Source organism: Castanea sativa, chromosome 3 (genome assembly GCF_040712315.1).
Source record: "Castanea sativa cultivar Marrone di Chiusa Pesio chromosome 3, ASM4071231v1".
Classification (NCBI taxonomy): Eukaryota; Viridiplantae; Streptophyta; class Magnoliopsida; order Fagales; family Fagaceae; genus Castanea; species Castanea sativa.
In genome coordinates, this window is record NC_134015.1 from 58,204,591 (window position 1) to 58,276,679 (window position 72,089).

At 37.7% G+C, this 72,089-nt stretch overlaps 3 protein-coding genes across 3 annotated transcripts; 2 read left to right on the forward strand and 1 right to left on the reverse strand.

Moving 5' to 3' along the window:
* The first annotated feature begins 10,600 nt into the window (after positions 1-10,600).
* On the forward strand, positions 10,601-32,457 carry LOC142629369 (serine/threonine-protein kinase 1-like). Its single transcript, XM_075803350.1, has 18 exons — positions 10,601-11,416; positions 12,554-12,642; positions 12,736-12,843; positions 12,924-13,031; positions 13,303-13,393; positions 15,555-15,607; positions 17,992-18,054; positions 21,542-21,586; positions 22,259-22,294; positions 27,153-27,208; positions 29,012-29,093; positions 29,612-29,740; positions 29,888-30,038; positions 30,490-30,643; positions 31,070-31,295; positions 31,738-31,938; positions 32,007-32,092; positions 32,222-32,457. Exons 1-18 carry the CDS (start codon positions 10,642-10,644, stop codon positions 32,319-32,321), a joined length of 2,553 nt encoding a protein of 850 aa, XP_075659465.1. The 5' UTR covers positions 10,601-10,641; the 3' UTR covers positions 32,322-32,457.
* Positions 32,458-43,717: 11,260 nt separating this feature from the next.
* Positions 43,718-45,706, reverse strand: LOC142629237 (uncharacterized). Its single transcript, XM_075803194.1, has 4 exons — positions 45,577-45,706; positions 45,006-45,135; positions 44,623-44,861; positions 43,718-44,493 (listed from the first exon to the last, which is right to left on the reverse strand). The coding sequence occupies exons 1-4, from the start codon at positions 45,704-45,706 to the stop codon at positions 43,718-43,720; spliced, it is 1,275 nt and encodes a 424-aa protein (XP_075659309.1).
* A 1,616-nt stretch (positions 45,707-47,322) lies between these two features.
* On the forward strand, positions 47,323-50,936 carry LOC142627226 (uncharacterized). Its single transcript, XM_075801044.1, has 5 exons — positions 47,323-47,802; positions 49,444-49,508; positions 49,612-49,787; positions 50,127-50,235; positions 50,393-50,936. The coding sequence occupies exons 1-5, from the start codon at positions 47,475-47,477 to the stop codon at positions 50,693-50,695; spliced, it is 981 nt and encodes a 326-aa protein (XP_075657159.1). The 5' UTR covers positions 47,323-47,474; the 3' UTR covers positions 50,696-50,936.
* The last annotated feature ends 21,153 nt before the right edge of the window (positions 50,937-72,089 follow it).

Here is a 72,089-nt window from a genome sequence, read left to right on the forward strand (position 1 = left end):
TGGTTGGCTAGATGAAGAGTACCAATAGGCCCTGGAGGCAGCTTGTGGAGTTGAAGCTCTGTTAGCTGGTTGTAAGGATGAAGGCTGAAATCTAGAGGTTTCAGCAAAAGGTTGATATGTAGGTTGGGATGTAGGTTGAGTTGTGGTTTGGGGCCTTGCTTCAGCAACATTCTTCTTGGTTCTACTTGCAAAATTACCTCCTTGTGCATATATCACAGCTGTACAAGTTACAAACATATTCATAACAACATGTGAAGCAAGAAACGAAGTGACTAGGGTTGAAGTCTAAATATACTTACAAAATTATACTTTTGAAGCCTATGTCTCCTTTGCCATGCAGTCTCACCAGTAATGACAACCTTTCAACCTCTTAAATTGTGCCATTCTCTGTGACATTTCCCACATTTGATAGTCTTGTTCATTTTAGAAACCCTATATGGGTTCCTTGGCTCATTAGGGGTTTTTTTCCTTAGCTTGGGAGGTCTACTAGGTGGCTTGTAAACATGAAGGGCAACTGGAGCAAGTTGTCCAATCTGAACCCATTCTGATTGGCCAGACATTGGTTGAATAATCTCCTGGTAAGTTCGAAGATATGTTTCCCTTAGGTAGCAAGGATGCACATAATCTTCCACCTTCTTTAGGTTCTTAAAAATAGCAGCAATGCCATGTTTGCATGGGAGTCCTGTTAAATCCCATATCCTACAACTGCATGTCCTATTTGTCAAATTAACCACATGCCTTTCACGGTCATTATCAACTTTATACATGAACCTACCAGATGGAGTAGCGCAAAAAGGTACACTCTCTAGTTTTAACTTCTCTCTAACTTGTCATGAATATTTGGACATACCTTCCCAACATACTTCTCTATACCTCTCATCTTTTACTAGAGTTTAGTCATTAGCCTAACTCTAATCCACTCTAACGTTGCTAAGATGGGCTTTTTCCTAGCCTTCAAAATCATGGAATTGAATGATTTATTGAGATTATTGGCTTAACAGTCACTTAATGCCCTGCTAGGAAAATGAGACTTAGACCATTGTATAGGGTTGATGTCAACAAGATACTCCTAAGCCTAAGGGTCTAGATTCTTTAATTCTTCTATTCTCTTCTCAAACTCCCTAATAGTTGTGGCTCCAACACATCTCTATAATGCATCCTTCAACTCCAACCCCTTGTGGTCAACTTTGAAGTTATTGTAAATATGCTTCACATAGTATTTATGCTCCACAGTTGGAAACAACATCTTAATTACCATTAGTCAGATATTGTTTCTTCTTTATTTTTTTTTCTTTTGATCAGTATGGAAGGGATACGTAATTTTTTCATTGAGTCTAAGCTTTTTCAGTTGGTGGTGGAGGAAGGAGGAAATTTCTTTGCGTTACGAATCTTTGAACGGGGCAAATACTTCATGAAATAAGTGTTTATGGGCAAAAGAGCGGCATTATTGTTGATGAAAAATATAGAACACATGGTGGTTGGGGTAAAATCCAAACAATTTTTCACGCTTAGGGAAGGCGATACTGCCTACACCTTGTAACGGGGATCAAACTTTTCTGGTCAGTCCCTGATAGTATCTGAACTCAAAGTTGGCAAGCTCTGGAGGTCTATCATAATTCCTGAAGGGAAAGAAAAACATGGTTGGAAGGTATTTGGCCTAGAATTGAGGAAGATGTTAGAACCCAATCAATATACTTTTGGTAACTAAGGCCATGCAGAGTTTATCCTTCAGGCACAAAAGCACAATTCAGTGTTTCATCCATCTTGGTCTTTTGTCGAGACAGTGAAGGGTCTAGTGTAGGCAAAAGGTGGTATTCAATCGCTCCATAAAACCAAGGAGTTAGGAAAGAATATTATAGATGAGGCGATGGTGGAGAAATAGCAGAATAAGACAAGGGAAACGAAGGCAGTGTCTCAGAATCAGGTGGTGGATGGTCCGGTGGGCCAGCCTGGTACAACAACTGTGAGGGAAGGGGAGGGGAGAGAGAGGAGCATTAGTTTGGGTATTAATTTAGGAGAGCAATTACCTGCAAAATAAAAAGAGATCTCCATTAAGTTTCAATTTGAATTCAAATAAAACTGAAAATGGGAATGGGCGTGATTTGAGGGATTCACGTTGGATTGGGAAGGGATTAATTGTGGAGGTGGCTGAGAATCGGAAGTGGTGGGTTTCTTGGGATAATTCCAAAGGTGGAAAAAGCTCTTTTAAATGGGTGATAAGGGCTGCCACATAACACAAATAGAAGGTGGGTATCAGTTTGGGCCCAAAACAGTCGGTAGCCCACTGCGTTTCTAACTTAAGCCCGATGATCACAAGCCCATGCAACTTAGAGGCTGGGGAGTGCTCCAACACTTTTTTAGGCCCATTCCCTTCTACATCTACCCTCGATGGGTTTGGAGAGAAACCCACGGTCTCTCCAACTCATTTAGTGACGTCGGTAGAGCTGACAAGGAGCGATATAAAAGGGAGCCTCTCGATCACTCAGTCGCAAGTGGCTTCGTTGGTAAGGGGTGACGTAGATTGATGCAGATGGAGGTTTGGTTACTCATCCATGGTGTGCTTCGCCGGTAGGAGTGTCGGGTTGCTCTGAGTATCTTTAGAATATGGTTTTCAGGTTTAGCTTTAATCGGAACAGTATTTTGGGCTCCAAGATGTTGCTAGGTGGGTTGGGTTCTAAAGATATGAGGTCGGTGATTCTAGAATTTGTGCCGCGAGTGGTTGGACCATCTTTTCCCAATATTTTTTTGGAGTTTTTGCGAGCTGGGTCATTGGGTTTTGGAGTATCAAGTCAGGAAGTCATCTCCTTTTCTAGTAAGGAACCCTTAAGCCTTACTGGAGAGGTCATGCTTGTGGAGGATGTAGCTGATTTTTCTGTGGGTTTTGGTGAAACAGAACTGTCAGATTGTTTACCTTTGAGGATTATTGCTTCAAGTGCGTCGACAATTTCAGCAAAGTTGGAGGAGGTCACTGAGGTATTGAGTCTTGAGGCTAAGTTAGATATTTATGGGTGGATGAAACACAGAGTTCCTAGTTTCAATAAATTGGTTGGGTTGTCTATGACTTGACATGAGAAGTTGTGCATTACTCTCCTACAAAGGCTAGAAACTGAGATGGAGGCAGCCAATGTGTTACACAAGAAAGTAAGGGGTAGTCAAAAAGTGGCTAAATCCAAAAATAAGGGACGTAGAGAGCTGCGAAACTTGATCTCTTCGGTGAATTATGATGGGAGATAGAGGGTTGGATTTGTGCTGGTGCTAGTAGATGGGAATATTTTTGTGTTTATGAAGATAAAAATGATTTCATGGAATGTTAGAGGTTTAAATGATCCTCGAAAATGACTTGTGGTGAATAATTTGTTGTGGGAGTGGAAGTGTGATGTAGTTTGTTTACAAGAGACAAAAATTGCTAGCATGAATAGACAACTAGTTTGTAGTTTGTGAAGCTATCCATATGTGGATTGGCCTGTTTTGGAGGCTGATCGTATTGCTGGTGGAATCTTGATTATGTGGGATAAAAGGGTTTTGGATAAGGTGGAGGCTATGGTTGGTACTTTCTCAGTTTTGGTAAAGTGGCAAGGGGTGGGGGACGGTTTTATATGGGCATGCTCAGGGGTTTATGGCCCAAATGAAAATAATGAGAGGGGTTACATATGGGATGAGTTGGTGGGTTTTCAGCAATATTGAAGGGTACCGTGGTGCTGTTTTGGGGATTTTAATATTGTTCGCTTTCCTAGTGAGCGTAAGGGTGAGACATGTCTGACCCTAGCTATGGAAAAATTCTCTAAATTTATTGAGGATCTTAACTTGATTGATTTGCCTTTCGAAGGAGGTAGCTATACTTTGTCCAGTGGTATTGACCAACCAGTAATGTCTAGGATTGATAGAGCTTTGGTCACTCTAGATTGGGAGGAACATTTCCTAGATGTTACTCAAAGGATTTTACCCATTCCTATCTTAGATCACTGTCGAATTCTCTTGGAGGTAGGGGGAATGGCAAGGGGGAAAAGTCCATTCAGATTTGAAAATATGTGGTTGAAGACGGAGGGGTTTGTGGATAGAGTTCAATCTTGGTGGAATCAGCATTCTTTTGTAGGTACACCTAGTTTCGTGCTTGCCAAAAAATTAAAGACTCTGAAAGAGGGCATAGTGTAATGGAATTGCCGAGAGTTTGGTAATGTAGAGCATCAAAAGAAACAATTACTGGAGGAGTTGAAAAAATTAGACACTAAGGAAGGGGATTTTGGTCTTATTTGATGGGGAGAAATGTCATAGGGTAGATTTGAGGTCCCAGGTGGAGCACCTTCTTTCCTTGGAAGAAATTTCCTAGAGGCAAAAATCTAGGATGTTATGTATCAAGAAAGGGGATAATAATACCAAGTTCTTCCCCAAAATGGCTAACTCCCATAGAAGGTATAATCATCTAGGGGCCTTGGAGGTGGATGGGTGGTTTTTGAGGAGGAATCTAAGTTAGCTAATTAGGTAGCACAATTTTAAAAAAAATTGTATAAGGAGTCTGAGGGGTGGAGGCCTTTTGTGGAGGGTTTGAAATTTGATCATATTGGGGATATGGAGAGGGTTTGGCTTGAAAGGAAGTTTGAGAGAGAGGAGATACTTCAAGTTGTAAGAGAATTGGAAGGGGACAAAGCTCCAGGTCCGGATGGGTTTACTATGATGTTTTATCATCATTGTTGGAGAGTAGTGGAAAAAAAACGTCTTAGCAGTCTTTGAAGAGTTTTTTCAACATTGTAAGTTTGAAAAATCCCTTAATGCTACCTTTATTGCGTTAATTCCAAAAAAAATGACGCCTCTAATATTAGAGATTTGCGGCCTATTAGCTTGGTGGGGAGTGTGTATAAAATCTTGGCTAAGGTTTTCGCAAATTATTTGAGAGTGGTTTTAGATCAGTTGATCTCTGAGACTCAGAATAGTTTTGTGGGTGGGAGACAAATTCTTGATTCGGTTCTTATTGCGAATGAGTGTGTGGATAGCCGAGGGAAGAGTAGGGTTCTTAGGGTCATATGTAAACTTGATATTGAGAAAACATACGATCATGTGAATTGGGAGGCTATTCTGGATTTGTTGAATAGAATGGGCTTTGGGGTGAAGTGGTGTAAGTGGACCCGTACTTGTATATCTACAGTTCAGTTCTCTGTTTTGATTAATGGGTCTCCAGTTGATTTTTTTGGTAGCTTAAGGGGTTTAAGACAAGGGGATCCGCTATCTCCTATGTTGTTTTTGATTATGATAGAGGTGTTCAGTAGGATGTTGAGAAGAGTAGAGGGAGCTGGCTTAATACGTGGTTTTAAAACGGAGGGTAGGAGGGGTGGTGGGTAATGTGTTTGCAGACGATACTATTCTATTTTATGATGCAGATGTAATGCAAATTCTTCATATTCAGTTGTTGTTACTTAGTTTTCAGGCGGTAACAGGTTTGAAGTTCAATGTGCAAAAGAGTTAAATGGTTCCAATAGGGGAGGTTGATGATGTGCATTCCTTGGCTGAAATTTTGGGCTGTAGAGTTGGAACTTTGCCTATGTTTTATCTTGGCATGCCGTTGGGGGCTTCGCATAACTCTCCTTCAATTTGGAGTCTTATTTTGGAAAAAATTAAGCTGAAATTAGCCGGTGGAAGAAGTTGTATCTGTCTAAAGGGGGTCGATTGATGCTACTCAAGAGTACGTTATCTAGTCTTCCTACCTATTTTCTATTGCTATTCACCATTCCTACTTATGTGGCTAATAAAATTGAAAAGTTGCAAAGGGACTTTTTATAGGGTGATAACAAGACTCATCTGGTAGGATGAGATAAAGTTTGTGCGCTTATAGTCAACGGTGACTTGGGTATAAAGAAACTTACTACTTTCAATAAGGCCTTATTGGGGAAATGGTTGTGGTGGGTTGGGAAAGAAGAGAGTCGGTTGTGGAGGAGGGTGGTAGCTTCAAAATATGGGAAAGAATGGGGCGGATGGACTTCTAAGCTAGGTAGGGGAGTTCATGGGTGTGGTTTGTGGAGAGGTATTAGCATGGGATGGGAGGATTTTATCAAAAGTTGTCAGTTTATTGTTGGGTTGGGGAATAGAGTGAGATTTTGATAAGGAGGCATCTATAGAAGCTTCTTTGTCAAGGCAGGGGGCGAAGGATAGAAGAATTTTGGATGTTCGTTTTATTCGAGAATTTAATGATTGGGAGATGGATGAAGGGCTGCATTTTCTCCGTATATTGGGAGCTAATACTCCTCCAATGGATGTTGGAGACCGGATGAGATGAACGTTGAAGCCTAATGGGGATTTTGACATCCAGTCGTATTATATTAAGTTGTGGGATTCTCCCTCAATTGTCTTTCCTTGGAAAGGTATAAGGAGAGTAAAAGCCCATAGGCGAGTTTCTTTTTTGTTTGGTGTGTAGCTTGGAATAAGATCCTAACGGGTGATAACTTGAGATTGAGGGGATTAAATTTTGTGGATTGGTGCATTATGTGCCAACATTGTGGGGAGACGGTAGATCACTTCTTCATTGTGAGATGGCTTATTGGTTGAGGAGCTTTGTTTTTAAAACTTTTGGTTTGTTGTGGGTTATACCTAAAAGATCGATCCCAGATTTGCTTTTTGGTTGATGGAATTGGTTGGGGAAGCATTCGTCTCAGATTTGGAATTTAGTTCCGTTGTGCATCCTATGGTGTATTTGGAAGGAACAGAATTAGAGGACTTTTGAGGATTTGGATAGTTCTAGTGATGAGATGCTTTCTTCTTTTAGTGGAACTCTTTTTAATTGGTCTCGGGCATGGGGACTCACGATTAGTGATTCTCTCCCTTCTTTTCTTAGCTCTCTTTCTATTTTTAATTAATTTGTTGCTTGGTTTTCTTTTATTTTTTTTCTCTGTTTTCTCCTTCTTGTATTTTTTGGGTTTGCTTTATGTTTTTCATGCATAGAGTAGTCTTTCGTATATATATCATTCTTATATATAAAAAAAAAAACAATATTAGTAATATGAATGATGAAAACACATGCATGTATTACTGACATGAACATACAAAGTTTATACCTTTTGCCTATCACTGATAAAGACCATATTTTGTTGCTCTGGATTCTCAATGTCATCTAAAAACTGTTGAAGGTACCTAACCCAGGAGTCCTTGTTCTCTTGTTCGACCACAACAAGGGTAACTATAAAAATATTATCATTTCCATCCCTAGTTATGACACACCATTTATAGTCCAATTAGGGTTCTTGCTAAAATCCTGCATGTACTTCTTGGCAACATAGGCTGATGTCACTTAGCTGTTTTGGAAGGTTCTAGAGCAGGTGCACTTAGGTATTGTTGAAATGGCTTGAATTGTAATGTCGGTGGATTGACATTACAAGCAAGCATTATGTCTTGCATGAATTGTCAAAAAGCAAGGAACAAATTCTAACATGCAAGCTTGGCAATAAATGCATGCATGCCTATGTTAGAAAGTGTGGCTTGATCAATAAAGTCAAAGACATGTAATTCAGCATGTAAGCATGTGTGAAGAAATCTGAATCTTGCATTTAATGTTGCATGGACTCATAGTCGAATTTATTGACTTCTGAAGTCTTGCATTATTTTCATGTGCTGGAACTATTGATAATCTGGCTGAAAATCTAGCTATAAATAGATGTGAGTTTGAGAGAAGATGCAAGAGAAGCAAAAGAGAGTTCCTACGTGAGCTAGAGAGATAGAAGAGAGCTTCTTCTGTGTGTGCGCACCAGAGATAGGAAGCTAGAATGTTCTGCAACTTTTGTTTAAATACAATAGGGTGTTCTCTATTTATTTGTGAGAGAACCAAGGGTATATTTGGGGTTTGGGTTTGGGTTTGGGTTTGGCTTTGTGTGAGAGTGTCTTCAAGCTATTGTTGTAATCTCCAAAGTTATAGTGAAAATTTATTTTGTCGCCTCTTGTGGATGTAGGCATATTGCTGAACCACGTAAATTCCTTGTGTCATATTTTTCTTCTCTCTCTTCTTTAACCTTGTGTAAATAGATTATTTCACCAATTTTTACAACAGGTATACAACTCCCCACCGACTTTAGATGCATAACACTTCCATCCAAACTTATTCTTGCAATAGACAAATATCTTCTCATTCTCATTCAATTTGAACTAGATATCCACAGGTTTCTGTATAGTATATTCCCTCAATGCCTCCCTAAACACCTTAGCGTTAGGAAACTCCATTCCCTTTTACAGCTCTGGTTTTTTCATTCCAGTTTGAACATTAAATGCCTTTTCTATTGAACCAGCAGCTGGTTCACCATCATCAGACCTGACCAAAATTTCCATGTCATCCTCAACAGGTGGTTCAAGCCAATCATTTTCATCCACACCATCATTTTCCCAAGTATTATTCATTTGTAGGGCATCGATACTTGTTGCATTACTGCTCTATGAGGCATCAATAGCTGTTGCATTATTGCTCTTTGGGGCTGTAGTGTCCCTAACTCCATTCCCCTCAGTTTGTGTAAATGCCCTAAATACATTATCATTAAAATTTGGCCCCTCTAGCCCTTCCTCCAACCAATCAAAGTCCACACCTTCATTTTGCTTAGTTGCTGGCACTTCATCTCCTTCACTATCCACATTCACTTCTTCATCTACTTCACTCACATCAGCATTATCATCATACTCTACATTACCACCTTCTACCACTTCTACCTCCATACCATCTACATTCTGATCAAGTACTTCAACAGCAAGTGGCTCCTTACCACATTCCACATGTAATATCAACCTCTTTGTAGGTCATGCTATGTGAATTTCACATATATACAACACCTCGTCATCCACAAATATCAATCTTAAGTCTTTCTCCAAATTACCTCCAGAAATTTAGGTAATGATATGTACTTGTACTGGGTGCATCATACTTCTCACACATTCCTTGTATTTCGAAAAAACTTAGACAATTAGGGTCAACGTCTTCATATGCTATGTTGCCACCTACATATTCTAGGTTTGGGTTCCACAAAAAGTTGCCACCATAATTAATCTCAATAGTGAAATTCAAATTAGCCATCTAGCGGACAAAAGTGTTTGTTTTGTTTTTGGGAGATAACCACATGAGAATGGACCACAAAGTCCACATTTACACATTTTTTTCCTCAATACAAAATGATTCGTAGGGTCCACACAAAACACAACACAGAAAAGGATCAAACCACTAGCAACTTTTAGCTCATTAAACAATGTATAAGTTTTAGCAGTTGAAAATTTCTAACAGTTCCTGATAGAATATGCACATTTAAAAAAATATCTTTATTTTGTATTTGGGAGACAATCGCATGGGAATGGACCTGGATATGTTTGGGGATTTGTCATTATTATGCCACATTGAACATGATTTGGTAGTGGTGGGTGGGGTTATTGTCTCTTATCTTGGTAAAACCAGTGAATTTATATGAACCAGTAAATTCAAAGTAGACTAAATGTTCACTTTTTTATATACGTGGGAGAATATAAAAATTTTGGTGGTAATCAAACATATAAGACTTAGATTTAGGTAGAAACAGCTCTAGTGCTTGACTCTCCAACCTTACCCACAATATGACAAACCATAATAGGGCATGACTTACAATTTCCAATCCAACCTTTACACACACACAGACGCAGACCCAAGAAAATGTATACCACAAATAACATCTACTGAGTCAAATATAGGATCCATGTAACTTGCTTTCATAATAGAAGAAGACCCAATTTCTCAAAAACTTTTTTTTTTTTTTTTTTTTCATTAAGACGCTACACATTAAGATGACAATATCATTCTTGTCTAAACACAAACTCTTCTTAGTTCAAGTTGCCCAAAGCCATCCCCAAACCCAAAGTTCCTCAAGTTTCAGTTCGTAAATCTACTAGAAATTTATGCAAATTCAAAAAAAATTAAGAACCCAAAGATTCAAGAACGTACCTGTGGTTTAACTCGAGATAAAATCTTCAAAATTCTTTACATGGGTTTTGATTGGAATGACAATTGAACTTGATGATGAGAATTTCACGTGTTGATCTTGATGGAGTGGACCAAAATCAAAGAGAGAGGGTGTTTGTTCTAGGGCAAGTTTGGCCATAAGTGGGCAACGTCTTATTAACTAATTAGACCACAAGTGGACAAAGTTCTATTTTTTTAAATCACAGGTAGGTAAAGCGTTTTTCGAGCAAATCACAGGTGGGCAGCTATCATACATAACACTGGAGACAATTTTAATTTTTGGTTGACCTCATATTATTGTTCCACATAAGCTCTTGAGATTTTATACAATTTTACCTCATTATTCTAATATTTTTAATCAAAATTAAATTAAAAATTCTATACTTAAACCTTCTATTAAAATCTTAACACATCATATTCTCTCTTTTTATATATATATATATATATATATATATATATATATAGTTTCATATATAAATACATTTATAATAACTATCATAATTATCCAATTTTATATTTTAAAAAAAAATCATATTAAACTTTTTCCAAAAAAATAAAATTTGATTTGCATGGGAAAAACTACGTGTAGCATTCTCATGTGTCATGTACACCTACTTTAACGCAGGAAAAAAATGAAATCCGTTAGAATTCTGATTTAAAAAAAAAAAAAAATCCGTTATAGATGGAAAAAAAACAAAATGGATCAGAGATCCACCTCTGGTGGGACCCGCCCGACCCGGACCCAATCGGAGCCGCTCTACTCCTCCGTCTTAATCCACGGCGGCGCCGACTCCATCTCCGTCTCCGACCACGAGCAAAACGCACCGTACAAGCGTCGCAAACCACAACAACAACAACACGACATTTACGCTACAATGGTGTATAACGACGACGACGACGACGAAGTCGAAGGCGAAGACGACGATTCGTCTCTACCTCCGCTGCTTAAACGACTCCTCAAGGACTTCGGCGGCGGAACTTCGACCGACTACGACAACGAGTTCTACTACGACGACGACGGCGGCGGCGGCGGCGATGAGGCGAACAAGGCCGAAGATGATTTCGGGACAATGATCGTGAAGAATGACAACAACCGGACCTCTAAGCTGTCGTATAACTACTCGTACAAGCGTCGGAGTTCGTCGAGAGGTCGCGGCGATGGCGGCGGCGAGGATGAGGATGAAAAAGGTGACGGAGAGGGATTCTCGACCTTCGTCGTGGTGAATAAGAGCGAGAGGAGGAAAGGCGGCGAAGGTTCGTCGACGATGGGACTCGCGGTGGCGAGCATGCAAGCGGTTGGGGAATTCGGGCACGGGAAGCAGAGGAAGGGGAGCGGCGCGTTGCCGGCGCCGGCGCAGGGCGGAGAGGAGGGGAGGAGCAGCAGCCTATTGACGAAGTCGTCGAGTTCGATTGCGGAGAGTTTTGTTAACAGGGAAGATGTTTCTACTAAGTATGAATTGCTCAATGAGCTTGGTAAGTAAGAGTTCAATTTTTTTTGATCCTTTTTGTTGCGTATTCGATGTGGAATTTTTGGTTGGTTATGATGTTTGTGGTGTTCAATTGTGTTAATTTTGATGCATAGTTAGTGAATCGTTGAATTGGATTGTAGAATCATGTTAAAAATGGGTTTTTGCTTGAGGTCACTACTGGTTTAGGCAGTGTGCATTTCAATTCTTTTGTGGATTTTGTTGATTATTTGATTTTCATAATGTAATGCTTTTGAGGAATTTTACGCATAATGCAACTGTAAGTGAAGAATGAGTTGATATAAGCTAAGGGAATGAAAGAAAGTGGAGAAAGACTTGCCCCTTGGGCATGAGGATAAACTGCTTAGCCTGTTAAGGGTGAAAAGCCCCTGAATTACCCGATAACTGGTTTTGATGAGTGGGGTTAGTTGCCTGTAGGAGTTTGATTTTGTGAGGATTGTTGTACTGTATGCTTTGTGACGTGCAACTAATCTGAGTAGAATTCTCTTATGTCATAAAAAAAAAAAAGTGGAGAAAGACTTGAAATAACATTAGTAGAAGTAGCAAAAAAGAACATGTTGATTAAGGATGTAACAGAGAAAATGATTTCAAATATGATAGAATGATGAAAAAAAGGCAATTTTTTTTTTTTTGCCATTTGGCCTGATTTTACCAACAATTTCATTATGTTGTAGAAAAACCAAACAATTTCGTTAAGTAGCATCCTAGAGGCTCGAGTTCCACGTGGATTAAAATTCCACATTAGCTCTTGCCACAACATAGAAATCTAGTCTCTAAAACTCGAGTTCTATCAGTAAATTGGAGTTTTAGACACTCAAGATATTACTTAAATAATATGTTTGGTTTTTCTGCTACATAAAGAAATTGTTAGTAAAATCAAGCCAAATGGGAAAAAAATCCATGAAAAAAGAACACATATGGTTGACCCTAATTAGAATGGCAAAAAAGAATGCAAAGGAATAAAGCTTGGTTGTTGTTGTTAAAAATACTGTGATTATGCATTTTCTTCCTTTTCATCGTCTAATAAGATTATTAATTGCTCATTACAAAAAAAAGTTGATATAGGTGAGTTTTGTGTGATTATGCCATTGTGCTGAATGATGTTGGTATTTGGGTATGGCAGGGAAGGGGTCATATGGGGCTGTTTACAGAGCTAGGGATTTAAGAACTTCAGAGCTGGTTGCCATCAAAGCGATATCGTTAAGTGAAGGGGTGTGTTTCTTTCTTGCTCTTTCTTGTGTCTAGTGTTGCATTTAGTTTGAGTTTGGACTTTTTGAAGTGAATTATGATGTTTGCGGTGTTTAGGAGGAGGGATACGAAGAAATCTGTGGTGAGATTGAGATGTTGCAGCAGTGTAGTCATCCCAATGTTGTGCGCTACTTGGGGAGTTACCAAGGAGAAGATTGTCTTTGGGTAGGAAACAAAGAGTTTGATTTATTTACTTGTGAAATGAATTGCATAGTTTGAGACTACTAATTTTAGCATCTTGGCAGATAGTTATGGAATATTGTGGCGGTGGAAGTGTTTCTGACTTGATGTACGTTACTGAAGAGCCTTTGGAGGAGTTTCAAATAGCATTTATCTGTAGGGAAACATTGAAGGTATGGTTGACATTGGTTGGTTTGAATTTGAAAATTGTTGAGAATAATCAATTTTAAATATTATGCCTATTTTATAAAATCTTGCTAATTTTTGTGCTAGAAAACTTAAGTTGGACACTCTTTTTGCCATTGTTTATGTGAAGTAAATGCTTCCTTGCCTACCATCTGATTTATAATTAATCTGTTGGTAAGCAAAAAAATTTATTCTGTTGGTCGAACCTTTTGTTTTATTTATTTATTTATCTATTTATTGTATTATTTTTATATGTAGGGTCTTGCTTATTTGCACTCAATTTTCAAGGTCCATAGAGATATTAAGGGTGGAAATATTTTGTTAACAGAACAAGGCGATGTCAAATTGGGTGAGTAAACTTCATATAGTATTGCCACTTTCATGTCTATTTACATCTAAAACATGTCTTGTTATAGGGATTCATGAATCCTACATTTTATTCCTATTTAATGTTGTTGATACTTGTTTTGTTATATAAGATTACCATATACCTATATTTGGAAAAAAAAAAAAAGGCCAACGAGCTTTAGCTCAACTAGCATCTCCTACCTTAAATTTTAGTTGAAGTGTGAGATATTGGGTTTCAAGTCCTATTGGGTGCGTAACTTACCAATATTAAAAAGTTACATATGCAAATCTTATTGCCATAGCCAAGTTACCGTAGTAAATTTTGAGAATCACCTCTATTAAGTAATGGCAACCCTTGCCTTTGATGCTTATATAAACATGATGTCTTTCCTGATGTGAGCTAATTAAAAAGAAACAACTGTTGTTCTCATTAAAATGTGGTTTAAACTTTCCTTAAAAGGCTATTTGGCCTAGAGCTATGAAGGGAAATTGAATGATGGATGATTTACCAAGTCTTAAATATGTGCTGGTGTTTCAAATCATAGGTAATCTTGACTGAGAGCAAATTTTTTTGATGGTAATGAGTGGTGCTTAATAATTTATATTTGAAAATGCTTGAAACGTAATGTTCGATCTCTCTTCAACTTAAAGGAGATGACAAAAAGAAAACACTGGAGAGGTTTTTCCACTGTTTAGGTGAAAATATTTAGTCCAAAGCTAGTTTTAGATTTGCAAATGGCAGTTAGAGAAAAATGACTGCCTAGAAAGGTTCATGGAATAGGTTTCTCAGATCACCAGATCCCTTCAATCTTGAAGTTTTCACAATGAGTAATGTGGTCACTTGACTATATGATATGATACAAGGTACATTTTGATTGGCAAGATATACATGCACTTATTGGATCTTGAACATAAGAACTCACCCACCACCCCATTACCGTGGGAAGCGGAAACACCACTTGAGGTAGACCTCATTGGCAGGATATTATACAACGTTAGGCATAGGGTGAAAATATTACGATGTAAAATTTTGGTTGGTTTTGGGATTTCAACCATGGTTATAGAAGTAGATGGAACAAGTTGTTGTATTGGAAAAACCGTAAATTAGTCATTGTTTTGCTCTCATATCTCTAATGGACATGACAAGATAAAATTCATTCAAACTGCAGTCCATGCTGTTTGAATGGGTGTTTTCTCATATACGTGGATGAAGACTGGGTTGGTTCAACTGGCCTCAGGCATGAGCGGCCGTTTAGAGAAGTTAGGTACAAAACCATCAGATTAGTCTTTTCTTTTTATTTCCATACAATTTTGCTTACCTTACCATTCATAAACAATGACTTGCAAAGCTGATACATAGGTTAGATTGAATAAAATATTGCGAGAGTATAACATTTACATGTTTATCACCATATAAAAAATACACACACACACACACACACACGCATTTGATTTCTTTACTATTCATACTTTAAAAATAATTACAAAACTTGAGTCTGACCATTAAACTGAAGGTTGAACTGGCTATTTATTTCACCTGCTTTGTGTCTGGGTTGATGTTTGATACTGTTCTGATAACTATTTCTTTCAGCCTTTATTTCTCTGGTCTGCTTTGTGTTCTTTTGGCATAACGCAGTTTTTTTTTTTTAATGTACATTTTTCTTACTTATAAAAAAAAAAAAAAAAACTATTTCTTTCAGCCTTTAGTGCCTGAGCATGCATTTGTCAATTAATTTGTATGTTGATAGATTAGTAGAGGATTCATCATCGAATCAACTCTGCACAACAAAGCTTTCAAATTTTACTTAAGTCTTGCTATGGTAAAATCTAGCTGATGCCCTTGAAATTATTTCATATCCTGCATGCTGTATGAAGCTGATTTTTCTGATTTGAATGGAAGATTTCTGGTGATGCAAGTGATGAAAAACACAGATTCGTAACAGACGATGAAAAGGGTTTGAGAAGGATTTCTTGGTGAAATTTATTTTTTTGGTCTTTTCCCCCTCTTTTTTAATTAGATTGGACACTGAGTCTTATGCAAATGTTTATAAATTGAGCTTTCTTTCTCTCATTCTGGTCTTTGTTTAGAGGTTAAAAAATATAGCCTTTCCTTTTAACAGAAGACTGATTCACCATCTGGTGAAATTTTGAAATATGAGCAGGTGATTTTGGGGTTGCAGCTCAGCTTACAAGGACCATGTCAAAACGCAACACGGTACAATGTTTGTTTGACTTAACTGTAGATACTGTTGTCAGCACCCTTTTTTTTGCCTCCATTTTCTCCCTTCTGTTATATGCTACCTTTGAATTTATGTTTTATGAGCCTGAAGTTGCCCCTAGTTCACTTGGAGTTCCTTGGTGATGCCTAGGTGATTTGGTATCCTTTGATTAGAAGACTCAGATAAATGCATAGGAAAGGTTCTATGATAAATGTGAGTTATCAATATTCAACTTGCTACTTCCCCTGGAGATGTTAGAAAGCAGAGAGTACAAGAGATCATTTTTTTACGTGGTGAAATCTTTCAATTGCAAGTGCAGTTCACCAGGGAATGGAAAGATTGAAGTATAACAAACAGCAAGTTATTGAACTAAAATGAATATTTTAACTTGTGCTTCAGATCACCTACTGCTTCCATCTTATTTGAATGTTAGTTATGCTAAATAAATTCTAATTAATAGTGACAAAGTGAGTGTGATGACATCTACAATAGCTGATGAATTCTGCATCAGCTTGTGCACCATTGAGAAATAAAAAAAGCTACTTTACTATTGACATTAATAGATCAATCATTGGTGTGTTAGCAAATAAACTATATATATATGTGTGTGTATATATATATATATATATATATATATATATTATCCACTTGTGGTTAGGGCCAATTGCCCTTTTCACACACACACACACACACACACACATATTATCCACTTGTGGTTTGGGCCAATTGCCCTTTTCACATGTGGTTTGAAAAATATCACTTTGTCCACTTGAGGTTAACTCTATTAGTAGCCGTAATCCACCTCTGTACCTACAATTTAAAACACTGATTTAAGCCTTCTCTCCATTTCTTAGTTCCGCTATGCATTCTATGGTGCATTTGGAAGGAACGGAATCGGAGAACTTTTGAGGACTTGAATAGCTCCGGTGATCAGATACTTGCGTCTTTGAGTGGGACTCTTTTTGATTGGTCTCGGGCATGGGGACTCACGACTAGTGATTCCCTCGCTGCTTTTCTTAGCTCTCTTGCTCCTTTGTAATTTTATTTTTGTTGTCCTGGTTTCTTTTTTGTTTTCTGTCTGTTTTTATTCTTGTATTTCCTCGGTCTGCTCTATGTTTTTCTTGCATAGAGTAGCCGTTCGTATATATATCATTTTTACTTATCAAAAAAAGAAGAAAAAAAAGAAGTCACATTTCTTAATTATGTTGGGTCTCATATGATAAGGGATTTCAATGAAACTTGAATCTGAGAAAATCTCATACTATTGTTTTCCCTTCATTGGACCCAAAACTCCACAAACACAAACCCATCTCACACAAACCAACACAAAACCACTATCAACCACCAATCAAACCTACAAATCCAATACCTAAATCACCATGAGCCACCAATGTCTGCCCAAGCCATGTATACCAACGTCTCTATAACAAAAAAAAAGCGACCAAAGCTTACTCAAAGCTCACCAAAGCCACCATAATTTCCTGTTAGTCATGGCTGTCCCCTCAATTCCTCCACAAAAAAACCAACCTGCCTCCTTCCTTATAATCCACTCAACATGACCTAAACTTGAAAGAGATAAGATGAGGAAGGAAAGGAAGAAGAGAGAGAGAAAAGAAAAGTGAGCAACAATGAGAGAAAAAGAAAGTGGGAACGTTTGGAGAAGAAGACAAAGGGGGCAAAGAAAAGAAAAGAAAGAAAAAAATAAAGGTCAAATGGTGTAGAGATTTTGATTTCTTGTATCTTAGAAATCAAAAAAGTTATTGTGTCCTTAGAAATCAATTGGCTGCTGTAAATTAAAGTCAAAAGATTCTCTTTTGTGGCGAATGTCAGAAGATGGTGTAATTTCAATAATTTTCCTCTGTGAAGAGTACCTAACCAAGAAAGATATCTGAAATCTTTAGGAGTAACATTGACAATATACTGCTTTTGAGGCCTCTCCAGTCTTAGGGGGGTCTGGGTGGGAAAAAAAAATTGTTTTATGTTACCAATTACCTTCCTAACTGCAGCTGGCATTAAGTTAACAGTTTTTGATATGTAAGTTTGGCCCCTAGGGGTGGGGAATGGGGGACTCAAACTGGTAAATTTTGCTTCATGAAGTGTGGTACTCAGGCAATTGTGTTACCCATTAGGGTAAAATTAACAGTTTTGGTGAATTGATAAAGAAAATTTATTTGTAAGTGATCTGATTTTTAAGCAGCTGGCTTTTGTTAAAGGTATCTAGTCATTGATCCTGCTATGTTCCATTGAGGGATTATTAGTTTGCATCTATTTTAGTGCTTATTCTGTTGTTAATATTGTTGCTATATTTTTCTTATGTATTACTCTTTGTCTGTGCTTGATAATTGGAAATTATTTTCACTATCTTTTATCTTGTTCTCAGTTCATTGGCACTCCACATTGGATGGCTCCAGAAGTTATTCAGGAAAGTCGCTATGATGGCAAGGTATCAAATTTTTGGTCTTAATGGATTTTTTTTTTTTTTTGAGCCTCTCTTCTTATTTCTTTGCCCACTAACATACTTTCATCACCGGATTACTCATTCTTCTTTAACAAAACACTGAAATACCTCAAAAAGAATGCCAAAATTTATTAAAGTTCCTTGGACTTTTTGATGAAGCAATAAATAATTCTCTTGTGGGAAAATGGGCCATGGAAAATAATACTAGAAACAAAAGCAGAATTTGTATTGGTATAAACCATATAAATATAATATTGCTTATTATTGTCAAAAGCTGGAATGCAGATGCTTTTTAGGACAGAGATATTATTTTATTTTCAATTAAGCAACGTGTAGGTATTGGTCTAAGTAATATCTACAGGATGCTTTCCATGCATTTTAGTTTTGATATGTTGCTGGTTCCTTAGTACACTACCTGTGTGCTATGGTTCCCTGTATGTTCTTGTTTTTCAACAAAGTATTATTATTTATCAAAAACATGTAGGTATTGGTCCAAGTAATTTTCTAGAGCATATTACATGCCTGGACCTCGTGGTTCAATGTTTTGTTAAGAGGTGGGTTAATGCATGTTACTAAAAAAATATATATTTATTGTAAAAGGCATTGAAAAACACACAAAAATTCATCAAACGTATGCACATGCAGAAAAAAGTGGAAAGATTGCTACATCCTAAATTGCAAGAGAATTTGTGAAAACACAAATTTGAACAAGGTTATGTACTAAGAGAAAAAAATGTCCTGAGAGAAGTGGAAGTATCAAATTATATAGGAGCATTAAACATATGGAATGGGTTTGAAAATATGGCTATGTTGGGAAGTCATTGATTGTTAAAAGATGCCATTACATTAAAAGATGATATCTCAGTTTATTTTTTGATAAATAGGATAAGAAATTCTATTTAAAAAGCTCAAAAAAAGGGCACTACCCTTGTACATAGGATGTATACAAAGTAGAACCCAGAAAAAATAATCTAAAATCCAATTTATCAAGGAAAGCCCAAAAAATCTGATGTATCTAAAAACTGACATCATGTTCCCACATATATAAGGATCGTAGACAGAAACTTCAGTTGAGTAACTGATACTTCCTGTTCTTTGAATGTCCATGTGTTCCTCTCTCTTCAAATACACCACATTAGACACATAGAAATGATCTTCCAAATCTCTAAACTTTATTTTTTACCAAATGGACCTTTCCTGCTGGCCAAAACTTCAAGAACAGCCCTTGGTATTATGCAACACACCCTGAACAAGCACGAAATAAGAGACCACAGTTCTCTCTCAACTTCGCAATGAAGAAAAAGATGATCTACTAACTCCCCATCAGATTGCATAAACAACATCAATCCATAATAATACCTCTTTTCCTCAGATTATCAGTTGTTATTATTTTACTCTTTCTCACTACCCAATCAAAGAATGCCACATGAGGTGTGCAGTGAACATGCCAAGTTGATTTCCAGGGAATTTTTTTCCACATCCCTCTTCTGAAAATCGTATAATAAGCTTTAACCTTAAATCCATGATTTTTTAGAAAATGCGCAGCTTAACTTATCTTTACAGCCCTGTAGGGCTTCCCTGAATTAGGATCTTCAAAGAAAAGATTTACATATTCTAACACCTAATCTTGAATTGGTTGTAAGAAAAGAGGGAACCCAATGCACACTGCTAATTGAAACATCCATGTAATCCGTCATATTGGCATCTTTATTTCTTGCCATCATGAAGAGCTCCAGTTATGTGTTCTTTAAATGTATCATCCCCAGTTCCCCGCACCCGCAGTCATGCCAAAAACAGACCCTTGTGCCATACCCTACCTCGAATCAAATATATCTTAAAAGTAGTCCACCCATGCTGAATATGCTTCCAAGGCTCACACCATGAGAACCCCACCACCCACACCAACCCTGAGAACTTCCATGTTTCAAATCTATCACTTTTTGGCTTTTCGCCATAGAGAATCCGTCTCCACCATGTACCGCCATAACCATTTCACAAGAAGGGTTTGGTTAAAAGTCCACAATTTTCTAATCCCCGAGCATCCTTGTTGGATAGGTTTACAAATGGAATTCCAATTGACCAAGTGGAACTTAGCTTCCCCCATACCTCCCCATAATTTTTTTATAAAAATTTTCTCCATTACATTTGCCACTCCGGCAGGTAAAAGAAAAGGCAAAATGAAATAAGTGGGAAGGCTTGAAAGCATTCTCTTAATCAGAGTGAACCTCCCCCCTTGGATAAGTAAAATATTTTTCCATCCTGGTAGCCTTTTTTTCTTTCTCTTTAAAACACCATCACAAATAGCTTGTGCCTTCAAGTGAGCCCTGATTGGAAGTCCCAAATATTTCATCGGCAGATATGACACTTTGCAACCAAGAATGTCAGTTGGCACATATGTGTGGAAGCTGGCCCACCAGAACAAGCTCTGACTTGCACAAATTTACCTTCAAGCCTAAGACAGCTTCAAAACATAATAAGATGAACTGGAAGAACCTATGCTGGTTAGGATCTGCATCACAGAAGATTAGTGTATCATCTGCAAATAGAAGATGGGAATTTGCTGCTTGGTCTTTTTTGTTTCTTTTCTCTTTTTCCTTTTCTTTTAAATCTTGGTGTGCTCTGTGCTTTTCATGAATAGAGCAACCTTCCTGAATATATATCATTCTTACTTATAAAAAAAAAAAAAAAAAAAGAAGATGGGAAATCTTCAGAGCAGCATTACTCGCTGTATATGAAGAATAGCCCCCATCAATTGCCTTGGCCAGCAACCTATTTAAAGCTTCCATGACAAGGACAAATACAAGTGGACAATGGGGATCCTCCTGCCTTAAACCACTAGTGCTGGAAAGAAACCACTAGGACTGCCGTTCACCAGCACAGAAAAGCAGAGTGGGAAAAAAGAAGAAGCAATCCAGGACCTTCCTTTTTCACCACAGCTGCACCTTCCCAGCATATATAGAAGGAAGCACAATTGACATGATTCGTAAGCTTTTTCTATGTCTAATTTGCATAACACCCAAGGAGACCCATCCTCTAATCTGTTATCTAAACACTTGCTGACTATATGGATGGAATTGCATTGGTAATGTTGAAAGGACACATTTTTATCATGTGCTAATGTTGAATAAATTGTAGTTATAATGGCTAGCTGAAAAAGGAATCTAAAAGTTGGGATGATAACTATAATAATTTGAAGTTAAGGTCTGCGCGTCATAGGAATAAATATATATGGATGGCTACCCAAGTAAAACTTTGGGTGTTTAGGAGTACCCATCCAAATATATCCATTCCTATGATGTGCAGACCTTAAATAGTTATCATAATTTGGATGGTGGATATGTTTATTACTTATAAATGTTGGATATGTTACTTATATATTTGAATGGTGGATATGTTTATCACTTATAAATGATGTAATTGAACCTTTTGTAACTCTTAAATCCATGGTACAATTATACATTCCTCTTTTCAGGTGGATGTATGGGCTCTTGGTGTGTCTGCAATTGAAATGGCAGAGGTGAGAGGACATTTCTAGATCTGAAAATGTACTTTCTTAGAACTCTATTCAAATGGGTGTTGGCATTATGAAGTTTCTCATTCTCTAAGAGTTTATTATTCAATGTACTTTTAGAAAGTTTAGTATGATGTACATTTAGCATACTTCCTGTGTACTTGATGTATTTCTAGTTGTTCCTATAAAAATTATTACTCATATTAAAAAAAAATAAAAGTGTTCCAAGTGCATATTTTATTCTACAATTACCTGGAAAAATATGAAAGCTCTGCAATCTTTTAAAGTTTTAGCTATAAGCTGCTTGCAATTGGACCTTTTTTTTTGGGAGAAGGGGGGATGGGGGGAGGGGGGGGGGGGGTTGGTGTAACAAAGTTTTTTAATAAGTAATAAAGAATTAAGAAAGCTCTAAAGATAGAGCAAATGATGTAGAGTTCCCACCTAGTTGGGAGTTATAATAAGCTTAGAAAGAAACTCATGATGTTGGGTTGATTGATGGCTTTATCGCCATCCTATTTTGAGTATGTACTAAACAAAGAAATATGGGATTAACTCTTGTGAGAAAAAAAGAAATTTTGTGTTGAATGGTTACTATTGTTGGTCTGTTTCTTCTTGAGATTCACTTCAGCATGTTTCTTGAGATCTCATGATCTTATTCTCTTTTCCTCTATTTTTCAGGGACTTCCTCCTAGATCAGAAGTTCATCCAATGAGGGTTAGTTTCACAATTTTAACTTCTATTATAATTTATACTGTAATTTATATATTCAAATGTCACACTTTAATCCATGTTTGCATATCAGTCTCCTTGGAATGTGGCTGTTATTTGATGATGTATTGTGCTATCATTATGATGCATTCAGTGCTTTCATTAGTGTAGGACATCATAAAAAATGAATGCAACTGGGAGGTGGTCTGATGCAGGGTATTTCAAATAGCTGCAGATACTTGTAGTTTATCACAAAAACCAGTAGCTACATTTAACTAAGTCAGCAGCTAAGTTCAGCAGCATTCTACTGGTTCAATGCCAGCAGCCATCTTACTCCTCTTGTAACTAATTAGTTAGTTAGTCAGATGATTGCTTTAGCATTGGCCAATAGGATTTAGACACTTGTTGATCATTTAGAAGGCTGCCAATGCCAAAGAACTAGTATAAGTACCAGAATTTAAACACTTTGTAAATCAGATTTGCTATATGACTGAAAATTAGCCTTGAGCGCTTTTCTTTAAGATCCTTGTGTTCTTTGCAAAGGTGCCTAACGACCTATCAATTTGTTTTAAGCAACTCAAATCTCATTTAGTGCTAACCGCCATTCTATATCCTTTGTTACTTCCTTAATTGACATGTCATTTCCTTTAATTTTTGGTATTCCTCTTCCTTTTTTCGTTCCATTAAGTTGAATAAACTTGCTCCTTCTCATTGATGCTTTAGTCTTTCTCCTCTGAACATGACCTAATCATCTCAAGTGACTCTTCCTCATCTTTCATCAAAAGGAGACACCCCAATCTATAAATGAACTTCATTGTTTCAAACCTTGTCTTTTCGTTCATTTCTACTTATCCATCTTAACATTCTCATTTTAGTTGCATTCAGTTAATAGGTATTTTATGACCACACATCACTCTTGATGCACTTTTATACTTCATCTACCCACTCTTATTCTATGATTTACATAGGACTAAGAGTTATACTTTTTAGATACTGTCTAATGAACTCAATGAAACCCCAATAAGACTCGTGAGAGCTTCTTGAAAACCCTACACCTAGATTAAAGGGAGTGAGACTATGAAACATACTTTTTTGGTAAGTAATTTCTTTAAAAAAGAGCAAAAAGGGTGCATCCCCTTTTTGCTAATGAATGTCTAGACAGTAGATTGAAGGCTGGTATGCCAGGACTACTCTACAAATTAGATGTTGAAAAGGCTTTTGATCATGTAAATTGAGGTTTTCTTATGAAGTTGCTAGAGTGTAGTGGGTTCCCTAATAAGTGGAGGTGATGGATTTCATTTTGTCTATCTACGGTTCGATTCTCAATTTTGATTAATGGTTCTCCATGTGGGTTTTTCGAGAGTTCTAGAGGGTTGAGACAAGGCGACCCTTTGTCTCCTTTGCTGTTTGTCTTAGTCATGGAAGGCCTTGGAAGAATGTTAGACAAAGTTGTACACGAAGGTCGCTTGTCAAGCTTTCGTGTGGGTAATTTAGAGGGAAGATCTTTAGTGGTGTCTCATCTCCTCTTTGCTGATGACACCCTAAATTTCTGTGATGCCGATCTTGATCAGCTTCTAATTTTCCGTATGGTGCTTATTTGGTTTGAGGCGAGCACTGGTCTAAAAATAAACTTGGGCAAGTTAGAATTGGTTCCTGTTGGTGTGGTGCATAATATAGAGTTATTGTTGTCTGTTCTTGGCTGCAAGCAAGGTATCCTTCCTATGAAATACTTGGGTCTTCCTGGGTGCTAAATTCAAGGATAAGACAATATGAAACCCGATTCTAGAGAAGATGGAAAAGAGATTAGCGGGTTGGAAACGTTTGTATTTATCCAAGGGAGGTAGAATTACTTTAATTAAAAGCACTCTTATCAAATTTACCTACTTATTTTTTAGAGCATCAACGTTGGTTTATCCTAATTCTATCCTATTTTACCATCCAAAAAGCTACTTTATTATTTATACCATACCATTTTTCAACATACCCAACATCCAAACTTTTATTCTTCTATTCTACTCTTTAAAATAATATATCTACCCAATAAATTAATATATCCCATTCTCTCCCATCTCTCTCCTCTCTCTAATTTTTAACTCTCTTCCTCTGTCTCTCTTCCATTGAAACCACCACCACCTCCACCGTCCAAAAAGCTACAAAACTCAAACAAACCACCCCTGCTTCACTGCCCATCACCCACCACCGCCAAAACAAAACCCACAAATGACCAACAAAAACCCAGCAAAATCAAACCCATAATGAACAACTCAGCACCATAAATGAACAAAACCCATAAACCGATCTCTGCGCCGATCTCCACACCTAACGCCAAACGCTGATCTCCACATCCCATGATCTCCATGCCCAACAACGATCTCCATGTCCCACGCCCAACGCCGATCTCTACGCCCAACGCCAATCACCACACCACACCCAAACACTGATCTCTGCTCCAAACCCTAAATGCCGATCTCCACACTACCACATTGATCTACAACAAGAGAGAGAAGAGAAATAATGAGTGGGTGGTGGCTTGCCATGGCTGGTGACAGTGGGTCAAGCCATGGTGTGGTGGCTATGGGGTTGAGTCTGAAGAGAACAGAGCAGAATGAGAGAGAGAAGGAAGATAGAGACAAGAAAAGAAATAATGAGGGAGAGAGGAGAGAGACAATTAAAAAATAATTTTTAGAAATACAATTGAGCTACAGTAGCATCTTATTAATAAGATGCTTTTAATAAGATGCTACTATAGCTCAATTGTAAATTTTTTTACAATTCTGAATGTTTACAAGTTCTAATGCTGGGTGATTTTTGGCTCTAAGGCTAAATAATCCTTACATTTCCCATTTCCCATTTCCACTGGGGATGCTCTTATCGCTGTTTCCTATCCCTATTGCTATGGCTAATAGAATTGAAAAAATTCAGCGAAATTTCTTATGGGGGGTCTAGGGAGGACAAAATGTGTTGGAAAACAAATAGAAGTAAGGGGTTTATGGTTAAAGATTATTATAGTCTTCTAGCGGGTTCTATTGATTGTTGTTGGCCATGGAAAAGCATTTGGCAACAGAAGATCCTTGCTCGAGTAGCTTTCTTTGTCTGGACTGCTGCTTTGGGAAAATGCTTGACAGTTGACAATTTGAGAAAAAGAAAGATTTGTATATTGGATTGGTGTTATATGTGTAAGTGTAATGGTGAATCGGTTGACCGTCTTTTTCTTCATTGTCTGATTGCTAGGAATTTGTGGTCTATGATTTTTGGTCTATTTGGAGTCAGTTTGGTTATGCCACAATTAGTTGTCGGGCTACTAGCTTGCTTGCTAGGCTGGTTTGGTCGTCATCGAAATGAGAATATATGGAGAATCATTCCCCATTGCTTAATGTGGTGTCTTTGGAAGGGAAGAAATAACAGATGTTTTGAAGATATTGAGAGATCCATACCTGACCTTAAGCTGTTTTTCTTTAGAACCTTATTGGATTGGCTGTCTGTTTTGCAAAACCAATCATTCTCCTCTTTTCATTTTTCTTGATTCTTGTAATTTTTATTCTTGATTGTTGACTCCTGTATACTCCCTGTGTACTAGGGTGTCCTTTTTTTGATATCAATAAAGTTTATTACTTATTAAAAAAAAGGGTGCATCCCCTAGTACATGGGAACTACACAAAAGAAGAGCCTAAAATAAAAGAGAGACCAAATTAAGGTTGGATACACTGACATATACTGACAAGAAACCGTGGACTTGGCAGATACAGTTCTGCTAATGCACAAAAGAAGTTTTATAACTATCATACAGAAGACTCACATTAAAAACTGATTTAATGCTTGACTCCTTGAAACTGGATTTTCAAAATTAGGTAAGCTTTGTCTCCACCAAATTTTGTATGTTGGCCTTTTTTTTTTTTATAATAATAAACTTCATTGAAAATTAATATTAGGGAAAATAAAAACAAGGCACACAGGCAGTGTGCTAAAAGCCAAAAAAAAAAAAAAAACTAAAACGGAATGAAAGTATAAAAATCCATCATATCAGAAAGAGAAATGAAATTAACCACATCCGAAGCATTTGCCCATTCAAACTAAGTTTGAAAGAAAAAGAGCTTCAACTCATGAATCGACCTTTCATCCCCTTCAAAATACGTGTTTTCCCTTCCCTCCATATGACCCTTATAAGACAATGGGGGATCATACTCCAAAGCACCTTAGTTTTGGGTCTGTGAAACTTCTGTGACCAACTAGCTATAAGTTCCACCACACTATTCTGTATGTTGGCCCTTGTAACTGGATCTCCAAAATTAAGTTAGACTTGTCTCCATCAGATGTTGAATGTTGGCTCTACACACTTCTAATTGTCATTGTCACCAAGCAGAAAGCATACTTCTAATTGTCAAAACTGGAGTCTTTCTTAAAGATTTGGTTTGATACACTCTCTGTGTGTTTGATATTTTTTTCCTCTTTTCATGAAGTTATCTTCACTTCTCAAAGAAAGGAAACAAATAGTCAAAAATGGAATAAGCAACTGGATCCTTTTTCACATGGCTGGCTGCACAAGTTTCTATCTCATCTTTATTATGTACTTGAACACTCAGTTATAGCAATTTCTTGAAACGACAGAATTGGTGATAGAATTGGTTCATGAATAATGTTGGGGTTTGTTACTTTAGATCACTGAAACCAGATTCTGTGTGTTTTCCACATTACACGGCTCCTTTAATAACTTACTGTCAGTAACTGGTCTTTACAGTTTAAGAATAATGTTATTTTCTAACTTGCTTGCTGATGCACGATGGATAATAAGTGAACCTGTGGCATCTATTCTGTCTTATGCAGTGATGAGGAAATATATATTGACTTATTTGTTTTCTGTTGATAGGTTTTATTCATGATATCCAGTGAGCCAGCTCCAATGCTTGAGGATAAAGAAAAATGGTTTGGTTTTAAGTCTATTAAATTCACATATTCTGTAACAGTAATTGTCAGTGCTAACTTGCAAGTTTAGAAACACCTATGTGAATACAAATTGCAAAGCATTAGAAGAAAAAACACTTCTTACTCTTAAATATGAAATTAAGTGCACCTAAATTGCAAAAAATGCACACCTTTTTTTGCCTAGCATTTAGAGCCAATATTCTTTTTTAATTAAGAAATTATGTAATTTAATTGAAAATAATGGCCGGATCTAAAACCAATTATAGTATACTATTGATTAGTTATACCAATTCTTTTCTTACTGTCTAATATACCAAACACAATTATGTTTACCTTGATGTATCTAAAACTCTGGGATTTGGTTGAGAAGAAGACACCAAAAGTTCAAGGGACCTTTTTTTTGGGGGTGGTGGGGGGTAAAGGAGCTGCTTATAATTTTTTTTATTGGTAAGTTACACATGCTTAGTGGGTCTTGAATCCATGATCTCACCGTCCATTATATTATTATGGGATTTGGAAGCTTGTTGGCTTTTAAAATTTTGTTGGCTTTTTTTTTTTTTTGGGTGGCAAAAAATCCAAAAAATGTATACAAGAACAAAAGGGACATGCCATTTAAAACAGAATAGTGTGCTCATCTAGTAGACCCAAAGAATGACACATGCAAAATGTGCACTTTATTTTGATCATGCATGTGCTTGTGTTTTGTGCCTAGAAGCCCTAGCCTCGACAAGGCCTTTGTGCTTGAGTGCACCTAATAAAAATACTGTGTGCTTGACCATGAATCTTTCTTATCTCTATATTATCCTTTAAATTTGGTCGGCACTTGTATGATAAAATATTATGTTAATCCTGTATAATCCTTATTCAATCACCTTTGGTCACGTGGTGGATTTAGGGTTTTAATGGAAAAGAGGAAGGGTCTTGATTTTGGTGTATGGAAGAAGGAAAAAAGAGCTGAGTGGTTAGGTATCTACAGGTTAGCTTAAGAGTTGTGTTTGTTCCAGGAATCTTATCAAGGTCAGGAAACAGTGGGTGAGAGAGAGGCAGTGGTCTTCCTGTCCTGCAGCAACATAGAGAAGAATTTATGTTGGTCATCTCTATGATATCTTTTTTAGACATGTTAAGAGCTCATGCTTATAACTTCCCAAAATTTTGAGAATATATGTAGTTGCTTCAACCTCGTCTATAGTGGGGCTACATGACTATCTTGACCCTTCAGTGGATATATATTTTTTTTTGTGTGTAATGGCTTGCTAGAAGCCTTGCTAAGGTAAGGGTGGGTGAAGTCAAACCTTCTTTGCTTCCATTTTCCTTGAAAAGAAATATTCATGCATTAAAACTCAATATAAGTACAAAAGTAATCATTTAACATTATTCCGAAACCATATATAAAATACATGAATCAACATAATAAGTATGATAATGCTCTCTAATAATGTTATAAATATGCAAAATGAAGCTGTTTTCACTAGCATTTGGTCTCTAATCTCACTACTAACCTAAATTCAACTTGAATCAAGTTCAGTAGTGCTTTTAAGTAATTCTTTGTAAATGTAGCAGCTAACTCAACGAAGTTGTGTTCCTATTATGATTCTTGAAGCTTTGAGTTTTGTAATTTACATTGCTGCTTCTGGCTGGAGCAATTCAAGCTGTGGTTTTTATGTTCTACTTCAAGCTCTAGCAAGAAGTTTCTGAATTCATAGTGGTTCTTTTAACTTCCATTGCATACATGCCCAAATCTTTCTGGTCTTAGTTATGACATTTCTCACTTAAACCATGATAAAAATGTATCTCCTTTGGCAGGTCTCTTTTGTTCCATGATTTTGTTGCAAAGTGCCTAACAAAAGAACCTCGTCAACGCCCTACTGCATCTGAGATGTTGAAAGTATGTTAAGTAACATGTCTATATGTATGATAAAAAAATCACATTATGGAAAAAATTTGGTGCATTAAAGTTAAATGTTACTCGTACTCCTCTGTTCTTGCAAGTTAAAATAATAGTAGAGCTTAAGTATTTCCTCATAGTAATTTCTATGCTGAGTAAGTAATCCAGATATTGTTTATATTGTTTCTGTTTTGTCATGCACATGTATCTTGTTTGGTTTTGATACATAAGGCTTGGATGTTAATGATTTAATGCCTCAGTTGTGTAGAAGAATTTTACAATATTTCACCACAATTTGTTCAGAGTAGGCTATAGAATGTAATCTATTTATGACTAGAAGAAGATTGATGTAGCATTACTAGCATTGTGTATGGGCTAATGTTCCATAGAGCTATGAGATCTTGTACATTTCTTTTGCCATGTAGCATTGATGATTAAGAAATTGTTTTGTGCATATTTTGTTAAGTTCACACGTGTTCATTCTGACTTGAGCTATGTTTTCTATATTTATAACATAGCACAAATTCATCGAGAAATGCAAATTTGGACCCTCTGCAATGTTGCCAAAGATTGAAAAGGCGAAGGAATTTCGGGCCTCCATGGCTTTTCAAGCACAAAATCTTGCTCCAACTTTGCCTGGAGATAGTGTATGTTGAAATTTCGCAATTGTAGTGTCTACCCCAATCCATTCATCCCTCTCTTCCTCCTTCTGTTCCAACCCCCTCCTCCCGGGGTGTCTCCTTTTACAAGATAGTTTTTATTCATCTTGTTTTACTGTTTTGAATTTGAAATAGCCACTGGAAGCTCCAAATCGGAATGATGATTATGGAGATACTGTTCCATCAAGGCCTTATAATATTGGGCTTCAAGTTGCAAATGAAGTACTTGCACCTAGCACTTTGAGGAAACAGCACATATCAGATGGTACAGAACTTGGTGGAGAAGGTATGCATGTCTTACATCTTATGTCATAATGCACATATTCTAGTCTGACTTTAGACTATGATTCAAGCAGTGAAACTAAGTTTTGTCAGAATATCTTCAGAAAATTAATTGGCTGATTGGTTTTGATTCAGTTGGGCATTCATGGTAGTGAACATCATCATCAACTTGAATATAACCATTTGGGAGTAAATGAAAAATGTGAACCTAATTTATGAATCAAACTCATCATATAAAACTCACACACACATTTATGAAGGAATGTTAAGAAACATATTCTGATACCAGTAGAAAGCTAAGAGATTTTCATGTTTGGATTACATTTTTTAGATTGTCTGCATAAAGCATTGATCATAAGTAATTGGTAGCCAGTGGGTTATAACATCTTGCTGGATAATAGTGTTTTTACCTTAGCATTATGTCTTCTGATGTATGTGAACTCCATGTATGACAGGTAATTTTGGCACTGTAATAGTTCATGGGGGAGATGAGATAGATAAAATGTCCACTCAGATGCTATTGTCCAGTGCTACAGAATCCTCACCTGCTCTTGAACATGTTGAAAACCTTTCTGCTAGTGGCATGGGAACTGAATCAGCTGCACCCCAGTACTCTCCTCACTATTTATATCTGATGTTAATTTAGGCACCTATATCTGGATTTGTTATCCCTCCCTTTTCTTTTTAAAGTTGCATTTCAGGCTATTACATAAATGATTATTTTTTAGGATATATAGTTGCAGACAGTGGTTTTGCAAATATCATCAAAGTTGATTTGAATTTGCTAAAAAAAGAAACTTTTGTGTTTACAGTATATATGGTTGTAGACTGATTTTGCAAATTTCCTAAAATGTGGTTAGTTTATAGTTTATTACGTTATGCAAATGCTCTTAATATATACCTCTGCTAAACTGTCATCCTTTGATGTTAATTCTTTGTTATGTGGTACTTAAAATTGTGGTTTTCATTTTCAATTTGAAAAGTGTGTTTTTGAACGTTCAAGGGTACACCAAATTTATTGGGATAATTTTTCAGGGTGGAGAATATAAGAGGCATTGATGTTAACAATACATTGGTTGGAGAATCAAATTCTGTTACACAGACCATACGGGCATCTTCTGACTTTGTATCTAGCTCTACTGAACAGATCCTCAAGACAAAAGGTATTAGTCATGAGAAACTTGGGGGTGGCAGTAGTATAAGAAGTAGCACATTGAAGAATGATACAGTTCGCCGGAAAGCTTTTGCATTGCAGGATAAGGTAATATTTGAACTAAATTCTATATTAACCAAATGATAAGTGAGGTGTACTTGTATACTGCCTACTGCTTTGGAAGTAAACAATTAAAAGGCCACTCAGAATTATTTTAAGATACAGGATTATAAATGTTTGAACTTTTGCAGAGATTCAAATGTTCAGTTATTATGAACATTAGATTTGGATTATTCGCATATTGAAATGTAGACCATGGGTAGCTTAGGATTTATTGACTTGAAATTCAGGATGGCTTACTTCTTTTTGTTTGTAATATCATTTGTTTGTCACATAGCTTACTTTTCATGCAGTTGGATTCTGGTCTTTTGTTTTACTTATTCCCATTTTGCTCTTTTTCACTTTTTTTAGGAGCCTCAGAAAATGCTTATTTCTGTGGCTGAAAGTTGGGGCCTGCTAACCTATGTTTCAATGTCTATGTCATTTGCAGCTTTGGTCCATATATGCAGCTGGTAATACAGTACCAATTCCATTCTTGAGGGCCACTGATATATCCCCCATTGCTCTCTTGTCGGACAATGTTCTTGGAGGTATGCAGCGGGACAAAAGTGCAACTGTAGCCGTTGAGGCATTGAAGGAGCTCTTTACTGGTGATGGACAGTCTAAAAAGGGCCGAAGAGGACAAAATGAGGTTAAAATTGTGTGTGTGTGTGTGTGTGCCATTTGATATGGGTTTCTTATCTGTTTGATGTGCTGCAGATGCCCCTTCCTCCAAGCGTGTACCAGAGACTCACTTCAAGTTCAACCCTATTGAATTTGGCACAGGCTTTAGCATACCACAAAATGTAGGGCTTCTTTACTTGTCCAATTATGGGGTTATTTTTTTCGCCCATCTGAAAATATTGACCTCACATAAATGTCTACTTTCTTGTTGGGGTATATTGTTTGATTTCTCTCCTGATATTAATTTGCAGGTGTTATGAAGATATGCCACTCCAGGAGTTGCAAGCAGCACAGGAGCAACAGACCATTCAAAATCTGTGTGATACACTTAGAACTATTCTGCGGTTGTAGGTTGGCATTTTTATTTATTTATATAGATACGATATATTTCAAACCTACTATGTCTGCTCCATGATGATTTCTCCTTATTGTAAGGCCATGACACCAATTGATTTTTGGTGTAAGCATTTAATGCTGTCTTATGTAATTTTTGATTTGTTTCTTCATCTATCCAGTTTTGTTTAAGTTGGAAAGGCAAAGGCAAAGGGTGTAGTTGTAGCCTGCAATTATTGCCGCATTTTTTATTTATTTTAAAATTCTTAAGTAGGGCTTTAGCTTTACCCAATTTGTAAATTATCAAATGCCTTCTCATCTCTAATCAAATGTAATTATTTATTGAAATATTTGTCATGAAGTCCTGAAGAACACGTTCTTCTATGATTGAAAACTCCTGTTCATTACCATAAAAAAAGAAAAAGAATAAGAAAACTCTTGTTCATTTCCCATCAATATATACCAAAATTGACCTGACCCTAACGCTGGAGACGGGGTTTTAGTTTTTTTGGAAATATGTATAAGTGAAAAAGTGTGTGAAAATACGTGTAATATTGTTTAAAAATTGAAAACTGTTGTTTAAGTTGTGGTTCCAAATCTCGGATAAGGCTGAAATGTATTTTTTGTTTTCTAAATTTTAAAAGTAGTTTTTTATATTAATTTTTTTTTAATCTTTTCGTCACCTTCCATTAAACTTATTTCAAGTCATCTATAGATTATTTCTAATCTTTCAATGAAAAATAGAGTAATTGATTATTTAGGTTATTTTTTGCTCTTTTTTTTTTTGTTGAATTTATTATTTATTTTCTTATTACTATAATGATACATTGTAATTAGTGTATTATAAAGAAAAACTCAAAGTCTGCTTCTTGTGACAAATTAAACCTTGGTTTTTCAATGTAATCTTCTATACTCCTATTTAAGAGGTTTCTCTTGTTTGAACTTTTACTTTTGGATATTCATTATATTCCTATCTCACTTACTTACAAGTTTCCAACTAACAAGGATAAATATGTAAAAAAACCAACTATTCCATCATAAAATTTGTAGATGCTCATTTTTTAGAAGTCCACCAGGAGGAGAAAGCTCAAAGACGTGGGCAGAAGATAGTGGGATGGAAATACCATTTAGCCTAAGTGGCAGAAATAATGGATCATGGGTCTATAAAGCAAACAAATAGGCATTAAAGAAGTAAATGGGCCTAAGAAGGCCCGGAAAGAAAGAAATAGCAAACTCATACGCAGTATGGGTGTAGAAAAGTGAGAATGGGTTACAGCTCTCATAGCAGACCCAAAGCAATGTAAGTAAAGAGAGTAAGGGGCAATGGAGGATCCATAAGCTCCAAAGATAAAGTATGAGGCACTTGGGCCAAGGAAGCCCAAGGAATTAGTAAAAGCCCATGGGAAGCACAGAACTGGAAAGGGCCAAGGATGCCCCAAGAAAGTAAATGGGCCAAGGATGCCCAAAAGGAAGTTAGCGGGACGCGGGAACCCGCAAGTAGTAAAAGGCCTAATGAATTTATTGGGCCATTAGAGAAGGAATGAACAGTAAAGCCTAAAAAGGCCCAACAGCCCTAGGTAAAGCAAACTTCACAACAGGCATAACAGAATGATGTGACAGGAAGCAAATAGCAAGGCAGAGAATAAAACACGGAAAAGCCCACAATCGGGCAAGGCCCAGCCCTTAAGGAAGCAAGCCATAAATGAGAAGTCAGGGAAAGCAGCCTAAGCCAGAAGTCAAGGAAGAATGGCAGAATGGACAGACGGACCTTCAGATTGCGGCAAACGCATGAGCAGCAGGTAGATTTTGGACGAGCATGGAAGCAAGGCACGCGCAAGGCTCAAACACCACCAGCTTGTACCCAGCCAGTATAGAAAGTGGTGGGTCATGGGTCAGAGGTAAGAAGGCATGTTCTAGCGGTATGGAAGGGGCAAAACTTATTTTCGTGTTTCTTGCTCAGGCTCTTTTGGAGGCAGTGTCCTGCTGGGGTGACATACCATCCAAAAAAGGCAAAGTTGAGTTGGAACCACTAGGTGCATGCCATGAGGGACGGAGAGGAAGAAAATACTTACACTGTGGCAGGTAAGGATGCCACGGCAAGTAAACAAACAAAAGAGTCTTCTTTGTTTGGTGAAGTGGAATGGTGCGGTTAGCGTAGGTAAGTGGCACTGGTTGGGTGACTGACCAGTCAGTAATAGTCGGTAAGGATGCCCGCACCAGACAAAAACGGTTAAGGGCTAAAATGATAAAAGCTAGCCACAGGGGGGCAGAGCAACCTCTGGGGAGAGAATCACCATAACTAAGAAAAAACATGGAAAGATAAAAATGAGGAAAAGGAAAAGGAAAGAATTGGAGAGAATAGAAAGAAGAGTAAAAACGAAGAGAATCAAGTGGCAGGCATGCATCGAATAGGTTGATCTCCCTCTCCCTCTCCGACCCATGTTCTCTGCTAACGGCAAAGGACCTCTCTAACTACAAGTCATTCAGGCCCTCCCCTTCAAAGCAGTTAATTTCTCCCATAGAGAGATTAGTTGCGTTGAAGAGATGGTTCCTCTTTCTTGACTTAGATCCAGCAATATAACTTAACACGGCAGACTGACTTTTTCTCTTTTAATAAGCTAATTGCTATTCATTTAATACTTATCCTTTATTGCTGTTTCATAAAACGGGCATTTATTATCCAAGCCCATTATTCACTTTTGTTTGAATTGTAAAAGAACTTCTATTATTGTCTTTATTTTATTTGTCTGCCATAGCCATTGTAACAACTCTACCTGCCATGGGCATGTGATAAAGACTGGGCAAACAACGGCATTCATTTTTGCACAAGCCGGACCAAGGAAGGTTGCTATTGGACCAGTCTTTACTTCCTGATCCAGAAAGCTTTGGGCCTATTGCAGTAGGAGGCGGCTCAGCCCAACATTTGCAAAAAAAGGCCCCCACAAAATTTATATTTTTTTTTTTTCAAAAGAAAAAACTACTAGGCTCATCCATCCAAGAAGTGATATGTTCACAATATTTTCACAACAAATCATAGGTGATAAGTTGTTATTGGTTCTAATTTAAACCTACAACTTAAGTTACCTTTTTGTCTATCCAAAACAACCAATAACAAATTACTACTTATGATTTGTTGTGAAAGTGTTTGTAAAAATGTTGTGGAAATAGCATTTCTCCATCATTTCCACTAAGTTAGTGATTTTTTTTTCCAAGACTTACATGTTTCCTTTTTACTCTTTTCTTTTTTGATTTTACGTTAACCCTTTCTCCCTAATATATCTCACCGTTTGTTTGTTTGTTTTGTTTTGTTTTGTTTTTTCAAATCAATTCTTCTTTATTTTGAATTTGAAGGGAGGATATAACATAATTAGATAAAAACACTCCTACTATAAAACTGTTATTATAAATTCGGTCCTATTTGTATTATTCAGTTCTATTCGGTCCATTTTGGTTTTATTTAGTCCACATTGGTTCTATTCGGTTCACATTGGTTCTTTTCGATCCACATTGGTCCTATTCGGTCCACTTCAGTCCTATTCGCTCCATTATGTCCACTTTGGTCCTATATAGTTCACATTGTTTCTATTCGGTCCACTTTGGTTTTATTCAGTTCACATTAGTACTATTTGGTATATGTTGGTCCTTTTCAGTCCGCATTGGTCCTATTCGGTCCACTTCAGTCTTATTCGGTCCACTTTGATTCTTTTTGGTCCATTTAGTCATATTTTGTCCACTTTGGTCCAATTTGTTTCACATCAGTCCTATTCGATTCACATTGGTTCTATTCGGTCCTAATTTGTCCACTGGTCCTATTTGGTCCACTTCGGTCCTATTTGGTTCACATCTTTCCTATTCGGTTCACATTGGTTCTATTCGGTCCACTTTGGTTGTATTTGCTCAATTCGGTCTTATTCAACCTACTTTTGTTCTATCTAGTCCATCCGATTCTATTTGGTCCCTTTGTTCCACTTCAGTCCTATTTGGTCCATTTTATCAACTTCGGTCCTATTTAGTCCTATTTAGTCCACTTATCCACTACAATCCTACTCGGTCCATTCAGTCCACTTTGGTCCTATTTTGTCTTATTCGATCCACTTTCGTTCTATTCGGTTCACTAGTTCCTATTTGGTAGGGATGACAATTGTGACCCGACCCGCAAGTACTTGGCCTGACTCGACCCTAATGGGTTGGGTTTTACCTGACCCGCTAAACAGTAGGGTCGGGGTTGGATTTTTAAAATAAAACCCGAAATGAGTTCGAGTTTTTCCAATACTCGGCCCGGACCTGGACCCGGACCCGACCCGCTTAATTTAGCTAAAATTACCAAAAAACCTAACTATATATATTACCTTATATCTAACCCTAAGTCTTACTCTCATTTTAATCCTCACTCTTTGATTCAGCAGCCGCCCCTCTCACGCCTCAACCTTACTCAGTTTCCAATTTCCAGTTTCCACTCTCACTCTCAAGTCTCAACTCAAGCGATGAAGCCCCAAGCAAGCCCTCCCTCAAGTGACCAAGAAAATCCTTGCCCACAAGTCGAAACTCTCAACAATCACGAAAATCTCCACAACCACCGTGAACTACCCCTCACCCATTATAGACCCACAACTGGTTGGGTTTGGGTTTTTTCTTCTCGTGTCTTTGTGAGCAAAATTTGGGTTTGGGTTTTTATTTATTTATTTATTGTGAGCCAAATTTGTTGGGTTTTTTTTTGTTTTTTTTTTTTTGTGTTTTGTTGGTGGGATTTTCAAATTTGCTAATTTTATTTCTAGGTTTGCAAAATTTTTGGGATTTTTTGTAAAGATTGGTTTGTTAGATCTTGGCATCTGTTTGGATGCTAAGAAAATGTTGTGATTATTTTTATTTATTTTTGGGTTCGTTACATGTATGTTCTGTGATGATTTGTGATTTTAGGTTTGTACCAATTTCTTTGTTTATGATTTTGGGTTAGGGCTTGCGAGCTCCAACAGGGTGGGTTTAGGTGCAACAAAAAAAATCTGTTTGTTAAACGGGCTAGGTTCAGGTAACGGGTATAGGCTCGCGGGTCAGGTTTGGGTATAAAGAAACTCGGCCCCGAATCGGACCTGTTGCCATTCCTACTATTCGGTCTACTTTGGTCCTATTCGGTCCAGTTCAATTCATACGGTTCTATTTAGTCCATTTTGGTCAACTTCAATCCAATTAGGTCAATTTTGGTCTACTTTTGTCAATTTAGTGCATTCGGTCCATTTTTGTGCACATACATAATGGATAAAGACATATTTGGGTTAAGACCATCTATTCGAAATCCATATATATATATATATATATATATATATATATATATATATATATATATATATATATATCAAACTTGTTTAATAAAAGTTATATTATAACTTAAAACAATCTAAACATTCTGATTATGTAAGTTAAAATCATACATGGAGAATCTCTTTTTCATAGTCATTACTTCAATTCATTTTTCTTAAATATCATTACTTTTTTTATCTACTATTCGTGTACCTGCACGATACGCATATTTTTTTTGGCAATTCATATGTTTTTATTTAGTGAAAAAAGAAAATAGTAGATGATACTTGTAAGTAGAGGTGTGCATGCGTCAAGTTGGGTCGAGTTGAAGATTTTTTTCAACCCAACCCACCGTAGTAGGTTAAAAAAAAACTCAATCCAACCTTACCCATCATAGGGGTTTAACCCAACCCATGTTGAATGGGTTGGACCCATGGGTTGGACAATTTTTTTTTAATTACTATTATTATTATTATTAATAATAATAAATTGAGCATTAGAACAACCCTACAACAAATACGAGCAAATTTATAACTAAGTAATCTTGAACATTACACCAAACCAACACAAATTATATTAGGAGAACTTAGGGTTTGAGTTTTATTTAGGAAGAGAGGCAAAAAAATAAATAACAAAATTGTATAATATATTTTTAAATAAATTTTTTAAAATTTAAATATATATTAAATATAGTTGGGTTGGGTTAGGTGAGTTCATGAATCTTATGACCTGAAGCCAACCCAAATTCATTGAAAAAAAAAAAAGAAAAAAAAAAGAAAAGAAAAATCTCACAACTCAACCCAATCCACCAACCCCTAAAAACCACCCAACCTAGCGGGTTAGGTTGGATTGGGTCGGTTTTGTCGGGTTAGCTGTACACCCCTACTTATAAGAGTTAGTTTCAAACCTTTCTTAAAATGATGTAATTATTTTCTAAAAAAGTATTGTTAATACAATATATTATATTTTCTAAACTGAGCTATTTTTATTTGTTATTTGAAAGTGTTTTCTAATTTTTTTCAAAGAAATATAATGCATTTTACATTTAATTATTATAAGGCTAGATGATTTGTAAATAATGTAATATGTGGTTGGAACTTGTTTCTAGTTCTTCTTACAAATAGTCCATCCTCTATAAGTATTGAATAGCCTAAAGTGGAAGAAGATACAACTAAACCTATCACTTGTATTAGAAAAAAAAAGATTTTAATAAAATAAAAAATGTAATTTTATCAAGAACCTATCAACATTACTCTGAGAATCTAACATGATCGTCAATGAAGCAACTCCTCTTTTTACATAAACCTCTCATTCCAAAGCATCACCAAATTGGACTGAAATGGGTTGAAGTGGACCGAAATGGACAAAAATGGATTGAAATTTGACCAAAATAGACAAAATGAACCAAAGTGGATTGAAATAAACTGAATGAACTAAAATGCTATGCTAATGTAGCTTAACAAGAGCTTAGCAATAGTAATTTGTAAATGCTGCTACACTTTATGGTCCACGTGAAGTTCGCGTTAATAATTCTAACACCACCTAATTTCATCACGTGCTGATACGGTCAATTTTGAGTGGTAGAGATATTTTCTAACCACTTTTATTCACATTGATCCACTATTTTTTGGTCCATCCATGCATTAGCTTATTCTAACCTTTGTACTTATTAAAAAAAGAAAAATTCCAAACTTTTGTATATTTTGGGGGTAAAGAAGCATGTTGTTAAATTGGGTGTTTATATGCTTGTAGTGTTAAGACGGTTGGTCTATCACCACCGGGGGCAATTGGTCTAGTGGTCATGGGCTTATTCCTAGGGAAGCGCATGAGAAATGACCTGTACTCTTGGCTCATGCTCACTAGCATTATCGATGGGGCTGGGTGTATAGTTATGACTTATCTAAAGTTTCTGCTTCCATAGGCCCAGACTCAACGAGTAGGGTGTCATTATGGTCATGCTCTGATTGCCCTGCTACCCATTTTTTTCTCAAAAAAAGAAAAAAGAAAAAAGAAGAAGAGACTATTAGTCTGTCTTTAAGAGCCGTCGATCCAATACAGCCATAAATCAAACACTACTAGTCTTTGGTCTCTACTAGAAGAAGCATGTTGTTAAATTGGGTGTTTATATGATTGTAGTGTTAAGACCGTTGGTCTATCACCACTGGGGGCAATTGGTCTAGTGGTCATGGGCTTATTCCTAGGGGAGCGAATGAGAAATAACCCGTACTCTTGGCTCAAGCTCACTAGCGTTATTGATGGGGCTGGGTGTATAGTCATGACTCATCTAGAGCTCTTGCTCCCATAAGCCCAAACTCAGCGGGTAGGATGTCATTATGGCCCCACTCTAGTTGGGCAAAATTTGCCAAACAGTATAATTTCGAAAAAATTTTAGGCAAATGGCATGCGTTCAAAGTTTTAGTTCCACTATTTTTGGAAGTTGATTTTCAGAAACTCAACTTCTAGCCAAAATCGATTATACTAGACTCGTCTTCCAACAAAGAAATAAGTCTGATGTGGATTAAAAAAAGGAAAAAAAGCCACGTAGAAGTCGAGTTTATTGAACTCGACTTCTATTAAAAGTCGAGTATAGTGAACTCGACTTCAAGCTTAGGCTAAAAACAATTTCATGGGGGTAAAAAGGGGAATCCGAGTATATTAAAATCAATTTTGAGAGATCCTACACCATTTACTTTTCTTCGATTAACCTTCTCTCTCTCTCTCTCTCTCTCTCTCTCCGGTGTCCCTTTCTGTCCATCATCTTCCTCTGTGGCGAGGCAACCAGTAGGTTCGTTCTCTCTCTGTCTCTCTCTAATGGGATTTCTTTCTCTTTATTTATTGGCTGAAATGGGTTTTGATTTGCTTTTTAGGTTTAGTGATTTGGAGATTTGGGTTTCATTTGATTTGGGTTTAGTTTTTATTTGTTTTTGTTTACAGTGCTATTACATATATTTGGAAATTGTTCTACAACAAGCTAAAGAAAAGTGGAAACCCTAGGATTTAGATGTTGAAAATTTTATTTATGCCATGGTTTAACGTCTACATAATAAACCGAATGAGATTAATAAATAGAACAATACATTTGATCGGAATGTCAGCTTCTAATTACTATATTTCTGCTTCTATATTTTCATGGAGCTTGCAGAGGTTGAAGAAAATTGTCAAGTTACTGTAGTTACAGATTATAATAAAATATAAAAGCAGGAGACCTCTATAAGTCACATATAGGTAACAACTAATGGAAGTTAGAAAGCACAGGGACAAACAAAAGTAAATTAGCAAAACTAACAACCTCCATTCCAGGAGTCACAAAGAGAGTTCCACCAGCTTCTAAACTCATCAGTGCATGAGCGGTAATTGTACCATAGCCCATTGATACCTGTACAATGTAGAACACAAAATACAATCAGATTCATGACTGAGAAAATGATAGAAATCTGAGCACAATCAGCTTCAAGATCTACTTCAATCAGCCACGCCATAATACAACAAAATAAATATCCCCCCAAAATCATAAATTTAGTTATACAGCACGGTGTAGCTTGAGTTTAGGCACAAAGGGATTTAGAACTCCCTTTTAATATATTTTGTGTTGTAAATTGTATATCATGGTCAGAAGATCATACTGTCACCAATATGATTAAAGATTACATCCAAGAAGGCATACACATACAAATGTATGTATGTATGTATCTATGCATCTAATGCTCTAACGTTCCCAAATACCCAAAAAGTAAAGAGGGGGGGGGGGGGGGGGGAGAAAGAGCAAGTTCTTTAAATTCGAACACCAAAGATCCATGATGCATCAGAAAAGATACATTGCATCAGTAATGCAAATGCCAATGGAAATCTGAACATCTTCCAGTCAGTAATTCATACCCTCTCATTCTTTTGCTATGGTTTTTAAATTCAAACACCAAAGATCCATGATGCATGAGAAGAGATACATTGCAGCAGTAATGTAAAATGCCAATGGAAATCTGAACATCTTCCAATCAGTAATTCATACCCTCTCATTCTTTTGCTATGGTAATTAAAAGAAGAAAAGCTAAATCAAGTCAAGCCATCACATAACAGAAAGGCAATAGATAAAGAAAATAGAATATTGGATAGTTGGAAAATTTGCTGATTGTAACTATGACCAAGTTTTAAGAATCTTATATTATTAGCCAATTAAATAAATTATCAGAATTGATTTATATGGTCTTAGTCATTTTCTTGAATTTACTTACTAGTTACAATTGTAGACTTTATTGGCGGTTCAAAAATTTTCTTTTACTAGAAAACCCGAAGCATTGGTGTTTGTCTCTCTGATCAAATAAGATAGCAAGGGTTGAGGCCTGTGTGTTATCAGTTGCAAACCATGTAACAACATGGCTAATCAAATCCTTCAGTCTAGTGAAAAATTTCAACCAAGTTAGACACGAAGTTGTAGAATATATGTTTATAGGGCGAAAATGGGCAAATGCCCATTTTGCGCAAAAAAAATGGGCAAATGTCCAATTTCCCAAACTAATTAGGAATATGTCCCTTTTTTGAAACTCGATTTTCTCAAAATTGAGTTTAAAAAAAAAATTCTGGAGCCCTATAGCGACGTTTTAAGGAGCCTATAGCGGTGTTTTGTAACTCGAGCTCCATCAACTCGAGTTCCATGCAAGTTTTTATTTATTTATTTTTTTTATTTTAAATTTTTACCTATAACTCGATTTTATGAAGCTCAAGTTCCAAAACGCCGCTATAGGCTTCTTAAAACGTCGCTATAGGGCTTAATTCGATTTTGAGAAAATCGAGTTTCAAAAGAGGGACATTTTCCTAATTAGTTTGGAAAATAGGGTATAATGCTGTTTTTTTTTTTTGCGCGAAAATGGTATTTGCCCATTTTGGCCATGTTTATAGTAATATTCTTATTTTTCTCACATCAAAGTGAGGGTGGAGTTTCTGACTTGTTTGATGTGAGAAGTTTTGAAGTGACTCAGCAAACTAGCCTAATCTAAATGTATATGTGTGTGAAGCTCCCTTCTGGAGACTTGAACTCCGACCCCTGCTCCCCAAACCCCACAAGCACTTATACTTGTAGAGTGACCATCGCACTAAGGGTGTGCGGTGGTGATTCTCATGAGAACTATCCTAATTGTATTGCTGTTATAATTGCCAAGTAAGCTTTGTAATGTGGCAGAAAGCCATTGCTGTACCTACTCTTGGTGTTTTGTCCTTGTTCCTTCATTTAATCAGTCATCTTATACTCTTTTGGTTAAACTTTTTACAGGTTAATGCTAGTGGACAATTTTGTAGGGTAGCTGAAATGCAAATTACTGGCAGCAAGATAGATGGGGTGGGCAGCAATATAGACTTTGGTGTACTTGAATAGAAGTGATTAGCTTTGTGCATAAGTGATATTGCTAAAGTGCCAAGGCTTCATAATTAAGAAATATGTAATTGAGTTATTGCCAAACATTCAATGTACCCTTCATTATTGCCAAATCCAATCAATTTAGTTGTTTAGACATCACTGTCTGGAAATTCCTCTATAAAAAGAAAATTCTTCCACATCATAAGTTGTGTGTGTTTGCCATGGGTTTCATCCACAGTCACTAGTCACTATGGTTGGACATTTATAGTTTTCTTCGAATCTTAGATTAATTTGTGCATTTTTAATATATTTTTTTATAAGCAATATAAGACACCAAAGTAATCATATAAAAGTAGGATGAATTTCTAAATGAGCATTAAAACATAAAAATCACAGTAGGCAAATGTCATGCAGAAAATAAACGCCAAACACACGCTAGTTGCATATATATATATATATATATATATATATATATATATATATATATATATATATATATTAACTAACAATTATTGCATATTCAAATGATGATGATAGATGCTATACTCTTTATAAAGACTGTTAACTAACAATTCAAACCACTGCTGATTTTTAATAAGGATATCCCCAAAAAAAAAAAAAATCCCTCGAAAGAGAATCACAAATTGCATGTGTTGCTTACCTAGTTCGGAACATGGCTGTTTGTTGATGCGCAAATCACATTCGGACATCTCTTGCAGTTATGGCCCTCTTCATGACACACTCCACATTTCGGCTTGGGTTGACTCTCCCTTCAATCCATCTCATTTCTTATTCTTGTTGACATAGGTCGACCTTTTTCTCGCAACATTTCAGGGTCAGAGTACAACTTTGGGCCGGCAACCTTCCACCATAATGATTTATCCTTGGACACACAAAACTCATGTGAATAAGTGGCAAGTCGCTGTTGTAAAGTATAACATGGGTCAATATACATCATTGCATCGACATGTTCCCTGATACAAATTGCAATCACATGTGAACAAGAGATCTTATAAATTTCCCATTTGCCATAAGTACATGTGTTCTCTAGCAACCTTACTTCATGACTATGGTCCCCCCCATCAGATTTGTGTGGATTATGCGTTGTGCAAACTTGATATACACCGTTTTGTTGGTTAAATGGCCTCACATAGAGTTTTGTCCCTTTTTTGTAATTTGCTTCATATTTCTCCATGGCATGCTTGCTGAACTCCTGACCATGTTCAATATCACCCAATATTTTAGTGCGCCGATCATTGAAATAGGCGACAAGTTTGCACCAAATATAGTCAACCAATGCAGATATGGGTAGTCCACGTGCACCTTTTAGAACTCTATTGAAACACTCAGACATATTGGTAGTCATTGCCCCATATCGATGTCCACCATCATGTGACAGTGTCCACTGCTCCAGACCCTCCTTCATTAGATAGGAGTACGGCTTCTTTTTTGCAATATTGGGATTGAGATCCTTACTAAATTTGAGTTCAGCTAGCTTAAGGCAATCCAATATTTTTTCAAGTTTGCGATCTTGATGCTCGTATTTTGCTTTCAAACAAAAACTTTAAGAATTTGTCATTTAATTAAGTGTCGAAGTTGCTGCCATATGTTTAATGCAATATCTATGATATACCAGAACATAATCATTGGGCCACTATGCAATGGATGATATTATACCTCTATGTCGGTTTGATATTATGCAAATGCCGGAATCGGGTACTACATCCTGTATCGCGGTCCGCGGGCAAGATAAAAACCATCCCCAACTGGCCCCCGTCTCATCATCCACAACCGCAAAGGCAAGTGAAAAAATCTCATTATTAGCATCGGTAGCCATTGCAGTCAACAACTTTCCTCTATATTTTCCATAAAGATGAGTTCTATCAATACTAACTACTGGTCTACAATGTGCAAATCTAGCAATGGAAGGAGCAAAAGCCCAGAACACATGCTTGAATATCATAGTACCCGGTATATCCCCATTGATCGACTGAAAAGACACTTATGTACCCGGATCACTATCCTTTTATGCCAACAACAACTTTTGCAACTTTTGGTACAACTCTTCCCAATTCCCGTGTATGTTTGCAATAGCCTTTTGCTTCGCATCCCATATCTTGTAGTACAATATATTGTGGTTAAACCTTTCCTTCATCAAATTTTGGAGATCCTTTATTTTGCTGGTGTGATCTGCAAGTACATATGTATGAAGTTCTTTGGCAAGAACATTCAAATTCATCATTCTGCCATCTTTGTTCACCCCAACTGACGAACAAGTTTAAGGACTGCCGTATACTGTGATGGCCCATAATTCGTTAAGCTTCCGTTGCGAGAATGCTCAGACTTTCCATGCACATGACTCATTTGCGCACTTCACACATAATCTTTGCTGGTTGGACCACTTAGTTATATAATTCTTGTTGTTGTCCATAGAGTAAACTATTAATGCATGTCTCACCGCCTCTTTATTAAGGAAAATCAACTTTTTGCTAAAATTCATTCCCTGCACCCAACTTGATGAAAATGGTATCTCAACATTTGAATGATCAATTATAGTATCCCAAGTGTTTGCATGGAATGATAGGTCATGAGCTTCATATGTAGGGATTGTAGTTGTAACATGCTACACACCTATACCATCGCCTATATCATCTTGAAACTCTATAGAATCATCATCATGATCATCCATGACATTATGACGGACATTGTCAACATTTTCATAGTTTATAGTATTCTCGTGAAAGTCATCTCTCCCAATCATCTCTTCATACTCATCTCTACCATGATCAACATCATCTTCGTCTTCGTCTTCCCCCCTAGAGATTGAATACATTCTTGTTGATAACTAGATCCGCAAGCCTCCATTGGAGTTGGTGTCTCTTGACATGGTAGTGTATAACCCCCAACTGTGGTGCATGGGGTAAGAGTCGGATGACTATCCGCATGTAATGATTGAAATTCTTTCCTACCACCACCCTCCAAAGTTGTTTGTTGCACATCTTCACCGCCAACTTCTATATGAGGCTCCACACTTATATACAACTCGTTAGCTTTTAACTGGGGTGTAGAGTTTATCCTATCAAACATAATCTTAACATGCTTGTCTCCTTTTATTTCAATAGGCGTGAAGACAATACGATCACTGAACACTGTATGAGAAGCACGATATGTAATTTTTATGTCAGGCAACCGACGGTCCAAATTCAGTTCTTTCATAATTTTCTTTTTCAACTTCCTCAAATTGATCTTTCGTCGTTTTTTTAGCTGAATAATCTCTAACTTTTTACTAGGCCTTTCATATGTCACTCCATAAGTCACATCAATTCGAGGCTCCCCACCATAATATAGATATAAATCAATCGAACTCATTATAAGCCTATAAGTCAAATAAGTTTACTAAAAGTTAGTGACGAATATAACACCTTTATTTGATATGAATTACAAAATATTACCTCAAGGCAAATATAAAGATAACATTGTATAGTCCACTAAACAATTATAAACAATTAAAATTTTATTCTCTCCAAGCAAAAATTCAAAATTTTAAACTCAAACAAGTTTGTACATGGTCGCTAACCTTAAAAAATTAATATTCGTTACACCTTACAACTAACAAACTATTACACATTACAACACATTGCAAATAACTAACATGTTACCCATTCATTCGCATTATACATAACAACACATTACAAAGAAAAACTCATTGCCTATTTCAAATAACAACCCATTACAAAGCACATATAACAAAAAAAAAAAATAATAATAATAATAATAATGATAAATTACTATTACAAACAACACATTACTCATCAACAATATAAAAGTGGTATGTGTATATATATCTACCAAATGAAAAATGTGAGTATATATATTAGCCAGGTCTAACAAAAAATAAAAATAAAAAGAAAAAGGTTTGAATAAATACCTACAAATTGAAGAAGAAGAAAAGCTTTTTAATTTGTAGAATGATCAATGTGTGTGTAAGGGAGAGTTTGGGCGTGGGAGAGAGCTGGGAGAAGTGAGAGTTCAGTGAGCTGAGAGGTGAAAAGTGTATCAAAGAGTTTATGTGTAAAATTTATTGGAACTCGAGTTTGATAGACTCTAGTTCCATTTAAAAATATTTTTACCGTGCGTACATAACTGAGATAGGTGGGTAGGTGGTGTAATTTACTAGCCTGGAAGTCAAGTATTGTATCCTCGACTTTCAGTGGAAGACAAGTTCAATAAACTGGACTTTCAATAGTTTACGTGGTAACTTTGAATGCATACGATCCGTCTAATAATTTTCCCGAATTATTCTATTTGGCAATTTTGCCCTCTAGTTGCCCTGCTACCCAGTTTTTTCTCAAAAAGAGAAAAAAAGAAGAAAAAAAGAAGAGTCTGTTAGTCTGTCTTTTAAGAGCTGCCGATCCAATACAGCAATAAATCAAACACTGCTAGTCTCTGCTCTCTAGTCTCTACTAGAGCTAGAGTGGGACACACTAGAGGGAGCGATAACAGTTACAGTTACAAGACAATCAACAACAATGAAGTGCAGCAGGAGTGCTGTTCTTCAAGCTTTACTACTACATAGTACTCGCAGTCGCAGGTCGTTTGCCTCTTCATCTTTGTCTTCTGTACAAACACTTTCTTTCTTATTAGCCTCTTCCCCTTCCCACACACACCAATCCCTCCAAAACCCTCTTCTTTCTCGCTTCCTTTCCTTTTCTCTCAAACCCAATCCCTCCCTTTCTTCTTCTTCTTCTATTACTCATCGCTTTTTAAGGACCACCACCATTACTACCTCTTCCTCCTCCTCCTCCTCCTCCTCCTCCTCTGAAGAAGAAGAAGAAGAAGAAGAAGACCCTTTTCAATGTAAGTCTTTATTTCCCTGTTTCTCTCTCTTTTTCTACCATTTAACTTATATGCAAGTATAAAAATTTGATCTTTTTATTCTTTAACTGTTCAATTTGTGATTTTGAATGATAAACTATATTGGGTTCTTTGTGTACGCTTGTTTATTTGTGTTTTTAAATTTTTTTTTTTTTTTACTATTTGTTTTGGTTTCCAATATAAAATTGTGGGAAACAATGATAAATAAATAAAAGTTTGAATTTTGTTGTTTATACTGACTTGGTTTCCGGAACTATAAGCAACCCAGGTAGTTAGATAAGTTCTATGTAATTGATTGAGTACAAAGAAGCTGAATTGAGTTGTTCTTAAATGTGTTTGGTGGTTTGGGACTGACTCAGCAACCGTGGTTTATGTTTCTCTATCCCTGTGTTCGATCAGAGTCCAATGCCCCATTGCCTTAGTTTCAATTTCATTTACTCTGGTTAAATAAAGACAAGTTGATTTAGCAATCAGTTATCTCTTGTTTCTATGCTTAATTGCTTATGAAGGGCTTGAGACTATGCTATGAATTATATACTTTTGGGTTTTGAGTCTTTTGACATTCTAAAAGTTTAGTGCCATTTAGGGGTTTGAGGGATACCCAAGCGGTTCCAGCATCTCTTGTGGTGCCTGGGCACTGGGTTTGAGCCCCACCAGCCCTCTCCCCCTATTTACTTATCAGAAAAAAGTTTACACACATAATAACTGAGTCATAAACTCATGCTCCCATAGGTTCTTTAAATTGTGTAAATGGTGTAGCTGCCGAGATCAATTTAGTCAATTATGTCTCTCTTAGAAGTTGGTTAGCTACCTCTCATTTTATTCTAGGACTCTTCCCATTTCTAGGTCATTGGTGGCATGCAGAACGGGCTTATGACCTCACTCTCCATTTTGCTCTTTGGGATGAGACCTTGTGATTTTGTTACTGTTGATGGGAAATTACAGTTTAAACTTTAAACTATATAGTTTATGGAAGTTTCAAATTAAACTTCATAGATTCATAAGTTCCAAATTAAATCTTTTGGTTTAGGGAATGTTTCAGATTAAACCCTTAGTTCTATAAGTTACAAATCAGACCTTGACCTTTTAAGTCTGTTTCGATTTTAACCCTGATCTTTGCAGTCAATGATGAAAAGAGAGAGAACAGAGGGTTAGAATTAAAACAAATTAAAAGGTTTAGGGTTTAATTTGTAATTTATGAAATTGCATGGTTTAATTTGAAACCCCATAAACTATAGGGCTTAATTTGAATCTCTCTCTAAATTATAGGATTTAAAATGTATGTTTCCCTACTTTTGGTCATTTGAAATAAAATTCTTGAGAGTTAGGAAAAATAATAGATGATTCCTTATTAACTCATTGAAGAAATTAAAATTTCACCAATTTTGTTCAACTTCATAAATTATTTATATATTTCTGGATGTAGTATTTTGGTATTTTTTTAATGCTTTATGCATGAATCTGCATAGAGTTTGCATTCCTTGTGGAAAGTAGATTTGTAATCCTTGCTTTGGAAGGATACTTGGATTCAATGAGCAAAAAAGCACTTCTTAGTTCCATCTCTCTCTCAGTCATAATAGATACTTTGATACTGTCTCTGCTCAATTATTTTTAGATTTGCAGGTGAAACAAATGAAGACGGAGAATCCACAGATGGATGGGAAGAGGAGGCTGAGACTGAGCCCGAGGTACAATGTTTTAGCATAAACCAATCTCAATTGAGTCAATTCTCAACTTTCATTCAGCCATACCAGTTTACATATGGTTGATGATAGCCTTTCATGGATATAGATTGGTGATGGAGGTGATGGTGGGGGAATTGTGTTGCAAGGTGTCCCATGGGGTGAGCTGGTTCTCTCCATTGCCAATGATGTCTTGTTGCAATTTAGCGATGACATGAAACTCTATGCTTTCAAGACGACTCCTCGTGGATATATATATGTGAGATTGGATAAACTGTCAAATGAGTAAGATTTCTGCTCTTGTTTATTTTGAACCTTGGTATAGCAGATTTATGCTCAATATTCGGAAACTTCTCTAGCAAAAAGGAGTTAGCTTTTCCAATTGAATGAAACCTATTTCCCATAAATGTTAAATGACAGGATATGGTATGGTCATGGTATAAGCTCTTCTGATGGTCAATTTGATTGTTTGACTAAGGTTTTTTAATTGTTTCACATTATTATGTTTGTATCTGTAGTTAAAGAAAGGTTGATCTTACCTATTAGGTGGAGGAGATAATCTTATTATATGTCTGTTGATTTGAATCTCCGTAGCTTGTTAATATTCCAGCTTGTTTTCAACAGATATGGTTGTCCCAGCATGGAGGAGCTTGAAAACTACAGTCAAGAAATCAAAAAAAGATTGGATGAAGGGGGAGAACTTGGAAAAATACCTAAAAATTTGGCTTTTGAGGTATTGAATGGCTAGCTCTCTCCTGTAGTCTGTATATTTGCCCCAACAAGGCTTTTCATCATTATGTGGTTGAACTTCCCATAATGAGATTTATCTAATATGTAGAACTTTTATTTTGTAAATGACATATAAATAACACTTAGTTTTTGTTTTCTAGGTATCATCTCCAGGGGCAGAGAGGATCCTTATGGTACCAGATGATTTACATCGGTTTAAAGACAAGCCTATGAGAGTATGCTATGTAGAAGACGTTGAGTCTAAAGGCCCAGAAAAGGATGGAATCTATATGCTGGATTCCATAGAAACGGAATCAGAGAGTTGTCTGTGGAAGTTGGCAGATGTAAAGGAAAACAGGGACCCTCAAAGCAGAGGTAGACCTTTAAGCCGTAAACAGAGGGATTGGAGACTAAAATTGCCCTTTGGTATGCATAAAAGGGTATTTTTGTACCTTGAATTCTGAAATTTTACTGATTACATTACATTGTATTGAAGAGTGTAGGGTACCCCCAACAAAAAAAGGAACACAAGATGATAAAGTCATTTCTTGTTTTAGTTGAAACGATCGAGTCAAATGCAGTTTTTATGCGGCATTCCTGGTTTCTTGCTCCAGTTTGTTTGTATCCCAACTGGATTTTTGTAGTTAAGCCTTTGGTTGGCACCATTTGAAGAACAATCTTGATTAAAGAGAGATCTATGAAACTCATGAAACCTCTTCTTTTTTTTTTTTAGCATATGGATTTTGAACAAGGTAAATCTTAGTTTCCTGTATGTGTTATTGGCAATGCTAAATGTATTTTGAATCAATGGTGGATGTCACAGTGCGATGTGCAAACTTTAGGGTGTGTTTGTTTGAAGGTGAAATAGGGTGGATAGAAAACTTTAGGAAAAAAAAATAGGAAATAAAACTTTTTTGATTGTGTTTGGTTGGGTGGGAGGAAAGAAAATAAATAGTGGGGTCCATGTGTTTTCTTCTCGGGTTCACCAAAAAGTTCTCTCCAAAATGGAAAGAAAGAATAAATTTTTTTTTAATTGATAAAAATGCTCATGTGCAGATTCTTCAAGTTGCTTTTATTTTTTTCCTTTTCCACTGGGCAGTACGTTGCCCTTTTTTTTCTTCTTCTTTTGGGCTGTTGCCTTTTTTTTCAATACCATTGCCCCCTTTTTTTTTTTTCTGGCAGTAACATTGTCTTCTTTTTTGGATATTATTTTTATTTTTTAATAAATTTGAATGATTGCTCTTTTTTTGTATGGTTATTTGTCACTTTTTTGTTTTAATTTAGCACCATTCTTTAATAAGGGTATATGAGTAAATTTATTCAAACTCTTTTTTTCCATCCTTCCACTTTTTCACTCAACCAAATAAAAATGAGAGAAAATAAAATCTTTTCCATCCTCTCACTATTTTCTATCCTTATACTTTTTCACCTCTCCAACCAAACGGACTATTAATCTACTAAATGCATTTTGCAGTTATCCTCTTTCGCTCTCAGCTAGCTTTGAATCAGTGAAGAAAGCTTAGATGCATTATAACATGCTTTGATTAAAGAGTTCCAAGCAGTCCCATAGATTTTTGAGTTGTGGTCTTTGGTGTTTTGTTTGTTTGAACTTCATTGGGTTATGCCATAGGCCCACATAATGTAATTCAGCTGTTTGGTTCTTGATTTTTGCCCCCATAGTATATTCACAATGTACTCTGGGTGGCTCTTTTTCTTAATAAATTTTTCGTTACCTATCAAAAAAAAAAAAAAAAGAGTTCCAAGCATTCCATAGAACTGGGAAATAGCCAAATTTGGTGGAGAATGGTGCAGCAATTGCAAGCACCAAGTACAAAGTTATCTATTTTTAACTTTAGAATCAAGTGCCATTTGCTTTGCTACTGCTTTAAGCAGTCACATGGGCCTGAACTCTCACTCCCAAACTAGCATAGTGAATATAACCTTTACACATGGCTTATGGCTTTAGATCACAACATGTGCATGTGCTTTCTCAAGACAGTTGGAGGTGGCCTCCAGCTGGGTTTTGTGCACTTGGTCAAATCCAAAGTAAGCTTCCCCTTATTTCAATAAGAAGATTCTGTGACATGGGAAGGGAATTATAAGTTTGTCTGCTACTTGGAATGCCATTGGGGATGAATTACCTATTGCATCTTGGTGGAGATTTATTTGGTTTGGTGAGGCAGTATCTGTATGTAACATTATTCTCACATGTAGGTAGGGTTCACATGTGATTTTCACTTTTCACAAATGTTAGAGAAGTGTTGGATAGAGACGTTACATAAGATAGTTTTGGCCTAAGCACTGCATTGTCACATGGCTTCCACTCCATAGTTCACAATATCATCAGAGGTAAAACTTAGTTACAATTCCTTTGGTATTGTATCTTAGGTTTCTTAATTAAATTTAAACACATAGTTGCAATTAATTTATGTCTTTAGGAAAAATAACACTATTTGTACTGCATTGGTCAATGTAGTCATGTGTTTGAATTTAATTGCAAGCTATACTCTGTAATAGACTTTTGCAAATGGGGTTATATTAGTGACAATGTTTTCTGCAGAAATATATTTGAATGCAGAGACAGTTTGTTTTACAGTGGTGATTTTTATGGTAGAATTAGATTGGAGCTACTCCATATGCTTCTTCTATATGCTGGGAAAATTAGTGATTGGAACGGTCAATGGTTTGCTTTAGTGGCTATTGATTGCACCAAAGGAGAGAGCATGCACGCCACTATTATTAAGCCGGTGTGGTCAGCTCTCTATTATACTATTTGGATAAAAGGAATTCTCGGATTTATTCCTCTGATACCAAGACTGGAGAAACTATATCATTCAAAGCATCAAAGGAGGAGTCCAAGATAAATCAGTATCATGTAAATACTTGAAATTTTCAGCCCAAGCTAGTAGATTCTGCAGATAGCTTAGAATTCCTTTCTTTTAGCTTAAAAGCAATAATGTTGATTAAGGCTTTTTTTAGTCCTGTTTATGTTTTAGTTTATGAAATTGGTTGTCTGTTTTTAGTTTTGCAGCTTGAACTTTGTTAAGTTTGGTTCAAAAAAAAAAAAAATCTTCTTCATCTGTGTGTGTATTTCAGTCACCCTGTAAAACAATGTTCATTTATGCATGAAAATTTGACGCAGTTAAAATTTTTCGAGAAGATGAAAGCTTATCATCATCAAACATTGATGAGCCTTAATTTTTCATCCATTTTAATCTAGAATTTCACGACCCCAAGAATGAAGCTCAGGGCAATAGAACTTATGGTGCCAATTATGATCTTATATCTTTAATATAATAATTTCTTATTATAATTCACATTCCTCCTTGAACATGATGACAAAACTATTAATAGGTCAGCAGATGGATTCATTTGATGAGAATCTAAAAGGAACTCAGTAAAAAGAGTCAATTGTTTCATAATTGAGATGGAAAGAAAGGATACAACTTACTTGACAAGGTGATATGAATATAGACTCTTTTGTGGGATTGAGACGGTTTGTCCTATGAGGGAGGCAGTTGTTCGTTGGTTTATTAGTATTGTTTTCTTTCTTTCCTTTCTCTTTCCTAATAATTTAACGTGGACACTTAATTTTAGAATATAATAAAAGGTTATATTGATAGGTATAACTCAGAGAGAATGGCAAGCAAAATAGGATGTCTACAGACAGAAAATGAACGTTATATGCATTGATATAACTCATGAGAATCATGAAAACAAATAGGATGTCTACATATTGCAATAGATAGATGTAATAATAAGAAGCACAAACAAAATAAGGTGTGTATAAACGGGAAAATAGACATTGATAAAATGAAAAAAGACGAGAGAAGATAAATAAAGCATATTTCAAATCTACTCATATATGATATAACTTCCAAAACTTCTTTTAGATTCACGTTAAGTTTAAAGAAGGTACACGTGCCCGCATGAACATACATATAGGGAAGTTTTTTTTCTTCTTTTTGTTAACTATTTCACTTTCTACCGTAGATATCCTAAAAATCCTATAAAACCATGATGTGGTGGATGGAGGGGAGGCACATCACATAAAAAGGGAATATATCCATCTTTGGCACTTGGCAGGCCCCCAAACTATGGAGCAAGGTCATTATAGATAAGTGGACCACTAACAAACGAGTGGATTTTTTTTTCATCCTATGGTACTTGATCTTGATAAAGACATTTCCTTCCCTCACTAATTGACAAAAACCTAATTAGGTTACTTATCTTTATTGGTTGGAAAGGACATTGTGCATTAAAGGGTCCCTTTCTTCGGTACTTATATGTATACATTTTGCCACCCCGCAAGAATAAAGTTCGTTAACATCTTAAAGAAAATAACATGGGATTTATAGCCATACCTTTCGAAACTTCATTTGAAGCCACAGAGAGAGAGAGAGAGAGAAAGACTTTTATTGATGCTTTTTCTTTTGTTTTATTGAGAAACAGACTTTTATTGATGATGATAATACTAAAAGTCTAAAACTAAACATTTATTTATATTATGTTGTTGTAGTAACACTAATCATATTAAATTTTCTATAATAAAGTTGACAATAGTCCCAAAATTTAGAGAGGGAGAGAGAGACATGACACTTTTATTGATGTTAATAATACTAAAATTAGGCATTTATATATTATGTTGTTGAAGTGATACCAATCATATTAAGTTTTCTATAATAAAATTAATAATAGTTCCAAAACTTAGAGAGAGAGAGATGGCACTTTTATTGCTTCTAGTAATACTAAAATTAAATATTATGTTATTGAAGCGACAGCAATCAAATTAAGTTTTTTAAAAAAAAATAAAAAATAAAATTGATAATAGCTCCAAAACTTAATGACTTTCTGTTCGAAGAGAAGAAATATCTTGAAATGTAAGAAAAATTCCGGGTAGGATTATCCTTCAATCAACTTTTTTCAATTATGAATGGATACAAGAAACTTAGTGACGTTGTAGAATGTAGATTGATAGTTACAATGAAATGGACATGAGGGGTTGTTCATAAATGGTCCATTGATGGATCACTCAACGACCAAAGCCAACATACATATATGACTAATAACAACTACTAACCAAAATTTCAAACTTTTAACTGATAATGCCATTTGAAGCAGGAGTTGAAAATTATTATGGTCCATGATTAATTTTATTAAAATAAATTTCTAGATTTGTCTTTTTAAAAAAACAGACCACTGATGGGCTTCTTATAGAATGGTATTACATAACTAGGAAATGTCTTTTTATATGTAAAAATAAAAATTAAATTAAATTAAATTTTACAAAAATTTTAGACAAAGTAAAACAAAGCTCTCTTGTTGCAACTTTATGATATAATATTTTCTTATATGAATTTTTTAGATAGGTAGAAACAGAACTCTTTTATTAAGACTTGTTTTATACACAGGTTTTCTATTGTAATAACATTCTGTAATATTTTTTTTAATTCTAAATTTTTAGGCAGAATGAAACGACAGTCTCTAATCAAGACATGTGTGATACATGATTTTTCTTAGTCACATCATTGCATAGTATTTTCATTTATAGTTATATGACTTCTTTATAACATAACTATGAATTAAGTGGTTTAGATTTAAAAAAAAAATCAAGTGGTTAGATATGATCCTTTAATAAATACTATATATAAATTTGATTCTTTTTTTCCTTGAGTAGACTCTTGATAGTGACGTTTTTAAGAAGGCTGACGGGAATACACAACTCGTCAGCTAGTCTCATTAGGATGCTGCCTTTTTGGCGTTCAAGGCCACACCCCTTACGTAGCGACGATAAGCTGACGGATCACGTGGACGAGTCAGGGCTGACGACCTTGGCTGTAAGGATACCTTGGCGTTTATTTCGGCCACATACCACTATATATACCCCAAGACCCTCATGACCTAAAGGTACGCACAATTACCTCAACTCTGGCACTCTAGGGTTGTTTTAAAAGACTCTAACTTGATCGTCGGAGGGTCTTTGGCCGGCACCACACCGGTGCTCTCTGTCGATCATCTACTTTCTCTTCGCAGGTGTTGCTTCAATCAGAGGAGTACTAGCAGCTTACTGGTGATTTCTTCGGCATCATCAGTTGGCGCTGTCTGTGGGAAGTGTGAAGTGACATTTTCAAGTATCTCAGCCGTGCTCTATCCCTGAGACAAAAAGTTGCATGGTACTCACTCGATCGATGGCAACGAATAACAACCAAGGCGACGAACCGCATGCTACAGCGCTAGAGAGGCAAGTTCAGACGCTTGCTGCTGCTGTTGAGCGCCTTACTAAACAATCACGGCTTAGAAGAGCAACTACGGCGGATATGACCGCGCACCAAAGTGCGCTAGGGGAGGACCAGAAGTAGCGAGCCCGGGAGGGAGGAATGTCGTTAGGCTCGAAGGTAGCACCGCACCGACTAGGCCGGAGCGGCCGGAGACAAACCCGCCATCCGCCTCGGACTTCCCTGCCACCTCATATCACGCCCGAGATGCAGGAGATGAGGGAACGCATGGATGTGATGATGAACGCCCTCGCAGGACGGGTATCCGGCAATCGGACGACCTAGTTCATAGAACGGATTCGCCTTTCAGCGCCGTTGGTGAATTCATGCCCCGTTCCTCCAAAGTTTCGCATGCCCCATGTGGAAAACTACGACGGATCCAAAGACCCGTTGGACCACCCCGGAGTCTTTTAGAACCCTAATGCATCTTCGTGGCGTACCGGATGAAATCATGTGCATGGCTTTTCTTACCACCTTGGAAGCGGGCTCCTGCGAGGGATTGGTACACCAGGCTGACGCCTAATTCTATCGGCACTTTTAAGGAACTGGGCGCACAGTTCGTGTCACACTTTATTGGAAGTCATCGACACAAGAGGTCTATCGCGTGTATACTGGGCATTAAGCAACGTGAAGACGAGACATTAAGGTCCAATATAGCCCGCTTTAACAAGGAATCCCTCTCGATAGACGGCGGATGACAAGATACTCGTGGCAAGATTCACGAACGGGCTACGAGAGGGTAAGTTCTTGTTCTCTCTATGCAAGAATGACCCAAAGACTATGTCCGACGTATATTACAGGCGACGAAGTATATGAACGCTGGAGGATGCCTTCTACGTCGCAGACGACTATAAACCAAGAAAAAGGGAGAGACAGGAAGATACGAAACCCGATAATGGACGAAAAAGGGGGAGAACCGAGAGAGGGACGAGATGATTGACGACCCAAGCCGCCTACAGGAAGGTACACGAACTTCACTCCCCGAATGCGCCCATCGACCACCGTCGATGCAGACAAAGATGAGGAAACTTTGGCCTTTCCTAAAACTGAAGGAAATCCCAACAGGAGACCAAGGGATAAATACCGCCGATTTCATCAAGACCACGACCATGACACCGCCGATTGCTACGACCCGAAATGAAGAATAGAAGCTCTCATTAGGCGAGGGAGGTTACAGAGGTTCGTCAACAAAGAGAGGGCGGACCCGCCATAAAATCAAGCCCCTCGGCGAGATAATGATCGCCCTAGGCAACCCGTAGGAGACATAAGGATGATTGTAGGAGGCACCACGAGGGCCGGATCTTCCAAGAAAGCCCGAAAGACATACATCAGAACGGTCCAGAACGTCCAGTCGGCAAGTCCTGCGCTTGGAAGGTCACGGATTGGAAATCCCCCCATTGAATTCTCGGAAGTAGACGCCCAGCGCCTTCACCATTCCCACGACGACGCTTTGGTCGTCACCATACGGGCAGGGGACTATAACATACACCGAGTTCTCGTAGACAACGGTAGTTCAGCAGACATCCTTTACTATCCCGCTTTCCAACAGATGCGAATTGAAAGGGAGCGACTAATTCCGGTTAACGCCCCACTCATTGGCTTTGGAGGGGCGAGGGTACATCCACTTGGCACTGTCACTTTAGCGGTAACCGTTGGAGACTACCCACAGCAGGTCACCCGGAACATAACATTCCTGGTAGTCGATTGCTCGTCGGCTTACAATGCCATCATAGGACGTCCAACCCTCAACTCATGGAAAGCCGTAACCTCGACATACCATTTGATGATAAAATTCCCTACTGATCATGGAATTGGAGAATTGAGAGGAAATCAGGTATCCGCACGAGAATGTTACGTGGCCATGATGGAGATGGACAATCACATTCAAGCCATGAACATAGAGGAACGTCGGGTGGCGACAGAGCCCGTCGAGAGGCTCGAAGACGTACATCTCGACGAAGCCCACCCGGAGCGAACGACAAAAGTCGAAACCCTGGCCGACCCGGCGATATGTCAGAAACTCGCATCTTTCTTGAAAGAAAACAAAGATGTATTCACATGGAGCCACAAAGACATGCCGGGAATTGACCCGTCGGTCATGGTGCACAGGTTGAACGTGTCGCCATCTTTTCCGCCCGTCCGACAGAAGAAAAGAACCTTTGCCCAAGAAAGAGACCAAGCAATAGCAGAAGAAGTCCGCAAACTGCAAGAAGCGGGATTTATCAGGGAAATGTATTACCTTGATTGGTTGGCGAACGTCGTGATGGTCAAAAAGAACAACGGGAAATGGAGGATGTGCGTCGACTTCACAGACTTAAACAAAGCATGCCCCAAAGATAGTTACCCCCTCCTGCGGGTCGACATCCTGGTGGATTCTACGGCCAAACTTCAGTTGCTAAGCTTCATGGATGCATTCTCCGGGTATAACCAGATCGGAATGGATGAAGCTGATCAAGAGAAAACTTCGTTCGTAACAAGCCAATGCCTCTTTTGCTACAAGGTCATGCCCTTCGGCTTGAAAAATGCTGGCGCAACCTATCAGAGGCTCATGAACAAGATGTTTGCACGACAGATTGGAAGGAACGTCCAGGTGTATGTCGACGACATGCTGGTCAAAAGCCAAAGGGAAGAAACTCATCTGGAGGATCTTAAGGAAACATTTGATACTCTTCGCTCCTACAACATGAAGCTCAACCCAAGCAAGTGTGCCTTTGGAGTGACGGTAGGAAAGTTCTTGGGGTACATGGTATCCCAAAGAGGGATCGAGGCCAACCCGGACAAGATTCAGGCCATTATGGGGATGGCCCCTCCTAAAAATATTAAGGAAGTACAAAGCCTCAATGGTAGGGTCGCCGCGCTTAGCAGATTTGTGTCGAAGGCTGCAGATAGATGTCTACCTTTTTTCCGAACATTGAAAAAATCTTTTGAATGGACTGCCGAGTGTCAACAAGCGTTCGAAGATTTAAAGGTCTACCTTTCTTCACCGCCATTGCTAAGCCCCTCGCAACCAAGAGAAGAACTGTTCCTCTATCTGGCCGTTTCCCCAGCGGCTGTCAGCGCGGCCTTAATTAGAGAGGACGATAAGGTCCAACGACCCGTGTACTACGCGAGCAAGGCATTGCACGGTGCAGAAGAGAGATATCCCCCCATGGAGAAACTTGCCTTCGCTTTGGTTACAGCGGCCCGTAAGCTCAAGCCATATTTTCAAGCCCATACAATAGTCGTCCTAACTGACAAACCTTTGCGGCGAGCAATGGGCAGCCCTGCGGCTGCCGGACGAATGGCGTTATGGTCCGTAGAACTAAGTGAATTTGATATACAATATCGCCCCCGCGTCGCCATCAAGGGACAAGCGGTGGCCGACTTCATTGCTGAGTTCACCAGCGCGGAAGGCGAAGAGGAAAAGAATCCCCAATGGGGCATTTTCACTGACGGGTCATCCAACAAGAAGGCTGGCGGGGTAGGGGTCGTGCTTAACTCTCCGGAAGGCGACGAGCTCAAATGTATGATTCGCCTCGATTTTCCTACAACTAACAATGAAGCTGAGTATGAAGCCCTGATAACAGGTTTAGACCTTGCTCAAGTTGTAGGGGCCACGAACGTGGTTGTTCATTGCGACTCCCAAGTCATCACAAGCCAGGTAAACGGCGAGTACGAGTGCAAGGGTGAAAGCATGAAGAGGTACTGGGAGCAAGCAAAAAGAGGATGGACGGGCTGCAAGCCAAAATAGTCCAAATTCCAAGAAGAGAAAACGAACATGCCGACCGACTTTCCAAAGCCGCATCTGCGGAACCTATGACCACCATCGACAAGGTACTTTCTTTTATTCAATCCTCACCGTTAATTGACGTTGTCTGCATACAAGAAATTGGTTCCGAAAACAATTGGACCACGCCCTTGATCTCCTACCTAAAAGATGGCACGTTGCCTGATGAAAAGGAGGCTGCCAGGAAGCTGAAGGTCCGGTCTGCACGGTTTGTCTTGATAAAGGACGTTCTCTACAAAAGGGGCTTTTCTCGACCATACCTAAGGTGCGTGGACCCCGAAGAAGCAAGCTATATTATGAGAGAAGTACACGAGGGGATATGCGGCAACCATTCCGGATCACGGTCATTGGTACAAAAGTTGATTCGGGCCGGATACTATTGGCCAACAATGCAAAATGACGCCCAAGTTTATGTAAGAGCTTGCGACAAGTGTCAAAGGTTCAGCAACATCATTCGACAACCGGCGGAAGAATTGACCCCCATAACTGCCCCATGGCCATTCGCCCAATGGGGGTTGGATATCATGGGACCATTCCCGATGGCAGCAAGGCAGCTGAAGTTCCTCGTCGTCGGCATCGATTGCTTCACCAAATGGGTTGAAGCTGAAGCCCTAGCCACAATCACTGAAAAGAATATAAGGGGTTTTGTATGGAGAAGCATTGTTTGCAGATATGGAATTCCAAGAGTCTTAATTTCGGATAACGGTAAACAATTTGACAACGACTCCTTCCGAGCCTTCTGTTCAGAATTAGGAATCAAGAACCATTATTCCTCCCCAGCCCATCCTCAGGCAAATGGACAAGTGGAAGTCACCAACCGATCCTTGCTTCGAATCATCAAGACTCGGCTCGAGGGGGTAAAGGGCGTATGGCCTGAGATGCTACCCAGCGTATTATGGGCATACAGAACGACAGTACGAACCCCTACAGGAGAAACCCCTTTTCAGCTTACATACGGAAGTGAAACGGTCATTCCAGCCGAGATAGGACTCACAAGTTATAGGGTGGCCAATCACGACGAGGGAAGAAATGATCAAGAGCTTCGTTTACAACTAGATCTAATTGACGAAGTAAGGGCGGTGGCTGAGCAGAGACTCGCACGATACCAGGACCTCGTAAGCAAGCACTACAACTCCCGAGTCAAGCACCGAGACTTCAAAGTCGGAGATCTTGTTTTAAGGAAAGTAATGGGCGCAGCCAGAGATCCCACACAAGGAAAGCTCGGCCCGAACTGGGAAGGACCCTACAAGATCGTGTCATGGCGAAGAAAGGGCACCTATCACCTAGAGACTCTTGACGGGCAGAAACTGCGACACCCATGGAACGCCGAGCACTTCAGAAAGTACTATCAGTAGAAGATAGCAAGCAGAACGTTACTCCTCATTACCAGTTTATGATCCTTAATTATTTGTCTTAGCTTATTCCTATCTACAGTATATTTTAAGTCCAAAGGGCTGAAAATTTATCTTTCCTATTTTTGAACAAAATTTTACTTATGCATTCATCATAATAAGAGGAGGCTCATTCAGAAACGACTAGTGAATTTTTTAAGTCTTGAAGAAAACAGCAGGTCCTCTACAACTAAGTCCACAAGTTGGACAATCTTATGGTCAAGTTCACAAAGTGGACGACCTACCTCCAAGTCCACAAAGTGGACGACCTGCTTATAAGTCCACAAAGTGGACGGCCTACATCTAAGTCCACAAAGTGGACGGCCTACATCTAAGTCCACAAAGTGGACGGCCTACCTCTAAGTCCACAAAGTGGACGCCCTACATCTAAGTCCACAAAGTGGACGGCCTATTCCTAAGTCCACAAAATGGACGACCTATTCCTAAGTCCACAAAGCAGACGACCTGCTTCTAAGTCCAAAAAGTGGACGATCCCATTGCTGAGTCCACCTAGTGGACGGCGTCATAAATAAGTCCACAAAATGGACAATCTTACACCTAAAGTCCACAAAGTGGACGACCCCAATCTAAGGACAACAAGGTGGACGACCTCATTACTAGAAGGCCTTACCACCAAGTGCATAAGATGTACAAGGGCAATAAAATGCTGATATGTTCCCTCTTGGGCTCGTCACCTTGCCATGATGCAACAAAGTGACGGTGTTATGTTCAAAATGACGGTATAATAACGGTGTTATGTTCAAAGTGACGGCATAATAACAGTGTTATGTTCAAAGTGACGGCACAATAAGCTAGCTGACGGTATTGTTCGTAGAAATGATGGGCGTATTGCCAAATGGATACATCAGCTGAAAGAGAAGCTGACGCCGTTAGGAAACTAACAGGCATACAATTAAGTCGTCCAACGACGTCGCCCATGAAACTGACGGAATGATAAAAAACGACCCTAAGTTTTCATGGAAAAGAAGCTGACGCCGTCGTCAATTCAAAAATTGAATTGAAAGAAAAAAAACCCCGTCACCCTTAAGCTGACGAGCTCATCACGAACATAATTCTGACTTACAATAAGAAACACACATACTTGAAGCATAAAATGACATTAAAATTAAAATAGGCAATGTCTTTACAAAAGCCCAGAAAAATGGGCGTCAAGTACTACAATTCCGTCTACACTTCCAAAAAAAAAAAAAAAAAGAAAAGAAAACTTTAAGTTCATAAGGGAGCGTCAGGATCTTCCATCGTCTTCGGCAGTAAAAGGCTGGGCACAAGAGAGAGAAGGGCTGACGGCATTTGGGTCGCAATTGTGAGGGTTTGCTGGAGTCAGAGTGACGGATTGATCCGCAGCTGGCTGAGCTAGGACGACGCTGTTGTCTCTCTGACTGTCGTCGTCAGCTTCTTCATGGACGGCGTCGCCTGCAGGGGTTGACGGGATGGACTCATCCATTGAAATCCTTGACAAATCCAAGTCAGGATAGACAGATTTTACTTGCTTCAAGCAGTCCTCGAACCCGTCACCGTAGTAGGCAGCACAAGCGTCTATGTAGGCTAACGAATCCTTAAACTCCGTCACAGCGTCATTCCTAGCCGTCTCCACTTGGACTAGGATGGACCTCAGCTCCTTTTCTGCTGCCACCTTGGCCTCCGTCTCCAGCTCCCGTCGGCGGGTCTCCTCCATCAGCTTTTCCTTATAATCCTTCAGCTCGGAGCCCAAGATGCGGTTCGCCTCCTTGAACTGCGCCTGACCGTCAGCTAGGTACTTGATGCGCTCGTTCAGACGGGTGATCACCCCTTCCTTGGCAGAGCACCTGCTTGACAGTGCCTTCATGCGAACCATAGCCTGGAAGAAAAAGGGGACAAGACAACGTCAGGGTATAAAAAATTGAACGGGCACCAAAGTAGAAAGCGAGACTCACTCTGGTAAGGTCGAAAAGGCCTGACGCCTTTATCTCGTCAATAGTCTGCTCGGCACAAGGGTCCATTTCCTCATCCTTCAAAATGGACTCGGTCACCTCTACAGCGTAATCTTTATGGGTCAGTAGGCGACGTGCAGACCCCTGGGAGATAGGGCCTGACGAGGTCATGGGCCACTTACCTGCCCCATGAACGGGCCTGGGAGGTGACGGTCTTCGTGAAGACTTATCCCCGGAGTCGGGCAGTTTTCTTCCCTGGAGACGGTCTTCCCTACCATCAGGTTTCCCTCGGCCGCGACCTTCCCGACGGCCCGAGGGCCGACGAGTGGAGTTGACTCGCCCCGGCCTTCTCTTGCCGTTTCTTCTGGGCCGCAATGCGCTCGAACCCGTTGTTTAGCTGACTCCATTTCTGCGAAGAATAAGGGTTAGAAAGAGACAGCGTCAGGATAAAGACAAGAAGTTAAAAGACACTTACGACGACGGGAATAAGCGTTCAATTTGCAAGCTTCCTCCGTCGGTTCAGGACCCCCACAATATAAGTGAAGAGTATCTAACGTGATTAGATCTCGACACTTCCTCTCGTCCAAAGGAATGGCCGTCACTCGACGAATGAAATCCTCTTGCTCCTAGGTAATACGTGGACGATTGTTAGCTGCAATGAAAAGTGAAGGGTTAGGATAGCAAAAAAAAAAAGAAGGTAGACGAGGCGAGGAGGGTCGACGAGATTAACCTGAATCTCTAACGTAAGCCCATGTGTTATCAAAACCATTGGGCATTGACTCCCACTCCTCCTGACGACATACCTAATTTGTTCCTTCTACAAAGAAGTATCTGCCCTTCCACTTCCTATTGGAGTCAGGCATATCTGACACTAACTTCAACCCCTTATCCCTCACTGCGAAATGATACACTCCTTTTGACGAGGAAATGTGCTGAGGACGGTAACACCAAAAGAACTCGTCCAAGGTCAGCTGACGATTCCCACCACTCAGACGACCCCACAAGATCTCGGCACCAATGAAGGTTCGCCAAGCATTGGGGGCAATCTGGCTGACGGATATCCCGAGGAAGTTAGCCAGCTGACGGTGTAATGCCGTTAGCGGCAGCCTTAGCCCTGCCGCGAACATGGCATCATACATGCCGACGTTCGCGGTTCGTCCCGAGTAACACCTCTCACCCTCCTCAGGAAGACGGATGGGAATGTCGTCTGGTATTTGGTAACGGGACCGCAAACTTTTGAAAACATTCTCCGACATCGTCGGGAGAAAATTGTTGACGGACCACTCTGAGGGTAAGATGAAGGGACGGTCATCACCAGAGGATCCCGAGGTGCTCACTAAGGCTTCCTCGTCACCATCACTCTCACCCCCGTCACTGATACTTGCCCTTCCACGAACCCCCTGGTCTTCATCGGCTACCCCTTCTTCATCACCGCTCACCTCACTTCCTCTAGAACTCTCTACTTCACCGTCAGAAGGAGTTGACGATTCTCTTTCTGACGACCAGGATAGGCCCTCCGCGGGCTCACGACCTGATGGGAAAACTTCGTCGTAACCCGCTCCGTCGCGGATTGACGATTGATTACTCGGCGTCTCTCTAGACATCTGACTACCTACAAACGACGGGTTTTTCTAAGATCCTAGGCAGACGACTTCACTAAAGGGCGTCACTAGAAAAAGTAAAAAGGTAAAGTAAGGAAAACTTACGTGTAGGAGGATGGTCTCAAGAAGGTGACGGTTGCACGATCGACGGTGTGACAAAATTGGCAGTGACGAATTCTCTCTCAAGATGAACAAGGCGAAAAAAGTGGGAAAAAGGTAAATAGTGAGGTATATATAGGAGAGAGGAGGCGCGAAAGACGAAGCGACACACCCGTCCAGACACGGAGCCAATCATTCTACGCCATGTGTCCCACCATTTAATGAAGATGGCACAAACTACCATGCACAAACCATTTCCCCAATAACGAGAACTCCATGACCCGTCACTCATATCTGACGGGGCAATGGAGTGGGGGCAGTTGATAGTGACGTTTTTAAGAAGGCTAACGGGAATACACAACCCGTCAGCCAGTCTCATTAGGATGCCGCCTTTTTGGCATTCAAGGCCACACCCCTTACGTAGCGACGATAAGCTGACGGATCACGTTGACGAGTCAGGGCTGACGACCTTGGCTGTAAGGTCCTTGGCTGACGTTCTTTGTGGAGGCATACATAAGCTGACAACAGTGTAGGAGGTACACGTGGGCTGATGACCTTGGCAGAAGGAGTAATCCGACCTTCACTTTTAGCCTATCTTGACTTCTGCTTATGTGAATATAAGGAAAGTTCTTGCGCTACACGTTCGACTTTAGTCAAGAAGATTCCTATAAGGAAAGGGCTCAATACAATAGGCAAAGATCCACGAATTATTCTTTTAAAAGGAAAGTACTTCTTCACCAAGGCGTTTATTTCGGCCACATACCACTATATATACCCCAAGACCCTCATGACCCAAAAGTACGCACAATTACCTCAACTTTGGCACTCTAGGGTTGTTTTAAAAGACTCTAACTTGATCGTCGGAGGGTTTTTGGCCGGCACCACACCGGTGCTCTCTGTCGATCATCTACTTTCTCTTCGCAGGTGTTGCTTCAATTGGAGGAGTACTCGCAGCTTACTGGTGATTTCTTCGGCATCATCAACTCTCATTAAGTTTTATTTTAAATTTTTTTATGGGTCTCTTTCGTTTTTTTTTTTTTTTTTTTTTTTTTTTTTAAATAATGAGTATGGTAGGTTTTCTAATCTCTTATATTATTTTGCTGATTTATTTTAGAGTAATTTTAAACCTTATTATTTTTTTATACACCTACTTGTGGTGTCACTAGGTCTAGGTGTCATGTTTCTCTTTTTCTTGAAAAGAAATCAACTAATCAAGTGATAAAGTAAGAATGAATCAATTAAGGTTGTGCTGGGATATGAATCTGATCGAAGTGGACTAAATATCAAAATTGAAATTAGAGAAGCCCAAAATAGTGCCCAACTTGACTACAGGAATTTTCAATTCCTTGGAGCACTACTTTTTTATTCAGACATTTGGCATTAAACTACCCATAAAAAAAAATAAAAAAAAACATAAACATTGAGTAATTTCTACTCAAAAGGCTTTTAGGGGTTCCTTAAAGTTTGAAATTTGAAACTTTTAGGGAAAAACAAGTCTATTACATTGGTTAACATTCCATATTTTATAAATCCAAAATTTTAAAAAATTATGTAATATAATTTCTCAAACATACAAAATGTTAAAGTGTTTTTCAATTAAAATTTTATAGGGTCATGTTAATGGTGCCCTTAGGGCAATGATTAACAATGTAATTTTGAAAATTTTTGACACAACTTTTATAAGAAATAGAAAAAGCTGTCAAAATATTAATTTTTTTATTATTTTTGTATAAATTTTTTTTAAATAAATTATTAATTATTGCCTTAAGAGCATTCATTAGCATTTTTGAATTTGGTATACAACAATTTTACAGTTAAAATTCTACTTCCCATGAAGGTATCAATTGGACACTTAAGCGGTGATAGTAATTATGATCATCATTTAAAGTGTCATAAAGAATGACATAATAACAGAGGACAGTCTAGCAGAAATTCATGACAAGGGCATGGTTTATTATTAGGACCATTCAATGTACATGGTCTTTCTTTCTAGGCAAATTTATGGATTACAATTTCAGAGCAAAAGCATAATTAGGCTAGACTTTACAACTAGCTAATCAATGTAGCTAGGCCTTATTTTTTTTAATATTTCAAGTAAAAAAAACTATAATAATAGCAATAATTATAGATGCTTTTAAGATGGTGAAATTAATTTAGTGTCTACCAAGGCAACTTCCATAAAGAATCTCCAATAAAATAACCTATAGTATAAACTGTATATGTACTTTTATAAGTAACAAAACCATGTTCCAAGGTAATGGCTGATTAATTTTATGCCACAGTTATCAAATATAACATGTTTTGATCTGTAAGGTTATTATTATTATTATTATTATTATTATTTTAGAATACTAAGTATTTTTTAACACATATGGGGAGAGGAAAGAAAGTCTTAAAAAAAACTGACAATGATGTATATCAAAAATGGCATAACTCTTGAATGTTGAAAGTGAAGGAGTTTGATTAAAATTTGAGCCCCACACGTTTGTGTTTGTTTCCACATTTTTACTTGGGGATGAGAACTTACGTGGGTGTGTGTCATTCTTTAATTTTAGCTAAATGTTATTCAATTCATTTGGCCTAAATGTTGCTTTCAAGCCAAACAGACCATGACTTGTGTTTTGTTTGCTTCTTGCACAAAGTAAAGCATTTCATTCCGTCTTTAAAATTTCAATCTTCCTATTCCATTTTCTTGTAAACCTGGGAACTGATTGGTACAATTTATTGTTTATTATTTGTGGGTGTGGCCCTAAGAATAATAAGAATAAGAACAACTTCTACAACCTTCATGATGATTTTAATATTATATAACACAAGATCAATTTTCAAGAAGAAAACTCAAAATTACTCATTAAGCATCTTGATTTTCCAATACAATTTATTAGAAAAGTCTAAACTCGAACAGCAAGGTAATTATCTTGATATTAAAGAGGATAAAAATATTAAATCAAAGGTACTACTATTGGCCAATTTGACCTCTAACAATGAAATATAATTGCAGGGAGCAAATTTATTGATATAATGCTATGGTTAGGAGTGGTGGGACTGACGAAATGGATCACGTACGAATTCAATATTGCAGACGACACCACTCTCTTTGATGAACCCAAGCAGCTACCCACGTCACTGACGAGAATACCAAAATCATTCAATGCCGCTAGCAATACCTCAGGCGGTTACAACACCAGCTAGGTAGACTGTTGGGGGCGTATGAAAGATCCATTACTCAGCTGGGAACGTTACCGAGCAAGGCGTTAATATCACAACGGCTAGAATCCAGAAGAACGTATATAAAGCCTTCACATCTCCAACACTCAGTACATTTTACAGACACTCACAATAGATGCTAAGTTATTCTGACCTATTTTCATATAAGAATTCCTGAGTATTGACTTTGGCATCGGAGGCGTTGTGGTAGGCACCACGTAGGTGACCATCCTAGAGAGCTCTTATCTTCACTGTGACGCAGGAGAGCGCCCGGCCTTATCTGAACGAACTCTATACGACTGACGAACTCTTACTTCATCAAGGAGGATGATCAAATAACACTTCCTTTTGTTTCCTATGAAAATTCAAATCCTCCCTCACCACTTATTACATATAAGCTATAATGCTATTGATAGAATTTTCCTAAAAAATAGATTGGAGAAAAATTTATCTAACCTACATATGATGACTCATATGATCATTTATGTGAACTTTTAATCGCATGACTTACTTAATATTTACGTTATTTATTCATATGATCATTTATGCGTGCTTTAATGGATCTTTTGTTGGTAGGCTCTGCCATGTTCTTGGCTCCTTGTAGCCTTCATTTATGAAGTTTCATTTTCTACCAAAATAAATAAATAAAAATGTTTCATTTACATGACTTAATAATTTTTTTGTTCATAATTTAATACTAACAACGGTGAATGAAGGGTTTGAACCTTAGATATTTTGGAAACATTAAGAAGTGTCAACCAAATGAGTTACAAAACTTTTGACAAATGAATTAATAGTTTATACGATTAAAATACACTTTAACGAATTTGATGAGTTGGAAGAGATTTTTTCAAAAATGGACTAAAGAAAAATCACTTTATCCTAAAATTATTAAAAGCACCAAAGAATATTTTTTTAGGCGGGCAACATGCTTTTTGTATCTTTGGTCAGTATCAATAAATTAGACCACTAAACTTTGCTTCTTGGATATGCCAGTAGGAAAGAATTAATATATTCTAATAGTTGTCTTGGGATAATGAATTAAAAGTCGTTATAGTACTTATGCTATTTCATTTTGCATCACAAACAAATTACCCACCTAAATTTTCACTTGCCCCACATCATAAGACAACTCTTCCACCATCTACATCAACAATGGGAGAGGCATTATTTTTGAGAAATGGATTTGACACCATTTTAACTTAATCAGAATACTTCCTTGAAATTAACAAAGCATATCAAATGGAATGGGATCCCAACATACTCGAATGAGATTACCATGATTTCATCTAGGCCACCAAAAAATTCTTAGGAAAAAAAGAAAGAATGATCCTATTTGATTGTGTATTAGCAATGGATGAGAAAGGCCAAAACCCCAACAAGAATCACACTTGTGCAGGAGGCTTTTAGATAAAAACAGAAAAAGAAAAAAGAGCTTGAGAGTTAAGTTTGGAGGTTCTTCTGTCATTTGGCTAAATCGATTTTTGATTATTTCTAAAAAAATTCGTTGAAGCATTTATATATTTGTTAATTAAGAACCTTCATGCATATGTGATACAAGTTAACATTCAAATCAATAACTAAGCAATAAGAGAAAATATTTTTTAGTTAGCACTTGTTTTAAAAGCCATATTGACTGAAGTTACTCAGGGTCCGTTTGGATACAGCTGAAAACTGAAAGCTGAAAGCTGAAAACACTGTAGAAAAATAATTTTTAAATGTGTAAATAGTACCGTGGGACCAACTTTTAATTAAAAAATTGCTGAAAAGTATGTGAACAGTGCGCGTACAGTATGTGAACAGTACGCACACTGTGCGCGCACAGTACCTTGTCCCCTAAAAGTAGAAACGAAAAGCAAAAAAAAAGAAGGGAAAACGCTGAACGCTGGACGCGTTCAGCGCTTCCCAAACCGGCCTTCAATATCCGGTATACTATACATTCCTCTCGAATAAAAGGAGACCCATATGTGAGTCCCATGTATAGAACTATAGAACTAATATCTACATGAGACGAATGTGTAATATACTAGGCGTATGGAATAATTTCATGCTAGGGGTAAGCTATAGTGTAATTACTAATTAAGTAATAACAAAAGGAATTCTGTTTTTTTTTTTCCTGCCTCCCATTTTCTTATGAACGGAGGAGCAAAAGTTGAGAAGTTGCTCTCAGAAAATCGTTGAATATTGGAAGTGGGATTTCATTTGAGAGCATGATTATTGATTGGAGGGAGGGTGTTTGTTTTTTTTGTCAAAGTTAGAATGAAGGACGAGGGAAGGTGTCAGCAAGGACATGGCTCATGGCTCCTTCTTCTCCCTAAAGGAGTAAACAATTTAGGAACCCATCACTATGTCATGCTTTGATAATGCTATAGATTCCTCAAACTGGGGTAGGAAGTCTTGATTTGTCATGATGTGGGGCTATGATTTGTTGGGATGTGGCTTTATACCTTTTTTTACTTCAACACCTCACCATTTTCTTTGTAAGGCACACAACCTATTTTACAACGTTTTGTTTTATAATTGTTGACGAATTTACTGTTATTAGCATTGTTATTGATTCCGTTCCGTTCCGGCCGGAACGGCCGGAATTTTTCGTTCCGGTATGCAAACCGGTACCGGGATACCCAACGTTCCACCTCGGGCCAGATTTCGGGCCATTCCGGTCCATTCCGGCCATTCCGGTCCATTCCGGCCAATTCCGGCCGAGATGTGAATTCCGGCCGGTACATGATTTGGCCTATGGAAAAAAAAAAAAAAATTTTTTTTTTTTATGGCTAATATTATGTTATAAATTTTGTTGGCTTATTAGTTATTAATTATTATGTGCTTATGTAATGAGTAATGACTTGTTATAAATCTTCTTATTGTTTGATGTTGTATTGAGGTTTAAGACATAAAAGTTAAGACTAAATATTTTGTATTATTTGATGTTTAGTTATTGTCTTGTAAATCTTCTTATTGTGTGATGTTAAATAGATGTTATATTGATGTTTAAGACTTAAGAGTTAAGACTAAATGATTTGTATTATTTGAAATTTAGTTATTTATTTATTAGAATTGACAATTTTATGTTTTACAAGAATATATATAATTTAATTTTTAGGAACCCGAAACACCTTAAAACGGTACGCCGAAATCGGCCGGTACCGAAATATTCCATTCCACTGGACAAACCGAAACGGGGTCCGAAACGGTATTAATAACAATGGTTATTAGTACAAAATAAAAACAGAACTGTCAGTAAACTCGGGTAAAAACCTAAGGTCACGTTAACAACCATAAAAAAAAAAAAAAAAGAGTTATGAAAAATACTGTGTGCTTAGAATTACTTTTTCTTTAGACACTGTATCTTGATTTTGATATCAAGAGATTCCAAACTCCTCCCCTTGATATGTTCATCAATTTTATTTCTATGGTGGTGGAGGTTGGAAGAAACTAGAGAAAATGATTGCTGACAAGATATCTTCAATACAAACTCTACAAAAGATGACATAAAGTTTGTTTCTATAATTAATATATAGGCCCAAAGATTGAAATGGCATAAACTCTTCAAACAATGAAACAGAAAATAAGTGGGGTTAAAACCCA

What these genes read in the sequence shown, in the direction of transcription:
- LOC142627226 (XM_075801044.1), top strand. Translation starts at nt 47,475, where the DNA reads ATGAAGTGCAGCAGGAGTGCTGTTCTTCAAGCTTTACTACTACATAGT. An exon ending in AGGCTGAGACTGAGCCCGAG is followed by an intron (nt 49,509 to 49,611) that starts GTACAATGTTTT and finishes TCATGGATATAG; the next exon opens with ATTGGTGATGGAGGTGATGG. An exon ending in CTAAAAATTTGGCTTTTGAG is followed by an intron (nt 50,236 to 50,392) that starts GTATTGAATGGC and finishes TTTGTTTTCTAG; the next exon opens with GTATCATCTCCAGGGGCAGA.
- LOC142629237 (XM_075803194.1), bottom strand. Translation starts at nt 45,706, where the DNA reads ATGATTGGGAGAGATGACTTTCACGAGAATACTATAAACTATGAAAAT. An exon ending in TGATATAGGCGATGGTATAG is followed by an intron (nt 45,136 to 45,576) that starts GTGTGTAGCATG and finishes ATGTACTTGCAG; the next exon opens with ATCACACCAGCAAAATAAAG. An exon ending in AATATCAAACCGACATAGAG is followed by an intron (nt 44,494 to 44,622) that starts GTATAATATCAT and finishes TTTGTTTGAAAG; the next exon opens with CAAAATACGAGCATCAAGAT.
- LOC142629369 (XM_075803350.1), top strand. Translation starts at nt 10,642, where the DNA reads ATGGATCAGAGATCCACCTCTGGTGGGACCCGCCCGACCCGGACCCAA. An exon ending in ACAAGGCGATGTCAAATTGG is followed by an intron (nt 13,394 to 15,554) that starts GTGAGTAAACTT and finishes AAATATGAGCAG; the next exon opens with GTGATTTTGGGGTTGCAGCT. An exon ending in CAGAAGTTCATCCAATGAGG is followed by an intron (nt 22,295 to 27,152) that starts GTTAGTTTCACA and finishes TTCTGTTGATAG; the next exon opens with GTTTTATTCATGATATCCAG.